Here is a 52761-nt window from a genome sequence, read left to right as displayed (position 1 = left end):
AACTTACACAAACGGAGTACATACAAACAATACTGAAGCTATGTGGTCGAGGCTGAGAGAGTTTTTGTGACCTTATCATGACTCCAGAAACCTACTGTTATGGAGCCATATAGATGAGTTCCTCTACCTTATGCATTACGATTTTAGAACCTTTGAACCTTTTTCTAACATTGACAAGTTTTTGGACTATATAAAAGAAGTGTATCCACTCTAATTCTTTGGTTTTGTATAATATATTTTTACTCTATACTGACTGTTTACTGATTGGCTGATACCTCTCAAGGTTACTCAATGTTCGTTTAAAGGTCGTTCATAAACTATAGTCTCGCCAGATTTCATTTTGGGCGAGTAAAATTTTAGAAATTTAGTTGAAAAATGTACGTAAACGCAAACTACTAGCAAGTATTTTCAGTAGTATATATTTTTAAGTATATTTTATTCCCTAGACTGACACCAAAAACCACTGGATTGCATTAAAGCAAATAGCTTGAAAATTAAACTTAATAATTTACTCAGATGTTTAGGAAGAAAATTTTCCTACATAACATCTGCTTAACCGAATGCCATTCCTTAAAGTTTATTAAAATCCAGAGTGAATAACGTGTCATAACTCTTAGGTTTTAACATCTGAGAAACAAACTACTTCTAAATAATTTTCATTTAAACATTGAAACCACGAAGTTCAGAGAAGGGATCTCTATTCAACGAGTTTATTATCAAGCTGTACAATCGTACATGTATACATATCAAATCTTAATTATTAAGTGCATGATGACATATGAACAATGAATGAACATGATGTAATAGAAAGATTATAATATTAGTTTATGTATTGTAAATAGTAACAATAGAAGTTTGTGTGTGTGTAAATAAAAAAGTCTTACAAAATTAATCAGTTAGCAACGGGTTATAATTTGAACAGAGTAAGATAAATAAAACATGATTTTATAACAATGATTAAAGGTGATAAGAGATTAAATGAAATAAAAAGATATCAGAAACAATCATGAATAAAATCACTAGTGACTGATTTCATGAGGTAATTCTCGGAGTTCTAGTGAGAAGCCGTGATCAGTGAAGTAAATCCGTGTTAGATGGAGACAGGTATCCACCTCAGACAATGGAAGATGATCGCTCAATTTCGTAGATTGGTCGAAGTTAGACATTAACACCGTTGCATGCCAGCCGACTCAGTGGTCTAGTGGTTAAGCACTCACACTCGGGACCAAAAGTCCTGGGTTCGACTGCCACATGTGAGATCATGGATGCACACTGCTGAGGAGTGTCTCAATAGGACGAAACGGTCATACAGTGTTTCCAGGTTTTCAATGATGGTCTAATACATCGATTCATGATCTCAATCAAAAGCTTAACAATCTCCACAACCCCACACTGATATGGGGAATAATTAATCAAAGAGGGGAATATTTTCAAATACAAAATATAATAATGATAATAATAATAACAAATAGAATCAAATGACCCAATAAGAGTAGAGGAAAAACATCCATCATCCTCTATTGCCAAACATATAATCGAAACAAGCCATAGGATTGATCTTAATTCGGCTTTTGTAGTGTTGTATACAAGTGTAAAACGGAGTATACTAAGGTTTATTGAAGTCTTAGCCATATGAAAATTCAAACCCTCTTTGTATAATAATAATATTATTATATAGTTGAAATCATGAGTCAATTGAAGCTAGTCCACCATGAAAAACCTGGAAGCACTGGACGGCTGTTTCGTTCTATTGTGCGACTCCTCAGCAGTGCTCATCCTTGATCCCGCCTCGTGATATATATATATATATATATATATATATATATATATATATATATTGTCACTCTTTTCGTTCTTATAGTAGATTCCTATAGTACATTAGATTATGAACTATGATCTTTGTTTAAAATATTTACTTAATTTATCAATCTAATTTATTGTATAATAAAAATTAATTAAGCGAATCTCTATTTATATGGTAATAAAAATTATTTTCATTTCATCTCTAATGAATGGGATTGTAAATAAATTTATTATGAATTATTAATTCATTTTAATATTGAATAACATTGGGAGGCAAAAACCGATTCACACGTCCTCGTCATGCCTCCTGGATCATGGCAACCATTCCATGTACTAACGTAAATGGTAATCTATGTGGTGGAGATCGGCCTAATCAACCACTCTACTTTTACCCGCAAACGATTACGAATACTAAAAAGAGTCATTGCATAATTATTGAAGGTTCAAAAGGATGGTAAAAAAATGAGTATTGATGTTTCATACTTACTTACTTACTTACGCCTGTTACCCCTCGTCGAGGAGCATGGGCCGCTCATCAGCATTCTCCATTCAACTATGTCCTGAGCCTTCCTTTCCAGTTATTTCCAGTTAACATTCATCCTTTTCATATCTGCTTCTATTTCCCGGCGTAGTGTGTTCTTTGGCCTTCCTCTTTTCCGCTTCCCTTCACCATTCCAAGTTAGGGATTGAGTCGTGATGCACATTGGTGATTTCCTTAATGTATGTCCGATCCACTTCCAACGTCTTTTCCTAATTTCCTCTTCAGCTGGAAGCTGGTTTGTCCTCTCCCATAAAACGCTGTTGCTGATAGTACCCGGCCAATGGATGTTCAGTATTTTGCGTAGACAACTATTTATAAATACTTGTACCTTCCTGATGATGGTCGTAGTAGTTCTCCACGTTTCATCTCCATACAGTAGGACTGTCTTGACGTTCGTATTAAAGATTCTGACCTTGAAATTGGTTGAGTGTTGTTTTGAGTTCCATATGTTCTTCAATTGTAAAAATGCTGACCTTGCTTTGCCAATCCTCGCCTTTACATCTGCATCCGATCCTCCTTGATTATCAACGATTGGTGTTTCATAGGTATTCTCAAATTATTATTATTATTTATAAACTTTCAATAGATGTTCATAAATTACAGTTAATCCATTATTAATTTCATAAATCTGTTGCTCAGTTTTGTATTACAAATACCCAAGTTATATACTTTATTAGGATTTCAAAATTCCCATATTGTGATTTTAAAACAAACAATAATGTTTCCGATTAGATTCTTATTAATCTTTACTTTAATATACAGTAATATTTATATGCATATATGAAATCATTAAACCCATCAAGGCAGTTTATGAGCCAATGGTAATGTGAGGATGGTCCACAGGTGTTAAGTCGGCTTTCAGAGAACTCTAACAGAGCCTCTAGAGGCTCATAAAGAGCCCCAACCAATCAGCGATTAATTAGAAGTTGTGTGAAGTTATGTTACTAAAATAACGAGATCCTGATTGGCTGATTAACACACTGCTACTATGTAAACTCAAGGTCTCTTAATTACTATAAAATCCCTGTATTTTCTGTACATGAAGGAACCTTGCAGTAAAGTGTTTTCTCTTATACTCGAGTCTTCTCCCTGGTGTTCAAGTCGCTGTGTAGTTCTAGCCTGGGGTTATCAGAATAGCTTAGGATCTGAATATAGCGTTCAACCTACAGACGTATCAGGTAACAATGGAATAGATTACATAATCAGTGTAAAATACAAATTGGTAATGTGATGACAGGTGTACTAGTCGTGATATGAATTATAAAGGTTTCATTCAATGTTTCATAATAGAAATTAGGTCAATGATTAGAAAAATGTAGACATTGAAATAACATTCATAAAAACTATCAGATTATGTAATAAGAAGTATTCAGATAATTGAACATTGAAGAGTGTATTTAAAAGAAAGAAAAGGATGGGGGAGTGTGAAGAAAAATAAACGAAGAAAGAGTACGGAGAATAATAAATAAAATCATTTATTAAGGTCAAAGGAGAGATTTCTTATGAACACAAAGACTTTAATTGTTAACTCGAATTCCTATAGCTTCTGCTATGTGTAGGAGATGAGATCGAAACCATAAGAAAAATTAGTAGGAATACGATAAATAACTTTAAATGACCTATTTCTGTCTATTACATGACCACTATAGATCAAGTGTGGTAGGACAGAGCTGTGTATTATCCTGACGGTACCCTTTCCTAACCATGAAGGGAGGCGTTCACTAACTCGTCAGCTCAGTTGTTTGGTAATGCGTCCAATATAGCTTTCTCCACAGGAGCAGTTGAATTCGAAGATACACATAGATGTGGTAGGATCAGTTAACTTATCCTTTAGTTTAGGAATCACCATAGATTGGATCGAGTATGAAAGACAGAGGTTAGCTGCATTCAACGATCTGTTAACTGCTCCAGTCAGTCTATCCCGTATCACATCATCCGTTACACCTCCATTGATTTATCATTTATACATAGATTGTAGTCTTGCACTTTATGTTATTGATCATATGAGCTTTTGAGTCTGAACAATACAGAGTAAAACATTGTACTTAGCTGGTTTTTCTGGTGTTCTAACTAGTGATTTGGGAGAGTATGAACTTCACGTGATCAGGTAGTCCTCAACTATACAGTAATGGAATTAGAGGGCAGTGTTTTAAGCATATTCAGTGACATAAAACACTGTATTTTTATATTTTATTTGGTTATAAACATTCCATCGCTCCAAACTGAAGCAAAACGTAACACTACCCTTTTATTTATCGTAAATTACTAATCTTTGGAAATAATAAGCTTCAATCGAAAACTACGAATTATAACCATTCTCTGTTTCTAGTCACATTTCATTCAAAAATAAGCTGATCACAAGTTCTGAAAACTTAAAAAACCTTCAAAGCTGAAGTTAATTTACTGAATCTGGGAGATTTAATAAGATATAAAAATTTGTAAACTTTCTAGATGTTAGAGCCCATAAATAGTAAATAAGTTACAATTTGGTTATGAAGTTGGGACTCAGTGTCTTTCAGCAAGTAAAAGTCATTTCTTTAGTCAAAATCTCTCGAAATAATGTAGGGAAACTTACTAAGTCGATTTAATACTGAATAATAGCTATAAATACTTACTTACGCCCACCAGCATTCTCCATACAACCCTGTCCTGGGCAGTCGTTTTCAGTTGCCATCCATCTTTTTCATATCTGCCTCTATTTCCCGGCGTAATGTGTTCTTTGGCCTTCCTCTTTTCAGCTACCCAAGTTAGGGTTTACCTCGTGATGCAGTTTGATGATTTCCTCAATGTATATCCTATCCACTTCCAACGTCTTTTCCTAACTTCCTTTTCAGCTCGGAGCTGGTTTGTCCTCTCCCACAGTAGGCCGTTGATGATGGTTTTCGGCAAACGGACATAGTGTCAAAGAGGTTTCCATCAAATCCTCCTATCCACTGTCGAATAATTTTACATAAACAAGGATGTTGATGGATAGTGACGACTTCCATTCATTTGATTGTTCAACAATGATCTGTAGTGTCGCGATTTAGTCTGTGCACAGCCGATCCTTACGGAATCCAACCTGATCATCTCGAAGTTGCGCATCCACTGAATCTTTCATCTGGTCCAGCAACACCCTCTTGAAAACATTTGCTGATACCTACAGTAGTGTGATGCATCTGCAGTTCTCACATTTACTCAAATCTTTCTTTGATATTTTGATGAGGTGTCCTTCTTTCCAGTCTGTCGGTGGCACTTGTTCCTCGTTCCACATATTCATCAACAGATCGTGGAGCATGTTTGCAGTCAGTGCTATGTCTGACTTTAGTGCCTCGGCTGGTATATTGTCAGGTCCTGCTGGTTTCCCACTCTTGATTTATCTGATGGCCATCTTGACTTCTTCGATCGTTGGTGGAGTGACAATGACAGGGAGGTCTGTATGTGCTGCTTCGATGTCCGGTGGATTCAATGGAGCTGACCTATTTGAGAGCTCCTCAATGTATTCTACCTACCTGTTCCTCTGTTCTTGAATCTCCGTGATTGTCTTTCCTTCTTTGTCCTTGATCAGTCTCTCCGATTTACTATATTTCCCTGCTAGTTTCTTCGTTGTGTCATATGGTTGTTTCATATTCCCTTCCGTTGAAGCTTTTTCCACTGTAGTTGCTAGGTTTTTCACATCTTTATGCTTGTCAGCTCCAATGCTCTTCTTCACTTTCTTGTTTGCTTCTGTGTTTTCAGCTTGTGCTTTGACTTTCGCTGTTCTTGTTCGGCTGTTGTTAATTACTGTCTCCTTGTTTATTCCAAAACTACTATAATTTAAATGTGACCTTTGTATCCAATTTTTCACTCTCATGTCCCAGCTTAAGCATAGGTTTATTTTTCTCATTCCTTGTGTGTTGTGGTCTTGTTAATCAATATTTCTTCAAGTGCCTTTCTTGAATAGATTCAATCAGGATACACAGTTCCAGCTAAATTATCTTCTCTACCTTTTCTCTTCTCAGAACATCAGATCATATGTCAGTAGTCAGGTAGTTTTCTTCTCTCTTCCGTCGAGAATTTCCATTTATAAATTGAACTCATGCGTGACAAGTCAGTCACAACGTAGAACTTCGTACGTACACACATAAGTTCAAGTTCCTAAACCATATTAGCACAGAGATGCAGTTGTCGATTCAAATCCCATAGTGGTAGAAGTAGTAAAAGTATAAACAGTAATCGGAAAGATTAAGGTTTGAAGATGTTAATAAAGGAGTATAATCCAATGAAATAAATTTTAAAAGAGAAAAAAGATAGGGACATGAAGAATTCAGAAGTTTGGAATTCGGGAGAACACAAAGATTGGATGCACCTTCGCCACTGCAAACGATTGTGAGCCATGTCATTTAAGATCTCTAACCATCGGTTGTTATCATCTTGCGGATCCCAACCACGCGTTACAGGTCGCATAGTTGTATTAAATAACCTACCACGTCAAAACCATCAACCACATCGAGACAACTCTCACTCTCTCTATATTAAGCATAGACTAGTGAGCAAACAAATCAAGGACGTAACATTAGTAGAATAATAAAAACAAGCAGAGAAATTAAGCACAAAACCGACTGCTATGGTATTCACAGAATGATCGAAATGTACCTCTAACCTTACTGTATTGCCTATTTTGACATATTGCTGTAGAAAACTAATAATCGCAAGGTTATAGTGTTAAGTGAAAAAACATCTGAAGCGTTAAAATGCTACTCCTTTTATTGCAAAGTTCTATATCAATTCATTTGGGAGGTGAACTGGCGGTGTCTTATAATCATTTAGTTTAAGTATTTCCCTTGTTAATTATTTTGTTATTGCATGAAAGCAAACAGACCAATACGAAGACCACGATTAAAACTTTCAATTACACATGAACCCCATGTACATGATCATTCCATTTATTTTCTAATAAGGATTAGTCGTTAGTGGTCATCGGTAGAAAATCATAACATTAGGAAAACAGTATATATTTTCAAATCAGATTTAATTTTTCATTCTTATTAGTTGAAGGATGTTCAGTCTCAACTCTCAACATTCTACAAACCAACATATAAGCTTCAGATTACACATAGCGTTACATTCCGTTGTGTAAGTACTGCAATGGCTGATTTGTTCTCGTAAATAATACAGATAATACATTACACTTGGACTTACAAAAAAAGAAACATGGATTTATATCAGATGATGTAACTTCCTCACGCTTCCATTTAGAGGTATTTTATTGTGAGAAGACAATTCATTAAGTCTAAGTGAATATGTAATGTTATTCGTTTACATATTGAAGCGGTACAAAACTCACTTAAAACTTTAAGGCAGACGGATGTATGTTTTCCTTTTCACTGATTTGTAAAAATGTTCCGAAATTCATATAACGCTTATTTTAAATCGATGCCAAATAACAAATTCCTATGGTATTTAGCTATCTAGTCTCTTTCAGTAAAATTCAAATGTTTCATTTATCTGCTATTTCCACATTACTTATTTTCACTACCTTTTAACGAACAACACTTCCTGAGAAAAGTTGAAATACTAGGACAATTTCTTAATGAAACAACACCTAACCATCTCTTTATATAGAAAGAGGGGGAGATTTAAATTATTATAAAGATGACTGCAGCTTTAATAAGTGATACTGTAGATAAGAAAAGCCTATCCACATTTGTTGATCTCAATTTTCCATAATAACCTTAGAAGTTTCCTTGATTACTTGAAAAGCTCTAGTTTTAGATTTCAATACTAGTGTCTGAATCATGATTCACACCTTTTTATCCTACAGTTAAAAATGTATTCTTTAGTTAAAAGGGGTTTTATGGAGATTATTTTTAAGTTCAAGGTCTTATTCGTAGATTTATTATAGGTGAGGTACTACCGAAAACTAGTGAGTAATAGACTGCTGTTTCATACTATTGTGATACTCCTCAGTAGTCAAATTTGGAGTTTGTTTAATTCACCAAATAAGATCATACACAAAGCAACAAAACTGGACAACCGTTTCGTAACAATTTAAGGCGCCTTTGGAACACACATTTACGATGTCAAATACAATGGGATTTATATCACGGTTTGAAATATAATAGTTTATACTTTCAAGTCGAAACACATCCAGATGTAGCATAACATGAATTAAACGTCATCGATGTTGACTGCCTCACTCTTTTTATGGCTGAACTTCATTAGTCACAAATACTTAGAAGCGTTTAGGGAATCATCCTCGAAGCTGTTCGCTAGACAACCAATAAATTTCATTGTGATTAATCTATTTATTCATAATAACAGTTACTGATTATTTTAATACTGATGAGAAGCATTTATTTATCAAAACATTGCACGTGATAGTAGTGTGGTGAACGAGAACACGGGTGGGGAGGCTCGGATGTATCTATACACAAATTACAGACTATATCACTAAATCCTGATAACCATACAATAAACAGTTAATTTGCAGATTAACAATCCATTGTCTCAATCTTAACTGTTCCTTCTGCAAATATCAGTCCGTCTCCTCTGATTTCATTGTTCATGCATTTTCATACCGATTGCGCTTCATTTCTGTTCTTTCCTTATCGATCTTCTGCCAAAATACATTCTATGTTTGACTATCACCATATACTACTTATGTGGATATAAGTAGCCCACATCACAGTAGTAGAAGTAGTAAAATTATTAAATTGCACGAAGTTTCCACTTGTTTTCAGAAAATACAACTTCAACTTTAGATGGGAGAAGGTGATCTCCTAATGCCGGATACACAAGAAAGTTCACTTGATTTTCATATTATAACTTGGATTATCCGTAAATATGACCAGATTTATGGTTACTCTGAAGTTATTCATTTACGGTTTTTCTAAAAAAAATTAAAACTCGGATGCCACATCTCAGTGACTAGATCTTTGATTGTTTTTGGTTAACGGTAATCGGGACAAAGAATCATAAATTATAAGTACGAAATGAACTGTAAGATGAAGTGACTATTTAATGTTTTTCATGTGTAGTATTATAGAGTTTAAAATAATAAAAAAATGGATCAAATGACATAAGAATAAATGTTCGTAGTCAAAAAATGAAACTCATCAGAGCAAAGGTCCTGGATTCGACCCCAGCTGGGGTTTCCAAAATAGATCCCGAAAAATACTGTAAATTCAACTTCTATTGCTCTTTTAGTTACACTAAACACCGCTTACCATCATTTAGAGTATCGAATCAATAGAAGAAAATAATATGAAAAAATTAAAAATTTTCATCTCATTGTTTTTCAGGCTGATTTGTAACAACTTGTTACAAACAGTTATGTACTGGACTTTCTGAATCCATACCTTAAAGACCTTCTATAAATATTTATACTTATGCCATGTCCCAATGATATCCCAGTTCCATATTTTGTTGTCCTATGCTCTAACCAGTTTCAATTCGCGTACGATAGGACAACAGTTAGCAAAATTACGATAAACTTCGTTTCGTATGTTCGTTTTATGGATCTCCTAAATTTGAATCATTCACAAAACACTGAGTATTATATTGAAAGTTATCAAAACGAATTATCAGTAAACCAAATATAGAATTAGCCATATATATGTATAGTGAATCGTTAGTGAAAAATAAGTTGTATCCCTGATTCTTACAGTGCTGATATTTAATACATTTAACTTACCATCGTTGGAATAGGTATTATCAATCATCTTACTAGTTACTTGAGACAGGATGATTTAATTAATTGAAAGTAGGTACTTTAATCTCTACGAGCTCTTGTTTTATGAATCATGCGAGGTTCAATACAATAACAATTAAAAATTTTATGCCCTGTTTAATCTCAGTGAGATGAATAACATCAAAAATGATCTTATAAATTCGTGTCTTCCATAATGAAGGCATTTCTTGAGTAAATTGCTCTTTCGAAAAACTAAATGGAATGATACGATTATATGAGACGTCATTCTGTATATAGTAAATGTAAAATTACATGTATTGAGTCAGTCAGTCAGCTACAACGTAGCACCAGGCACATTTATGCATCGGTCTAAGTTGCCATACCTCGTTAGCACAAGATGAACACCGGATTCATAGAAGTAATTAATTTAGTGGTGGTAGTATATAAAGAAAGGTTGTATATAAGGATATAGTATAGGACGGAAGAACGTTATGAAGCAATTTTAATCTCAAGGTTTAAGGCAAGATAAAGAGTGTATACACCTACATCATTGTGATCGATTCTGAGCCATGTCACACAGAGTCTCAAACCATTGGTTACGATAGTCACACGGACCCCAACCAGGTAGTCTGCATCTACCAACATGGCTCAGACTAAAAGTTAGTGACTTCAAGCACTGATGCCACGTTTCGGTTTGGCCACCTCTAACTTTCTTTCAACCATCCCCTACACTAGTCAGCATTGCCCGTCGTGGTAATCGGTGTTCAGGCATACGTAACACGTGGCCCAACCCAACTCAGTCGATGAAGATTCATGACCTCATCAACTGATTTACCATCATTCCCTAATACCCTGTGTCTAACCTCACTATTACTTACCCGGTGATCCCAGAAGATGCGAGCAATATTTCTAAGGCATCTGTGGTCAAATACTAGTAACTTACGAGTACATGTATTACATGTATTGAATCGTTCAATGTATATTTTCAATGTGACTAAATCAATGGATAAAAAATCTACTGATCTACTACACGAACAAACGGTTGAAATGTGTAATTTTTTCCACATACCTTATGAAACACTGTTGACCTCGTCTTAGTTTTTCAGACATATTTAAGTCTATCTATTTGAGTACAGTTTTATATTTTACATAACACATCATATCTTATGATAAAATGTAAGACAGTAATGTCATTTACAACCATCGTTAATGAACTGCATTCTGAGTGTTAATAACATTTACTAACTTCTATATATATATCATTGTAAGATATGCGACCTAGTAAAGTATAACTACTGAGCTACCGTTTCACATTATATGTATAGTGGTGTTTACTCATTTTATTGGCTTTCTTTGAGATAGGTTTTCACATTTTACTTTCGTGTGACCAAGTAATCGTTGAAATAAAGTTGAACACTAGTTATACGATCTGCCTGGTCGATTTTGGATTTGCTTTGATATTGTTAGAATCTCCTTGGTCGAAGTAACGAGTAGAACAAAAAACATTTTAATTTTGTCCAACATTAAAATAAAGTGGCCATAAAACCATCCAATTCATTACTTATTATGACGGTAAGTGGCGACGCAATGGGCTGGATAGTTTTTATAGTACATCACCTAACGCCTATTGTTTAATGATAGGGTAGATATTTAGTATGCTTTTGTGGATCATGAAAGCCGTCTTTTTGAAACCTGTACGCGTTTTCGGGATAGTTAACAAATGAATATGGTATAACTTGTATTACACTAATTAAGCTTGAGCAGTTCAAAATAATACGAATAAAAGTTAGAGCTAAACCTATTAGACATAATCGGTTTGACTGTTGAGCTCATCGGATGCGAAGAACGATCTTTTATTGAACCCACATTTTACACACACAAAATTCAACTGGAAGATAAAAAGTCATAAGATTATAAACTATATATTATTTGAGGTGGAAAGTATTTACAAAACATAGTGAAGGATTCTTATAGTCGATACTATATACATTACTGGAGCATACAGAAACAAATGGAAGAGAGATCTAAAAATAATAAAACACGGAAAGATAAACCTGTTGGTTTGAATAGATTAAGTAAGGTATATACGATGATAATCGTTGGCACCAAATGTTGCATTGCACTTTGGACATTTACGATTTCGTGTTTCATACCGAACTTTTAGACAATTCAAACAGAACACATGGAAACACTTAGTCAGAATAGCATCCTTTCTGTTGATTTTACACGTTGGACATGTAAGTTGTTCCTAAAATTTACAAAAAATGGTGGGTTACAAAACAAGAATGAAAGTAAAACTGAACTAAATCAAATATGGAAAATATTATCATTACAAATGCTGTGAAATATTAACTAACATGAAGATCATGACAAGTCACAAGGTACATAAGTTTGCTTGATATCCGGAATATGTACAATACTAAACCAGATGATGAACTTCTCATTTAAAAAACAGTATTTACAGTGCATGCTTTTAAATCTGATTACAAAATGCATTTAGATTAGGAACAGAAATGGCTAATCAAAAGATAAGTGATTAATATAAACAACATACTTTATAATCTTGAATTTCAGCCAGTAAAAATTCATCAGCGTTGTGCGACTGTTCGATCTTGCGTAGCCGTTCATATTTTCTGCGCACAGTAACAAGTTCTTCCTGAAATAAATATTACATGCATTGTTTTAATTATTCAATCATGTGTATAATCAGATCAATGTCAGTATCATGAATAGTGGTAATTCATATTGTACAATAACCATCACTTAAGGTATCAAAAAGGTAGAAATCGGAAGTTTAGCTTGAATAAAAACAATGAAATGGAACTAATATCTTTGTTATTGAGGGATTTTAAATCTCGTTTGATAAATAATAAACATTTTGGGGCTTACATGAATAATGCAGTTTCGTGAGCTACCATCACTAGATCACGTCGTCTTTGCATTTCGTTTATTGAGAGACATTCAATCCAACAATTTTATTTTATTTAAACATAAATATTGCTACAAAGGGGCACCTGATATATATGCGCCACACAAATCTCATTTGATTTGTGTGAGGGCTGTGATACTGACCAGACGCCCAAACTGAAACAGGTGGTTTTCTTAGGGGACCACACCTCGAACCTTTGACATAAAGGTCTGACCAATCGGGCAGTGGAGCATCGTAAGGAGATGTAGTCTCATGGTAGTCGGTGACCAACGATTGATTCATACGCCATTTGTTCCTTCAGGATACTGGGGCCCGTGTAGACCATTGGTTTGGAATCAGGGTTTTCCAACTCCCCTAGGTGGACTTTCCGTGTCCACCGGCCCGGTTAAAGCGCCGAACATTTGCTTTTCGTCCTCTCAATTTCGTGATCAACACGGTGGCCATGAGAAGGGAGTGAATAGGACTTCGCTGGCAGAGGCTATATACGCGTGGCCATGTGAGAGCATTTGGAGAGGGAGAACGGACCCTCCCCACTCTCGGCCGTACCAGGGCATTTGGGGGCAGTTTAACAATTACAAGCCTAGTTCATTCATAAGTCTTAATTCATAAAAGACCGAAACCACATTATAGACCTGAGCTTCTAACAAATGAAAGCAACAAGTAACAAGATTTTTCAGTGGATTAGTAATTTTAGTCTAATAAGTAAAAAATAAATAACTTAGCCTATCTAGAGTTACGGTCAGTCCCAGGCGCGGATAAAAGAGAAGGGTTGGGCATAGGGTCAGCGAGCCCATTTTGTTGCAAAACAAGCTTGTTAAAAAAAACTATAAGCAGAAAAAACAATTTAAATTAAACTTTGTCTAGAGAGTTCGATGACCGTTCAAAATAATTATGACGCCTCATGGTGAAAGCCGAAGTCTTCTGACAATCAAAGCAACAATTAATATTAATAAACAACAGTAGAATAGGAGCAGAGAAAGCTAAGGCACAGGCAGAATACACAGAAACAAGCAAGAGAGTGAAGAGGAACATTAGAGACGACAAACAGAAATATGTGGAAAACCTAGCAACGACAGTGGGAAAAGCTGAGAGAAGGAAATATCAGACGGGCATATAATACAAAGAGGAAACTAGCAAGAAAATATTGTAAACCAGAGTGACTAATCAAGGACAAAGAAGGCAAGTCTATCACTAAGATTCACGAGTAGTGGGACAGATGGGTACAGCACTTTGAAAGATTCCTGAATACACTAGCTACACTTAAGTAAGGAAGTAAACAAATAGGTAAATAAACATATCTATACAAAAAATAAAGACGATTAGATATCAATTAAAAACCAGCTATTTGAAGGCTATGTGCTAATGAAAATACGAATATGTTATGAACCTTAATTCTAGACTATTATATTACTATCAGTAGAAAGGAAGCATGCCAATTTAAAAACGAAGTGAACTTCAGTCAAACAGACCTGAATTTGAACAGCATGTCTATTATGATGCGGATAACAATGAGAAATATTAAGGTTTAAAAGTATTAAAAAATAATTTGCTTTTTACCTTGGGAATCCAGAACAGAAAACCTCATATTATGTAACCGTGAAATTTCATAAAGGGTTTATTGCTAGTCAGTAAGTCAAACTCAACGAAAACCTAAAACATGAGTAGATTGATTCAAGTTGCCATACCCCAATTAGCACAGTGAGATGAAATTATTAGGCAAAATCCCAAAATAGTTAAGTTAGTAATAGTATCAGCGACGATAGGAAAGACTAGGCATCGAAGACACGACTCGAAAAGAAAATATAAATTAGGGAAGTAAAAAAACCTTTGGAGAGTTCAGAAGCTTAGAATCTAGGAGAGGACGACGAGTTGATGCAATTACACCATTGCAAACGGCTTTAAACCATATCATTAAAAGTTTTTAATCACTGGTTATATTAATCACGTGGACCCCAACCAGTTAGTTTATGGTAGACGGATCTCGTCTATGCCACAAGTGTTGCAAGTTAACAAAAGCTAATAGAGCTTTCCGAATCCGCGCCGACATTTTATCAGACTGATGAGTGGAACGATCTAAATGCTCAGAATTACATTAAAAATATACAACCCTAAGGAAAACCTTACTCAAACACATTCAATCAGAAAGGTGAGTATTAAAAACAGTAAAATACATAATTCAGTAATTCGGCTATATTTTATTGATTTTGCGAATTGTGTACTCGCATTGAATTACTGATTAATTAACTATTGACAGTCTAATACAAACAAGTTTATTTATTGACTGGACATTTTTTATTCCAAATTATGATGTAATAATAATCAGTTGTTGATTAGTGTTTGATGTATAAATAAATCTTAATCAAACAGTCATGGACTCTTCATTCCATTGATCAGTATCGATCTTTCTCCGTTGAGCAAGTAATAGTTTATTAGACAGCCATTACAAATAACCATACCCTCAACAGAATTAGCATTCTGATAAGTCACCACATACATATGATACACAAACAGATTTTGCTCTGTAGTTTAGTACGAAACAACAAATATCTAATCATCTATGCAACAAAAGAAATCTGAGATAATGAAATTGTGCATGTGATCTGATTCTGAACTATGGAAAAGTACAAAAATGATTATCATGCTAACTACACCAGTCATAAAGATTAGAATGATTCTCAATAGATTAAAACTAACTTGTAAACGCTGATGACCGAAAGAAACACGTTCAAAAGCGGATGCTTTCTCTTGAACAGTAGTTTGAGCATCTTTTAGTTGACTTTGATACTTTTGAACAGTGACTCTTAAGTCTTCAGAGACTTGTTGGCTTTCCAGAGCTTTTCGTTTATAGGCTTCCTGTGACTTTTGTCTAGCTGATGCCTCTTTTTCTAAGGTTGCTAAGTTGGTTAACAATAAACGTTCCTGTAAAGAAAGCAAATACAAGTCATAGAACTAGGATAAAGCATGGATGTATTTGACTTGATAGTAGTTGGTCCAGAACTATATCATATAAAAATCCCCCATCACATCAAAACGAACGAAAAATACTTTTTTTCAATAAATTCTTTTCTGGTTCTACAATTATATATCTAAATCAGCAATTCAAAAAGTCGCCAGTTTCAAGGCAAAGTACATCATTTAAAGCACTTTGCCTTAAACCTGGCGACTTTTTGAATTGCTGATTTGGATACATAATTGTAGAACCGGAAGAGAATTTGTTGAAAACTATGTTCTTCGTTCATGCATTAATGTTTTAAAAACTAGGTCTTGAAAAGCCGGTTTCCCACATTTCGAGGAAATTATCAAATGTTTTTCTGTACCGTTGAAAACAATCGCCAGTGAATAACGTGAATCAAAGAAGTCATATTTCAGTAAGCCTAGAGATCTTTCAAAATTATTTCTACTTCAGCAACAGAAATCAAGTTATGGGATTGACGTTTCGTAAAAACACGGGTTTGTTTCTTTACATAAATAAAGCCTGAGTCCAACGATAGAAATTGACTAGAAACAAACACTATCTGCAGTTCTGTAAGGAATTATAATCAATAATAGAGATGATATATCAGGTTGATGTGGTATGCTAGCTATATATATTCAGCACTACGTATGATATCAGACAACTCTAAACGCCTGTAACAGGATTCGAATCCGTAAATGGATTTGAAACACTTAAGTTATTCACGAAGAAAACATTAAAGCATATCACAGACAGAACAGATGTGTATGAAGTTGTAAAGTCGTAGGTTATTAAACTGCATTAATTGGGGTGGCTCCGTGATGCATTAGGGATACTTTAACACAGGTATAAAAACAGTGACACAAAAACTTTTAATAAAAAGCACTATTATACGAGATCATTTGTAAAGTTTGAGTCGTCTATATGAAACTTACAGTAACAAAATCTCATCACCATTAGTATTCAAAATTTACTTCATTATGGAAAAGTATATACACACAAACTTTCAGCTTACTTTCTCTTCCTGCTTTAGAACTGCACGATTTAATGCTTCAATTTTTGCTTGCATCAGACGTATTTGTTCTTCTAAAAGCTGTTTATCTTCCTTCAGTAAACGAGCAAGTTGAGCAGTTTTCATTCTTTCTGCCATTAACTTTAAATGAGCATCATCTTTTTCTCGTAACGTTTTAACAAGACGAACATTCTGTTCTTGTGCATCTTCAAAAGCTTGAACAGTTATCTTTAAATAGTAGGACAAAACAATTTAGATGTAGTTAAGCAGTTTTTTGTTTAAAAAATGTCAGTAGTTAATGAGAAATGTTTAAAGTAAACTGTAAATAATGTCATGTTGTTTAATACGCCAACTTTTTCCTAAAAACATTAGTAAGTCTTAGTATATTGGAATATTTCTGTAAACGGACTGCTCCTAAATAGAACAGGTGTGAAAAAATACAAACAAAAGTAAAGCTTACTTCCATTTCCTTCAATAGTACATCCTCTTGCTGCTTGGCAGCTACAAGTCGTTGTTGGTGAAGTTTTAACTGCTCTTCAACAGATTGACTCTTACGTCGAACTATGTAGAGTTCCATTTGCAACTCTGATATTTGCCAATCAGAAGCAGAAGTTTTGGATTTTCCACAAGACGTGATCGGCAGAGATCCGGATATACTCGAGCTTTTTTCTTCAGGAGAAACCAACCCCGTCTTACATGTTTTCGGAGAGAGTGGAATATTTCCATGAGAAGTGAGTGAACGTTCAGCAGGTGACATTTTTAAATTGGGTTCAACAGGAGATGTTAATGATGACTTCCGTTGTTGCTGCATCTTCGTTTGCTGTGACTGAAGATCTTTGATAGTTGCATGGAGTTTATCGATTTCGTTTCTAGCATCAGTCAGTTCACCCCGCAGCTTGGCTTCACATTGAAGAAGTGCTGCTTTGTCTCTTTGGTCTTTTGGAATAACTTTATACATGTTGAGTAGTACAGACATTTCTTTTTGTGATTCTTGTGAACGCCTAGAATAAGAATATTACTGTAAATTCGTACTCAATAGAAGAATTAAGAAAAACTACAGGATACTTACGGCGAGACTGTAATTTATGGACGACCTTTGAACGAACCTTAACTGACCTTGAGAAGTATTAGACAATCAGTAAACAGTCAGTACAGAGTAAAAATATATTATACAAAACCAAAGAATTGAAGTGGATATGGTCCAAAAACTTGTCAGGGTTAGAAAGAGGTTTAAAGGTTCTAAAATCGTAATGCATAAGGTAGAGGAACTCATCTATATGGCTCCATAACAGTAGGTTTCTGGAGTCATGATAAGGTCACAAAAACTCTCTCAGCCTCGACCACATAGCTTCAGTATTGTTTGTATGTACTCCGTTTGTGTAAGTTTATCATTTTTATTACACATATATCCCTACAATACTCATACCACTGAACAGCCGAAGCTTCAGTAACATTTGAGATTATTGCAGCCAACGTTAATGGTGCTTTTATTATACAGTTCAAAGTAATTATTATAATTTGCCTTAGTCTCAATCTGGATCGAGTGAAAATGTTCCTATTTTAGCAGACATCTTTCTTCAACATATATTACATCGAAGGACAACATCACGGTAATCTGCACAAGGTCTACAAGTCATTTGATTACCGCAATTACAAATAACGGAAGTTCTTAGTAGTCCCATTTATTGTAGCCGCTTAATTGTCACGTCCTCTCTAAAATCCATTGTGAACCGACTGTACATGAGCATCAAGTACTAAAACTGGCGCCATGACTTTGAAATCCCTCAAACGCTTCAGACTGGCTCGTCCATAAATTATAGTCTCGCCGATACTTACTTCAGTTGTTCTTTTAAATCACGAATAATCTCATTAGATGGCGAAGAACACGATAGATTAGAACGCAAGTCGGGAGTAGATTCCTAAAATGTAAACAGAGAATATATACATGTTATTTCAAAACCTTTCATTTAGTGATAAATTACAACAAAAGTTGGACTTCCGAATACTGTAAGCCCTATCGCTTATTTTGGTAAACTCCACTAACCCTAATGAGAAAACAAAAATGTTGATATGAGAGCAGGTAAAATTGTTACTATCATAGTTGTCAACAGATTAAGTTGTATCCATTGAGATACATTTTATACTGAAGAGTGTTCTGGTGAAATCAACCCACACGTCGAACCACGCAAGCACTTCTGAATAAACAATGACATCGAAATTATTTATTTTAGGATGAGTTTCTTGCGGGAGTTAGTCAATGTCATATTCAACAATCATACAGAGATTTTAAACAGTATTTCCGTGCTAGTTCAAAAAACACAACACTACTAGAAATATCTACATGAGCTGAAAATTTTCTCCATTAATAGAAGTATTCAAACAGTTTAAGAAATTAGCTAAATAAGTCGAAAAAATGTAACTGAAGCATCTGATTTTGTGCAAAACTCTTACTACGTGATATGGTATATAAGCATAACCTAACGTGTATTTGAGGTAGGCTTTAATTTGATAACACCATAAAAACACAAACTGGATCACAATCACACTGGAAATCTAATACTCATTAACGCCGAAATAGACATGGGAACATACAAAGTGTCCATCATGGAAAATCATTCGAATAATATGACAGTAAAATGAATATACTTATTTGTATGTATGAAATATTTGGTCTCATTTACTCCTCCTAATATTTACACTTGCGCTGAGTCGAAAAAATTGGTCACTACTTGCAGATAAAAAATTGAGCTAGTTCTCAAAAAGTCAGAAATTCAATTTCCGTACTTGCTGAGATACAACAAAGATATTATCATGATTTAAAATGCCTGAAACTAAATCTTCCAGAAATCAATTTTAATTAACTTACAGTTTTCAAAACTTTTTCAGGTGCACTTCCATTGACTTGAGAGCTTGCTGAAGTGGTAACTGTGCCAGGTCGAGCAGTAGATGAACTTGGAGAACTATGCTTAACACTTTCCTCTACTTTTATAGGAGTCGAATTTTTTGGTTTTAATTCTGGATCAGCAGTTGGTGATCCAACCTCAATAAGAAAAAAGTCAGTAATAGACTTAATGTTACATGATACGTTAGCATGGAAATTTGAGAAAGGTAAAACATATAATTAAAATAGTAACAGAGATATTTTGTTTTCTATGACGCAACGTCTGATCAAATTGAAGTGAAATATGAATTTAGAAAAAAAATGTTTACATAAACTATTAAATGCTTTTAATAAACAAACATTGTTGCTTTGTTTATATTAAAAGAAAAATTCATATTAAAATGAATACTTACATCTGGCATTGTTACTGAAGTCTGAGGCAGATTTGCGCTTTGTGGGGTTGATGGTGTCGACTGATCCGACTTTTCACATGCAGCAATAACAGCTGCAGTTGCCTCTGAAAGTGCCGTACGAACACGAACTAACTCGTCCTCTGTGCATTTCAAATCCACACGTATCTAAATGTATAAAGTAAGTTTTGAAATTGAACATAAAATACCTAAATGTATTCATTTTACCATAACTTTTTATTTACTGATTAGAGTCGAGGATGACAATTCAGTTATATACTGAAATCACTATCTATATTTTAATAAAAAGAGTAAATATCACTGAGTTAATATATTTCTCCTACGGCATAGCTAAAATGATGGGTAAATTACTCAGAAATACATTCAAAATAAGTATAAAAAAAAACTGACCATTTCACGTTCTTGTACAGTTTCTTCGCATTTTCTACGATAACGAGTCACCTCAGCTTTTAGTTGTTTGTTTTGTGTTTGGAGTGTAGAAATTAGACTACGCATTTCACAACTGATAGGACCAGCTTGTTCATTATGCGTCAATGCTTGTTTGAAATCTAATTCCATAGTTTCATATTTGTGTCTTAGTTGAGAGTATTGCCCTTCAATGAGGAGCATTTCAGATCGCATCTGATTTTGTATAGCTGCTTCATTTGCCTAATACAAAAGAATCAAATAGTAAACAGTCAACAGAAAATTCTTAAAAACATAATGGTATAGAATTTTATCTACAGAATAATGTGTTCCAGTTATGGGATGACGTTGGACAACTTGAGTTTTAAAAATAACAGAAGTGGAAGTCATACAAATTGTCTATTGAAATGACTAAAAATCAGTTAGGATATAATGAATATTCAGTAAACAAACATGGAGTTGTGAACTCATTTACAATTACCACTTGAATATTTACACAAATATATGACGTGTATTTTGTTTGAAAATGAGAAACCACGCAACAATAACCAATTCTCATTAATATTACTTTGAGAAACGATTTGGAATATTTTATAGGTCTGTAATTGTAGTGACTTTTCCAGTAACAGGTTAGTTCTATCTTTTTTGACTGACAAATCACCTAAAATTAGTTATTGCCGCAGAGATTGTAGTATATAATAACAACAATATTCACAAATAACTAATAATTCAGCCGGATGATTTTTCAGACACTTAAGTTGCGAATACTTTCCAAGTCATCTTTTGCAATTTGAATCCGTCCCTAAAGAATTCATTTCATATTCACGAAAATGTAGAATTATAATTCTATTCCACATGAGGGATTAAAAATCTACAGGTAAGAACTTTAAACAATTTTATGTACGCCACACTCTAAAAGAAACTCCTTTATCCGACAACACAGTGCAAAGCCAAGAAACCTATGACATTCAGATCACATGTATTTTCTTCAGAAATGCTATTATATTGCGTTGGCTGAACATAGAATCATGTGAATATTAGGTAAAAAGTAGTAATAAGTTCTCTTGTGGTTTAATGGTGTGGATAACCTGAGTCGCTTAGTGCATTTTCAGTTGAAAAGAAAGCCGATACCTCTAGAGGCAGTGATCAACTGTGACAAGTGTCCTGTTACATACATGACAAAAACAATGGATTTTTATGGAGAAAATAACGTTAGCGGATGGTTTAGTATCATAGGTCTAGTTTGTTAGACAAATCCAAATGATCAGAAGGGGTTTTGTGGAGATTTCAGTATTTCCATAGCTGAAATCATGAGTCAATTGAATCCCAATGACCCATATAATGGAATATATGCTATATAATCAAGAATTCCCTGTGAAACTTATGTGTAGATATGGATAGAATTCAGAATATTTTCTGAGAAACAATTTATGAGAAATCTCATCATGATTCACATTTTGTCAAGTTAACAATTTTTCAATAATAAGAAATTCAAGATGTGCGAACAATAGTTGGATGAGTTGTACAATATCTCGAAACTACTTTATGATTATAGGGTACGTATGTAGTTTTAAACAGTCAAAATCATGATAATTACGTAAGCCGTTAGAGGTATGTACGTATGTTAAGCTGAAAAAAATTCTAAGAACAGGGAACGTCTTCCGAAATGTATAAATTTATCAAAGAACTGCATATGCCATGCGAACTCGATTTAGGTAAGCTTAATAATAATGTACTTGTATGATGGGCATTTCTATTCTCTAAAGGATAGAATACATAGAAACTAATCAACAAGCGAACTGCTCCTACATTAAAACAAGATCCCATTTGTGGATGAGATTGTTTTCATGAAAGCATCCAACATTCCAGGTTGCTATTAATGTTCATTTTACAGATAATTCTGCTGACTACACTAAGGCTTTGTAATGTGTTTAGATGACATTCACAGTGTATAAAAATAATTAACAGACGGATTACATAAAACATATTCATAAATAGCGAATCAACTCATTTACCAGATACTTGGATATGGGCTACACCTTAGGTATAAGAGCTAAGATACTACCCGGTCTCTCAAACCAAAGTGGATGAAGTGGAGCCCGATCCTGGGACTAAATGGTCATAAACAGAAAGGCCTGATCACTAAGCGACCGCTCCATAAAAAACATATATATATAACAAACAACGGGAAAAAAAGAAAAATTGATTTTAAGACGCACCTCCATTTCTTCTATCTGTTTTAGATGACTGTGTCTGTTATTTTGAATAGTGCTTCTAGCTTCCTCTAACTGACTTCTTAGTTGGATAGCTTCATTATATAGAATATTGAATTGAGTTTTTAGGGATAGATATTGAGGAGATTCTATAATAATATGCTCGGGAATATCTCGTAACTAATAAAGCAAAAGATATATCAATAAAAAAAAACTATGAAGGTAAAAATTCGGGATGTAAATTATGTGATGGATTGTGATGTACATACTAACAATTAGAAATCAAACATTAGTTTGTCAGTCAGCTACAACATAGGATCAGACACATATATGCATCGGTACATGTTGCCACACCTCATTAGCACAAAAAGATGAACACAAAATCCATGGAAGCAGTTACTTCAATGGTAGTAATATAAAAAAGAAAAATTGCATATAAGGATATACAGGAAGAAAGAATAATTTCGTAGAAAGAAAGGTATAAAGCAATTTTAATCTCACAGTTGAAGGGAAGATAAAGAGTGTATACACCTACATCATTGTGATCGATTCTGAGCCATGTCACACAGAGTCTCCAACCATTGGTTACAGTAGTCACACGGACCCCAACCAAGTAGTCTACATCTACCAACATGGCTCAGACTAAAAGTTAGTGACTTCAAACACTGATGCCACGTTTTGGTTTGGCCGCCCCTAACTCTCTTCCAACCATCCCCTACACTAGTCAGTATTGCCCGTCGTGGTAATCGGTGTTCAGGCATACGTAACACATGGCCCAACCCAACTCAGTCGATGAAGATTCATGACCTCATCAACTGATTTACCATCGTTCCCTAATATCCTGCGTCTAACCTCACTATTACTTACCCGGTGATCCCAGCAGATGCGAGCAATATTTCTAAGACATCTGTGGTCAAATACTAGTAACTCACGAGTATCTTCTACTCTTAATGGCCACGTTTCGCATCCGTAAAGTAGAACAGAGCGAACTGCTGTGCAGTATACTAGTCCCTTAATTGATAGACGGATATCTCGTCTTCGCCATAGGTGACGTAAGTTGGCAAAAGCCAAATGAGCTTTTTGAATCCGTGCTGAGGTTTCATCAGACACCAACCCATGAGGGCTGATCAGACTTCCAAGATAAGTGAAGTCGTCGACGCGTTCGACAACTTCACTCCTTATCCTTAGGTTCAGGTGTTGACACAAGCCAGTCCTGAAGCAACAACTTGCTTTTTTTTACGTTTGTTTGTCACAGTAAAAATATGAATAAAGGAGAATTCTTAAAACGAATTGACTATCTACAATTACAATGAAATATTGGTTCAATTGTGGAGGTTGAATGTAATTCTGTACTAATGGTCTCAATTTCCGGCCACCCACAAGTCATCCTGAAATGAGCACAAAAGGATTAGTGTGATCAAACTAGCCTCCAGAATACTCATGTTAATGACAATCTAACAGAAACTCGAAAGTGAAAAACAGGCTCTTGAAATACTACACTCGAATACAAGAAAATAATTGCACTTCTGAGTATAAACAGCACTGAAGATTTCCAATTACATAATTATGTGAAGTGTATTGAAAAAAACTGAGTGGGTTCATCGAAATTTCGTAAGATTCCAAATGACAGTGAAATCAGGAAATTTTTAAAAAAAGTCAAAACTAACTTGCATATTCAATGAAGCACATTCTGCAACTTTGTCTTCCAAGTGACGTTGAAGGCGTTCTAATTCATTTACACGATTATTTGCCAACTCACGGTACTCTTCCAGTTCACAAGCCAAGTCATTATATTTATTCCGTGTAATTGATCCATCAACATTTGAAGGATCTTCACGACCTACAAGAGAGGGAAAATATTGTTGAACTATAAAATAATACAATAACGAACTACAAGGTCACGAATCTAATGAATTTTTCACAATGTCAAGACCTTTGAAATTAATTACTTGTTCATAAAAAAAGTAGACTGCCTTTAAAAATATGTATCCATTCAAGCATAAAGACAAGAATCAACAAAATGAGAAGCAAAAAATACGAGATAACATCAGTGGGGAACCAAACATACTAATTAAATTTAAAAATAATACACGGAAAGTTCAGAAAAGTAGCAAGCATCATGTATTTTAACACCTTCATTTTATGAACTTGAACCATAGGGCTCATATATTAGATTAAGCACCAAACTTTTGTAACGTGATCCAGTTTTAGTTTGGCAATATATAACGCCTTTAACTTATCTAATCCCATGCTAACCAAGAAGTCTAGAGTTTTCACTAAATCCGTTTTTCTACTGATTATTTCTGACCGACTTCCATGATGCTTTTGGGTAAATTATCACATCTGATAATAAATTAATTTCGTTCCATGTTATGAAAAATGTGATAGATTATAGGAAACTATATACAATTACGATTGGGAAAATGTCGAACATATAATCAAGGAAAAGGAATACCTTAGCTTAACTATTAATTCTATTACAAGTATCAACTGATGTTAATGTTATTATTGGAAACACTGAAAACTTTGACAAATTTCTACACAAGAATAATTGTCAATAGACTTGAATGTAAAACTTTACACCTGAGTACACGCATAATACTGAGTGATTTGAATAATAATCATGAATGTACGGCCGAGAGTGGGGAGAGTCCGCTCTCCCTCTCCAAATGCTCTCACACGGCCACGCGTATATAGCCTCTGCCAGGGAAGTCCTACTCACTGCCTTCTCGTGACGAGGGCGTTGTTCACAAAATTGAGAGGACGAAAAGCAAATGTTCGGCGCTTTAGCCGGGTCGGTGGACACGGAAAGTCCACCTAGGGGAATCGGAAAACCCTCATTCCAAACCAATGGTACACATGGGCTCCAGTACTCTGATGGAACAAATGATGTATGAATCAATCGTTGGTCACCGGCTACCATGAGACTGCATCTCCTCACGATGCTCCACTGCCTTGTGGATCAGACTTTTAAGTCAAAGGCTCTGGGAGTGGCCCCTTAAGAAAACTACCTGCTTCGGTTTGGGCACCTGGGCAGTATCATAGCCCTCACAAAAATCAAATGAGATTTGTGTGGCACATATATATCTGGTGCCTGTTTGTACCAATATTTATGTGTTTAAATAAAAAAATAAATAAAAATCATGAATAAGCAAAATATGAAGACCAAATCAAATATATACCTGGAGAGTCTGAGCACTTGAGAGCTGATAATTCAACTTCCATTTTCTTGTTCTTTTCCTGAGCTTCATACAGACGATGATCTAAACGCGTAACTTGTTTCATCGCTTCTGCAAGTTTATAATCTAAATCCTCATACTTAGCTTGCCATTCCGCTGACGCGTCACTATTCGTCTGAGCTAAGTCTTGCAGTTCACGAAGCTAAAAATCGATCGATACAAACTGACGATTAAAAATATGTATAGTAAATTCACATATATACTAAAGGTTCTTAGCGACTTCTGACACTAACAGTGATTTTATATCCGAGAAATGAGACGAAAAACGCTTTAATATGGTTATTGAATAATTTCTGGGTGAATGTTCAATTATAACGCTGCAATATGGGATGAGAAATTTCGAAATGTTAGTTTTGGAATGAGGTTGAATTGACGAATACATTGTATTCCATTGACAAAATGTCAGTTTTTTCGAGTTATACCTAAAAATACTATTTATAGTAAACTTTTTGGTCCACTAATCACCATAATTTGTTGAGGACATTTATAATTCCATATTCCACATTTACAACTTTTGATCTCTTGGTCTTTTTAAGAACAAATATGACACATTATTAAGATATTAGTTTGAAATTTAATGACCATTCGTTTGTCTCTTAGTCATTAAACATCAATAACACATTAAGATGTGTGTTGATATAGAGGAAAAAATAAAGAATTTACCAAGTTATCAATTGCAACGGCATGTAAGAATGACCTGAAAAAACCTTTTTCCTTTCATCGCCAACACTTTAGATGACTTCTAATCATGTTTTTGTGTCACCGTTTCATATACAAGAGTGTCGCTTTAAAGAAATTTATTTATTTGGACAAATAAATATTGGTATAAAGGGGCACCAAATACATATGCGCCGCACATTAACAATGAGAATGTGAAGAGGTAAAGAATGTAAAGTGCGTATTATAAGAAAAAGGAGAACAACGAACAGAAATTAGTGCATGAGAGTGAAATAATAATAATAATGGGAGAGGCAGTTCAGTTAGCAAAAATACAACCAGAAACAATTCTTTCAGTTAAAGTTACGTTCATTTTTATGAAAAAAGTGAAAGTCACAGCAGGATTGCCACTGGCTTCTATTCTGAGTCATGTCTGATAGCGTCTCAAGCCACTGATACGTCAATGATTAGTTCTCATGAACACTTATCAGTAGTTCAATCCATATCAACGTGTGTCGTTTATCGATCATCGTTCTATTCATCATTTTTTGACAATCCAAAATATGTCTATCATCAAAATATAAAAGTATCATTCATAACATGGACCTGTCTGCAATAATGACTATTTTTTAGAAAAAGTAACCGCCAAAAAATGAATTATGGAAAAGTTTGTTAAAAACACATACAACAATACAAACTGGAAAACTTGTACGTACGCGAAGACTGCTTTGTCGATGTTTAGAATGCAAATTTGTACAAAGGCTTTGAAGACGAAAATTTTCCTTGTTTAAAAGTGTTATTTCCTCGTGCAAATCTACTGCACCAGATTTACTGCAAGTTGTTGAAGCAGGTTCCTGAGATGAACTAGTTGAATGATTGTTACCTTCAGAATCGGGGTTGTGTGTGCCATAAGGAGCCAATGAACTAGAATGAATAGGTATAGTATTATCACTAAGTTCAGATCCAACAGAAACTGATGCGGTTTCGGTAGTGTTTCCAAGCAGTTGACGCAAACGAAACTGGTGAGTAACCATTCTGAAAAAAAACAAATCATAAAGACTAAGAAAGTATGGAGAATTTGTTAGTGAAATTAAATTGAAAGGATTGAAGATTTCGTGAAATATATACAGTACGGTATGATAATGTTCACTTTTGCTAACAGAACATAGGATGATCTATATAAGGAATACATGGTCAAATAACATAAAAAACAAAACTAAATATGATCAAAACATGTCACTAAAGTATAAAATGTTCCCGACAAATATAACAGACGATTAGCAAATGGCAAAAAATCATGAAGTATAAGCTATTTTTGCACTAACAAATAAGATACGAAACATGAAAATTAAGACACAAACTTATCAAAAGAACTTGCTTTTCATAGGCAGACAAGAGGCGTGCAATAATACGTTTGGAAAAATGTACTCGTTCTTGAAGCTTTTCTGGAACTTCCTCCTTGTCCCATGAGGCCAATTGTTTGAGAAATGATTCTGTAGATGTTGAAACTATAAAAAACGTGGAGCGAGAATGAAAGAGGAATAAATAGGAGAAAAGAGGGATGTCAAGATGTTGCTGTATCTCAAATATTTGGTGGTTATCTTTGCATATCATTATCCATCATAGCATTAACGAACAGCAGTTGCTCTGTCAACATAGTGCTTAAGATAACTGAGTCACTAGTCAGGTTGCACAGATCGAGAGGCTTGTACCCAAAGACATCTGCACACAAACTTCATATAAAGAGTTGCATTCAGAAGTTTAGTCTAAATAACACAAGTCCTAGGGTCAATGTAACTGAAGAGGTACCACTTATATGAAAGGGGCCTAACACGATTAGATCAAATGATTAATTGTACCTCCTATAACGATAAAAAAACATCACTCATTTAAGCAGAGATAACTCAAGTTTCGAAGAAAGGAAAGATATCGCTATATATGGAATATCTACAGGTGACTACAGTGGCGGGGAAATTAAGTGCTTTGTGCTAAAAGAAAATCGAGTACGAAAAAAAACAGTAGGAAAGGACATCAATTACACGCTGTTTGAGGTGTTAATTAAGTGTCTGAGAAGAAATGGAATATTAATAACAGTAGTCGTTCGAAGGTAAACTTTCATAACAGATACAGACGTTCTGCGTGGCGTTGGACTATATTGAGTAGAAGCTACAGTTGATCAGAACGTTAGAACGGCTTCCAGAAAGCGCGACAAAGCCTCCAGGACTCTAAAGAAGCCGGAGTCTGTTCAATCAGAACCTGATATAACTTTCTAGGATATCAATACAACATGCTACGATTGGAGAATCGTATAAACTCCCTATATGGGGATTGGATGGATTGTAATGATATTATAGCCTATACCAAAAACTATAAATACACCTGTGTTTCTATGCATTTTGTACGCTTACCCAATAAACGCTTCTCCTGCCTTTTTTCACCTTCTAGACTTGAGACTGGGTTCTACGCGTTTGAGTGGCAAAGCTGTATACCATATTTACCGAAATCAACTAGAGGACGAAACACTAGTGGCAGAGATGGGATACTGATGAGTTTCTAGAGTATTATTAAGTCCTGTTGAGTAACCAGAGCATAAGCGAACGCCCTATTTACCGAATCTCTTGACCATTATGGATTTTTATTTTTATTTTGCGTACTAAAAATAATACCCAATTCTTTTACACGAAAGATACTTGTGTCCAGCGCTGACTAAAAAAATTAAAGCAATTTACACGACCCACTTAATCATCTCACCTAGAACAGCAATAAACATACCCATAACCAATTAAAAATTGAAAGATAAAAATAAGCTTCTAAAACAGAAATACATACTTTCTTCCTCAGCATCCGAATCAAAACGCTGAAGTATAATCAAGCTATCCTCATCGAGCTAAAATTTCAAAGGAAATTAATTAGAAACAATAGTGATAGGTCAGTAATTATATTCAATTTGAACGACAAAAACTTATGACCACCAAAAAATTAGCATTACAAACATAGCAAAGTTGTGCCAAACCGTTCATGTTTAAACTGTGTTAGCCCTCAGGTAGCTTAGAAGGTAAATACGATTGGATTTCTGCTCGAATCCTATCCTACTGTACTAGCGCTTTTCTTCGCTTTTAGGAAAGCATGTCGTTTGAACTAATCAATTTCATTACGAATTTTTGAAAGCGTGAAGATAAAATAATGATTAGTCAACTAGACTAACGAATATAGTATACATGGCTTGCATTTATAACAATCTAACAACTATTTAGTAATACAAAAATGAACAATATTTGAGCGAACAATTGTTTTCAATAACTTCATCATCAGGCTCTACAGTTATAAGTCCATAATTATAATATTTTACAAAGTCCAAAATGAGGCATGTATTAATTAATTTGACAATGTTATATGTTATTTAGTAATAGACCAACATTCACCCTTAATAAAACAGCCACCAAAACAATGTGTGACATCATTAATAGGAACGAAAACAGTTAACATCCATGGACAGAGCTTCAAGTTGTATTCATCATTTAGGTGTAGCTGTCCTTGATGAAGCCTCTTCACACATAACTTAGCAAAATGAATAAATGTAATGATAATTATCAGAAGGGGGTTTTGTAGAGATTTTAGTAATTTAATAGTCGAATTCATGAGTCAATTAAAGCTAGATCGGCAGTGCTCACCCACGACCCTGCTCGCGGGACTTGAACCCAGGACCTATCAGTTTTGCGCGCGACCGCTTAACCTCTAGACTACTGAGCTGTCATCCAACGGTGTCAATGTTTAGCTTCAAGCAATCCACTAGTCCCATACAAGGACGAAACGGCCGTCAAGTGCTTCCAGGTTTTCCATGGTGGTCTGGCTTTGACTCATGAATTCAACTACTAAAGTAATGATAATTGTTTAAATTAAAGAAATAGCGATTTTTTTCTCGTATTAGTTGTAGTAAATATGATGCAGTATTACTTTCGAATTGTATTAGACAAGTGTTAATGACTTGCTATGAATTAGATATCTAAATCTTGAGAAATAAATTGTCATAACTACAGATCGTCCCATCAGTCGATAAACAGAAGCCTACAAGATTGTATGCAAGCTAGATGATATAAGAATGTAATGTAAGTTTACAGGAAAGATATACTGTAAAAAAGTAGTGAATAAATAAACTCCAAGTTGCTGGATTTTACTGGCTGATACAACACTAAAAAATAGTGAGTTAAGAAGTGATTGTATGCTTCAAAAGTTTTATAGTACATTTGTATGGTATGTCCTGCCAAGATTTTATTTTACATGCTCTGGAACCATTCTACGAATATACCCACAAAATAGAAGAATGCTACTGTCTTTATTCTAATCTAACTGATTGACTATGAAACGTTTAGTGAAGATATAAACGTTATTTTTAAACCACAGCGTTTTTGCATACAAATCTTACATCTACGGAAAGCGTACGCAATAAATGTGAATTCATGTTAGCAAAGTGACAGTACATAGGCTGGAAAACTTCATATTTACGCAGTTGTATCCGGTCGTTGGGAATTGATGTGGTTTGTTAGTGACCTCACTTGTGGTTCATTTTTTAGTGGTTAATAATTAGAGTAAGTAAAACTAGTAGACAGCAGTCAGATTCTAAGTTCAATGATTCGAAATGCATGTCGACATTTTCGAATCCTATAAGATGTAAAATCCCTTATTTACTAAATCACTGTTCACTTGTTTTGAATACACATGAAAGTTGTTTATTCGGTACGTTCGACATGAACAGGGTCAAACACCAATAAAACACAACTTTCGGTAAACTTACTCTTAACGTCATTGTCCTGCTTCAGTTTGGGCACCTGGGCAGTATCACAGCCCTCACACAAATCGAATGAGATTTGTGAGGCGCACATTTATCTGGTGCTTCCTTGTACCAATATTTATGTGTTTAAATAAATAAATAACGTCATTGTAATTCCATGAAATATGACAATGAGATATTGGTTTACGTGCATGGCACGATCAGAAAATTACCAGATAATGCATCATACTACCAGTTGCTTGAATTTCATATTTTTTAGTAATTTGTTGACTTTCCTACAATTACGATCTGGGCATCCATAAAATGGTAACACAATTACATGGAATACACTGAGCATCCTAACTTAATACAATTTGATTTCTTACACTTGAAAAATTTAAAGAAATCGGTCTTATCGAAACCGAAAATCTCGATAATAGGAATAACTTATAACAACAAGTGGTGATCTTAGTTATAGAATAAAGGGTAAACAAACTGAAGATCGGACATACAACCTGTGATGAACACAAAACCCGTGTTTAAAGTGGTGAAGTTGGCAACGAATGAATCGAAAACTAAGGAGCGCAGTCAAAAACGACTGTCAGATTTTAATAAATCTGATCTGTTTTCAATTACTTTTGGAAACATTTGGCTTTTGAATAGTAAGTGATTATTAATAGATTACAAAATGAAATTTTTTTCTTGTGTTGTAATGTACACTGTATGCCTTATGGAATATACATATCTGTAATATACAAGACACTCTAGTGTACAGTGAGGAGTAAGACTAAGCCTATATATCCAGCGAACAATCACTAGAATTAACATAGCACTAATAATCTACGTGAAATATTACTGTTAAAATCACCTGATTCCAGTAACGATTGACTACACAAAGTAGTGCATCATCCTTAGTTTGGCGATTTTCCAGGTGTTCGATTCGTTCCTTCAATTCAGCAATGGCAGCTCGACGTTCCATTAAAGCTTCCCATAGTTTTTTATTTTGAAGTTGTAACGCTCTCTTATCAAGTTCCTCCAAGGATGAGATTCGAGTGAATGATATAGGCTCAGATGCAGCTGAAATTAAACGTTTACTGATAGGGGGAGTCGAATCTAATTGTGAAGTAGATCCATGTAGTAAATCATGGTCCGGATTTGTATCATCAGAAAATGACCTCTTCATCTTCTGTAAAAATTTTAGAGAAAAAGCACATTTATGACGTCATAATATAAACACCCACCTCAAGCTTTCAGAATATTGTAATATATTCAGTATACATGGATCTAGTTTGTGTGAGAAAAAGGATCGAATGCCACTTCCGAACCCTAACATCTTTTTAATAAACAGCTACTCTACAAATCAAGTTATTCTAAATTTATAACAGAATATTTTCATTTTATTTACTTAAAATTTTCAGATAAAGGTACCCTATAACCTAAAATCAGTCTTTCGGATTACTATTTTAATACTTCCTGAGAAATACACAACAGTCAGCTACTTACACAGGGGGTAGTAAATATTAATTCATCTAATCTACTCACTCCTTTAATTGACGAATCACCTTTATTCAAATACTGACGATAAAATTAGTGGATACAACCAGGCGACCAATTTTCTTGTTACAGACGCTCCCGCTAACATAATTAACCGAATATGCAAAAATGCTGCTATAAGTATACCTAAACCTTGATTTTAGTAAATAAGAACAGAGACAACCCGTAAACTTCGATTACTAAACGTACATGCAACTACGTCACACACAACAACAAAGAAAAATAATCAAAAAAATATCTATGAAAAAGTATTTTTATTCGAATCACCGTTGAAAGGCAGTTACGGCAGAGTTACAAGAAATCTTTGTAGGAAGAGACTGAAATATCATATGAAAGCAAATTGGGATTTTAAAAATTGAAAGATTGAGAGAATACCACTTTGATTTACACAATTCATTTTAGGCAACAGGGAAGTTCATTTTTTTACATTTGAAGGGTTGAACAATAATAATAGCATATCAACATAAATAATAATATCAAAACGGCGTCAACGAAGTGATAAGTAATGTAAGACTCGAAGAAGCATTTTAGTTAGAGAGAAAATAATATAAATAGTAAAGCATTAATCAATTTTCATAATATACCAGGAAGCCCTGTGAAGTTAAAGGTAGCAAGTCAAATATCTCTTCAATTACAGAAACAATGACAAAGAATACGCCAGTGGGCTAACGGTACAGTCAAACCATACAGCATTAACCCGGTAAGGAATCGATATTTAACAAGATAACAAAAATTACAAAAGGAGGCACATATGGTGCTTCAAAAATATAGCAATTTCCGTACAGATGTGTAAAACGCTTTTATGAACCAAGATAATTACCATGGCAAGAAAACTCATAGAGGAGAAAATAACTATCGAGGTAGGAATGCTTAATGGGTCGATAGAGAAAAAGATAATCACCAACATATGAATAAATACATGATTGTAAAATCCAAATAACTGATTATTTGTTGGTTTGACTAATGGATAAATTAAATAATTGCAAAAATGAAAACAACAAAGAGGAAAAACGCATAAAATACTCATACAAATGTACACTAACATGCAAAACATTACTCAAGTTATGGATGGTAATTAGCCAACGATTTGACAAAGTTTCTCAGTGAAATAAGATATATAGAAATATCTAAACAAAGAGTTTGGTACATCTGATAGTTAGTAAATCATTCAATTCGCCGAGTGTCATAAATAAGAAAGTAAAAATATGAAATATACTATGGGTGGGCTAGATGAAGACATCCACTGGGTCAAAACAACAATGAATTTATCAGATAATATACGTAAATTGTACATTCATGTAAAGCATTGTGTTTGGGAATACTATTTACGTGTGTGTGATCCAAGACATTTTAATCGAGATTTGATTCAGAATGATGCTTCAAGAAAAGATCAGATATTGAAATGGGGAAAAATACAATGTTAACAAAACTGTCATAATACTATATATATATATATATATATATATATATATATATATAGTATTCCTGGGTAGGAATCAAAAACACTATCTTAACGAAATATATTGGTTGTAAGAATATCAGAATCTTGTGAATAGTACGTGTAAGATATTGTACATGAAGAAACTCACAGATGAGCTTGTTTGGGATGAAAATAGCACACAACAAAAAATATATCAGTTGCATACAAAATACGCATATCAGAATAGGGAAAATGACAAAATTTGCGTCAAAATTCTAACATTCATGAAATAAAACTAGGTGTTTGTAATACATACCAATCCACTTAGTTCATACATAAATAAAATTATGAAGCCTGAGAAATATAGAAAAATTGAATAGCTTCATTATTTCTCTTTCAACGAACAGAAACTATTTCCTCTGAATATGCAAACTTTCTACTGCAGCTAATGAAGTTTGTGGTTGTGATTTTCCCAAATTCATAAGTCTGATATTTTGAGGATCAAACATCATATGCTCATTCACGAAAGGTCGATTGGAAGAGTTATGAGACGCAATTGAAGGTATGTGTACAGAAGAACCAACCAAACGGGACGAAGTAGCAAGCGCTGCTGCAGCAAGTGCTGATACCTGTGCAGCAGCAGAACTTGACGGGCTTACTAGACGTGTGTCAAGTGGCTTTGGAATTATTCCATTAACATGTTCAGTCGAACGCGATGAATATGGATCACAAATACCAGTTTCCATCACTCGACTATTTTCTAAGCGATGAGAACCAAGAGGTAAAGCACATGTAAGTCTTACAGAATTGCTGGTTGATATATTGACAGTGTTAATGACGGTTGAATGACTATCAAGTGGGTTGTTGCTGCAGGTTAAATTAGTACTGGCGACGTCCATATCCTCGAAATCTTCAGCAAAAACAAACGGCTGTGACTGAGTCGGGATAGAAGTTTGAATAGTATTTGGAAGATATGAACCCAAAGTAGACTGCAATTGCTCGGGGTGTGGGGTTCCAACATGTAGAACATCAGTTCCTTGCATAAGAGTATTTGGATTTGCCATAATTGTATGTCCAACGAAGCCCGGAGAACTAAAATGCGTAAAACATATCAGTGTACCCAGTTACCGTATCATCATAATAAATCAGACATGAATATTTAGAAAACCCCTAGTTGCAATACAGATATCTCTGTTATTTCCCGATAAGAATAGTGAATGGTAACCTTGGGATACATTTATGGACCAATACTATGCATATATTTTCTATCGTATAATTGTTAACTAACTAAACTATCTATATTCGTGTCCCTCTTATTAAAGGCTTTATTTTGACCTATGAACTATTGCTATATGATTTACCGTTCTTGAGTTATACCCAGTCTATCAATTATTACCTCCCTTATTCACAGCCACATTTGGCTAAATCTTGTACAAATGTTGTTTTCCTATTTTATGGCACGATATGGTTTGTCTATTTGGCATATGAACCCAGAATGTTTGAAATAAAAGACTCATACCGCAGAGGCTGTTATTGGTGTTCTGGACTTAACTGGCTGGGCTAGACAGAAAGCAGGACCGACAAGTGCTCTAGACTTCTCGTACGGATTTTGTGTGTCATTGGTCCGGTCGATAAATCACTGCTCTCTAATTCGCGGTATTATCACATCATACATTAACAGGGCATTTAGGCGGCAACAAGTTATAACAATCTCATACACCCAAAATGTGATTAATACGCGAACATCTGAAACTTACCTGCTAGATGAAATTCCAGACCTTCGACGCGAGCGTGAACTGGTTTGCCAAGTAGATACCCATGGATCACGGGCCATGTCAATATGGATTTGGGGGTCAACATAAGTAAATCCTTCAAAAACATCAGAAACCATTGCAGATATTGGTAAGCCCTCATCCGGACTTTCGACGGGATTTTCTTGCGTAAATTTTGGATCGAAAAGAGAAACATCTGTGTCAGATGTCAAAGTGGGTCGGAAGGGTGGTTCGACCTGCTTTTTCAGAACACGATCCCAATCAGTATTACGAAAGAATGGATGCATTTTGATCGCCTCGGAATCAGATGGACCAGAACCAAGGCGTCTACTGACATCAACAACTAAAAGCTAAAGGAATTATGGAATAAATCAAGCATGAAAATGAGTGCTGACGAATAAATTGGGGATATCAAATAAGGAATTATCCTTTCAGAGAGGTTTAGATTGATTTTTCCTTCATATTGGTCAGCAATCATGAAAAATAGGGTACTTTTAAGAACTGCTAAGCAAATCAATAAATTAATTTAACTAATGACTTTAATATTTGGCCTAACCTTCATGAAAAAATCTGATTTGATGATCAAAAGTTACACTGATTTAAGATGTTTGCTGAATTTTTTGTTTAATACATACTGCAACGAAGCACTTCCAACTGAGTTATCACACTTCACAACAGCGAAAAGAGCATCACCAACTTAGAACTAATACAGATGACCATGGGCAGCAAAGAACAAATTGTGAATAATAAAACCTTTGAGATTTAGAGGTCTGCATACCTTTACATTATTCAAGCCAAGAGTGAGTGACTATACGGACTGGTTGAGCGTTTTAGTCTGGTCGCATGCAGCCGTTATTTAGCATGGTCTGGCTATAGCTAGCCGGGATAGACTGTAAATTGACATGTAACGAGTGAATCAACCGAGTCAATGGAGGTCCACAATTCTGTTGACTGTCGTATTGGCTTATGGATCACAGCTTTACCATTTCTAAGTGCCTCAATCATCCTAATCCAGTGAAGAAAGCTGACTCTTTGAAGAATATAATTGCTATGTACTGTCAATGTTCCCAAAAACTACTACAGTACTTTGTTTCCTGAATACTAATTCAGAAATCAGTAAGCATCTTTATAGTCATTAATTTATACGGGTGTGAAATATTGTACTACGGTTTGCGATCCCCGACTTTTACAAATTTGCTAACAACTGTACTCCAAGAAGTCAGTCAGTCAGTCAGCTACAACGTAGGACCAGGCACATATATGCATCGGTCCAAGTTGCCATACCTCGTTAGCACAACAAGATGAACACCGGATTCATAGAAGTAATTAATTTAGTGGTGGCAGTATATAAAGAAAGGTTGTATATAAGGATATAGTATAGGACGGAAGAACGTTATGAAGCAATTTTAATCTCATAGTTTAAGGGAAGATAAAGAGTGTATACACCTACGCCATTGTGATCGATTCTGAGCCATGTCACACAGAGTCTCCAACCATTGGTTACAGTAGTCACACGGACCCCAACCAAGTAGTCTACATCTACCAACATGGCTCAGACTAAAAGTTAGTGACTTCAAGCACTGATGCCATGTTTTGGTTTGGCCGCCCCTAACTCTCTTCCGACCATCCCCAATACTAGTCATCATAGCGCGTCGTGGTAATCGGTGTTCAGGCATACGTAACACATGGCCCAACCCAACTCAGTCGATGAAGATTCATGACCTCATCAACTGATTTACCATCGTTCCCTAATACCCTGCGTCTAACCTCACTATTACTTACCCGGTGATCCCAGCAGATGCGAGCAATATTTCTAAGACATCTGTGGTCAAATACTAGTAACCTACGAGTATCTTCTACTCTTAATGGCCGTGTTTCACAGCCGTAAAGTAGAACAGAGCGAACTGATGCGCAGTATACTCGTCCCTTAATTGATAGACGGATATCTCAACTCCAAGAAGTATCGAAACTAAAAGGTCAAACTTGACATTTTAGGGACGGTTACAAGTTATTCAAGTAAGTGGTTAACGTAACTAATTATACGAAAGTCGAACTACATAACTTACTTTTGAAATAAGTGATACGGCTTCTCGACTCAAATAAGGTACAGGTATAAAATCACCTCGTAATATCTAAAACAAAGTAAAATTGTATTAAACGACTAGCTTATAGATCTGCCTCGTTGACGAACCTAACAATGTACAATAGGAGTGACTGACAAAATATATTGTTTTTCAGAAACACGAATTCCTCATGACACAAAACAGGGTTCATTCAACTTTAGAATCTTATTACAATATTTAGTTCAAAAGAAAATGCAAGCGCAGTAAGTGGCTTAAGAAAAACTTAAAAACATTGAACAGTTTGCAAAATACTCCCAATCTGCACAAGTGTCACATATTAAGTGGTTTTCATATCAATTAAGCTTTCCATATCCGCACCAGTTCTAGGAAAAAACATGGGGGGATGCAATTGATTTTGTTGCTGATCATTTAAGTGGCTTAGCCTTGTTTCATAAGTATAATTAAGAAAGTAGGTCTCAAAAATGGATGCTTCCTGAGTACGACGGATTGGATTAAAAACACTGAAAATATTCAAATTTCCTTATATTCTCACAACTCAAAGTCCAAAATACTTTCTACTTCTTTTTGATAGCTGACATTGAGGTGTTTCACGCTTTTGCTAGGTACTGACGAAAGTCAGTCATTTGCAAACGACTTGTCAAAATAAATGTATTTTCCCTAATTTAAAAAAAAACATGATTGCTTACCAAGTCAATAGTTTGTCTTCTATCATCGCCTGTAAATGGAGGCTGAAAGTGAGAATAATAGGAATCAGTTTTCACGTAAAATAATCAAACGAATATACAATTAGGCGAAGAACTTACAGATCCCGAAAGCATATCATACATAAGCGTGCCAAGACTCCACCAATCAACGGCCCTTCCGTGTCCTTGACGTAACAGTATTTCGGGAGCCCTGTAAAGTGAACACAAAATTGATCTTAATTACAATATCCCAAAAAGACCATTAAACAGACGAGACTGAATAATGGGTATTAACGCAGTTTTAAATCTTCATGCTATTAGACAAAAACGAGAAACAAATTATATACCTTGACAACAAACCTTTGTATCTTCAATTACGGGGACGAGATCGCGAATAAATACATAAGAACATAACATTCAAAGTTTATTTGATTAGAAAAATCAAACAAAAGCGGTGTACTGAGACAGCTGCTTACCAATGAAGTTGAGAACGGAATTATTTGACTCTAATGAACCCGCTTATTTATAACAAAGAAAGTATTTACTAGTATCATTCGTCTTTCCACTACCATACATAAAATTCCCTTATACATCCGTTTTTAGTACTGCGAATCGGATAGAAATGAAAATGAGAAACAATACACCCTGAATCAGTTATTGGAAAATAATGTGCTTGCCGTGGAGTCAGAAGTATTCAAGTTTTGAAGTGGGTAAAGCTTGGTAAGAGATGCCAAAGTAACCAGAAAAGCTGTTTAGTGCTTCTAAAATTGATTGGTTTATCAGCTGATGCTGTTTCATGAAAACCATCTGCAAATTGGCCCTTAAATGCCTTGGTACGGGCGAGTGGGGAGGGGCCACCCTCCCTCTCGAAATGCTCTCACACGGCCACAAGTATATAGACTCTGCCAAGGAAGTCCTACTCACTGCCTTCTCTCACCGAGGGTGTTGTTTACGTAATTGAGAGTACGAAAAGCGAATGTTCGGCGCTTTAGCCGGGTCGGTGGACACGGAAAGTCCACCTAGGGGAATCGGAAAACCCTCATTCCAAACCAATGGTACACATGGGCTCCAGTACTCTGATGGAACAAATGTTGTATGAATCAATCGTTGGTCACCGGCTACCATGGGACTGCATCTCCTTACGATGCTCTACTGCTTTGTGGATCAGATCTTTGGGTCGAAGGCTCGGGGTGACCCTCCTAAGAAAACCACCTGCTTCGGTTTGGGCACTCGGCCAGTATCACAGCCCTCACACAAATCAAACGAGATTTGTGTAGCGCATACGTATCTGGTGCCCCGTTGTACCAATAGTCGTTTAAATAAATAAATCTAAAAATTGAGTTGACTTGTACAACTAACTACATAAACATTAGGGTTACACTTGTTCTAACTTTATTTATTGCAAACAATACTCAGACACGATCCAAAATTATTTAGTACTTACATGTACTCAATAGTCCCGCAGAATGTGTGAGTTAAATGATCGCGATCAACTCTCTCTTTAGACAATCCAAAATCCGTTAGTTTAACATGACCTTGATGGTCTAAAAGTACATTTTCGGGTTTCAAATCTCGATAAACAATTCCCATTGAATGAAGATGACCAATGGCAAGAGTTATTTCGGCCAAATAAAAACTGAGGGAAACAAAAAAAAATCAATCCAAGTTATTTCACTGTCATTTACCAAATAAAATGAATGATAAAAAAGTGCCGGAAATGTTTTATTTTCCGAATATTTGACTTGAGGCTTTTAAATGAAAATTTTAGGCCACATGTAAAATGACAGAAACTTTATTTGCCTGATACCTTGGACTGAATGACTGAAACCAAACCAAATGAACTAAAACGTATCCGTTTCGTTTCCACTGCGACCATTATTGGTGGCTACAGATAGGCGCTTGATTTCTCGCCCCAAAATTAAACGAGACGAGAGTTCATTTAACCCCACAGTTGTGTGCAAACAATTCGTAAAAGCCAAGATAGCGCAGTACCCTCATCTCACAATACAAGAAAACTGCAACATTTAAAACAATTTCCGGCAAATCGACTTACTGATATTACGAACTTAGATTAGACATCTATTGAGAATCAGGAAGCACTGGACTTTTCAGCAGCTAAGTCCTAGCCTAATGATGCTTATGTACAACTTTGGTCGATTCGTGATAACTCATATGGACGTTTTGATGCGCTCGATTACCTTAGGCACATAGACCTCAATAGGAATTTTCTAATATTACACTAGATTGCTTGCGAACTGGACGTGCTGAGTGTGAAGCACTGACCGAAGTTTAAATCCAAGTTCTGTTAATATAATCTGACGCCTTTGAATCTAAACATACTATGACTGGTGAAAATCATAACATTTTACGAACCCTATTGATTCGAATGAAAACACCCTGTACAGTCAAAACTCGGGCACCATATTTTTTGGGAAATCTAATAAAAAAACACTGACCAAAATCCCACAGACCCATGAAGCAACTAGAGCTACGTAGTTCAGGCACTGGTAAGTGGATTAGGCAGTTCTTAACTGACTAGTTTGAATTTGAAGTGTTCAAAAGACAGTTTGTGATACTTTTATTAACCATGTTACTTCGATGAAACCAAATATCACTCAAATTTATCGTGTTTTGTAAGCACCATAATACTGCTTTGAACCTTGTGTACTGCTTAACGATATTCGTCGTGATTTTCCGTTGCGAAATGAACTGAATTGTTTCGTTACGCGTGTGGTCTACATAAAGTCCCACAAACAAATACTTTTTATTTTAGTCGGTCAGCTACAACGTAGGACCAGGCACATTTATGCATCGGTCCAAGTTGCCATACCTCGTTAGCATAACAAGATGAACACCGGATTCATAGTAGTTGATTTAGTGGTGGCAGTATATAAGAGAAAGGTTGTATATAAGGATATAGTATAGGACGGAAGAACGTTATGAAGCAATTTTAATCTCAAGGTTTAAGGGAAGATAAAGAGTGTATACACCTACGCCATTGTGATCGATTCTGAGCCATGTCACCCGATCTCCAACCATAGGTTGCGATAGTCACGCGGGCCCCAACCAAGTAGTCTGCATCTGCCAACATGGCTCAGACTAGAAGTTAGTGACTTCAAGCTCTGATGCCACGTTTTGGTTTGGCCGCCCCTAACTTTTCCAACCATCCCCAATACTAGTCAGCATAGCGCGTCGTGGTAATCGGTGTTCAGGCATGCGTAACACGTGGCCTAGCCATCTCAGTCGATGAAGATTCATGACCTCATCAACTGATCTACCACCATCGTTCAGTACTTGCATGGGTGACTTTCTAGAGAACTATTTCGATCACTTTTAGAAACGAAGTACAAAAAACTACATACTAATCCAAGTTAATAAGTAACATGCATATATCGAGACAAAATCAATAAGATGCAGGAGCAAACTCACCTGGCTTGATCTTCCATGAACACTCCCTCTTTCTCAAGTTGCATGAACAGCTCACCTCCAGCAAGAAACTCCAAAACTAGGTAAAGCTTCCCAGGGGATTGGAAAGCAAAATGCAATTGAACTAGAAATGGATGCTACACATAAAATATAACATTGGGGATGTACTTTAATCATTTCGAGTATATTTCTCTCGCTTTTAGTGTGTGCAGTATCCTTTGCATTGGTCACAATCGACGCTTTTTTTAAAACTTTCATGGCATAAGTCTGGCCAGTGTCGATTTTGCGTGCAAGAAAAACCTATATATGTATTGTAAAACAAGGCCAGAGTTATACTTTTCCATAACCACCTTTCCCAAGGACTTTCAAAAGTTGGAAATCGTGTGGACGGACTTTAGGTTGACCAGGATTCACCGTCTCTTCGCAAATTTCAACTGTTTTAATATTTTCATCGAGTCTACAGATTAATTAAACCTAAAATTCTCTAAGCTTACTCCTCTGGCTTAAGTGGGCCGTGTTCAAGAAACTCATCCTATAACACTAGTTTCAGAATCAAACAGCTTACCTCTACCCCCCCATTTGTCGAGCAATAATCGTGGGAATTCTCTTCACTGTCGTCATAACTTGGGGCTTCCGGCATATCCAAATGAAACACACCAGTATTGGTCATTTCCTGGCAATCCACATCACGACCGAACCAGTTCTAAACGGAGCGCTTTATTAAATAAACCATGTGGTTAAACAAAATTCTAACACTTTGCATTTTGACCTCATATACTGTCAAATAGCTCACAATGATTGCTCGGAAAATAAAAGACCTCATTTCATTGTTGCTTTCAATATACATCAGTGGGTCATTGGTGTGTACTTCGATAGGAAAATTACATATTTTTTATAGTCATAATGAAAAATGAATCATCCATTGCTTCAGTCACACTGTACATATATGATTATAATGGTATTCAGTGCGTTTTTCTTGTGTATCGGTTATACAATATACATCGATTATCACGTTAACTACATGCTCATGTAGTGTTATGTTAAATGCCTTGTCCTGTCACTTTTTATTTCCTTTTTGTTGATGATAACATTGATCGCACATTATAACGATTTGCATTTATTTTCAGCCCAAATTTCACTTTGTGAGGGTGCAGACTTTTCGTATCCTAAGACTGTGGAACATGAGCATTTCTTCATACCGTTTGATGCCAAGCAACCAATAGGACCCTAACTTACCGGGTGAACCCGGTTTCCAGTGGGTTGGTAACAAGGATTCTCACCAGTAACATATCTAATCTCAAAGTTATTATTTTTATTCACTACTGTATATTCGTTTATGTGCAAATATTATCGTTGTTTTCTGTATTGTACCACGAATATATGTTTACGAACTTCCAACTTGACCCACAGGTTGTTACTACAAATCCTGATGAGTCCTGTTTTACTGAAGTTCAAAGTTATTTTACCATCAGTTTGGTGCTTCTCTTTTTGTGTTAAGTGATGGATTTCATTGAAGGAAATACATAAATCCAAAGTCTAGGAGTTTCATGCAAAACAATTCTTCAGAACTTGATGCCCTGAACTTTTTCGAGCTTACTTCAGAAATTCTAAACAGGCACTTGTCAAAGGTCCGTTGACTAACGACCTCTCCCACTCATAGTAACATTCCTGTTGCTCAGCCATATTGTAGTTTAGTGTTGTTGGAGAGTTGGTCTGACCTTTATCGTTCGGTAAAATATCCCCGTTTAAGGACTGCCTTTTTAAAAGGTTCGTGCGGTTCCGAGACATCACAAGTAAACATACTAGGTGAGACGTACCTGTTAAAATCACGTGGTAGTGTTTCCGCCACTAGGAGGAATTGTGAATGTGAATCTCTCAGACCGTGCTTGTGGGATTCAGCTTATGAGTGGCAGTACCAGGCCCCTGTTTTATCGGACTACAATAGCATTCACTGGAATAAAGGAGGAAAAGAAGTCTTTATCCTAAATAGCTTAGGAGTCTGTTCAGCTGTGCTGAGCATAAATTATACTAATGAAGGGGAAGAGGAATATTAGAAAATAATATCATAATTTACAAAATTAAAAATAACATGTTCCGATTAGGAAAGAACTCACAGTTTACGAAGTGATGTACCAGATCACGTCTGAATCACCACTAAAGATGTTACAACTATTCGGAGTTTGACAACGCCTTTACTAGCAACACCTTTCTAATGGAGGTGCGCCGATCCAGTCAAATCAGAAGTGAAGAGCTTCGAAGGTATATGAGAAAGATTATCGGTATCCCAAGAAACGTTTGATCTAAGCAGGCTAACTGTCGTGTGAGGTACGTAGCACGGCGTACCTACTCATGGTCTGGTGCGGATGCGTGACCCAGCGCCTTCCCTAGATGTGTCCACGAAAATACTAATTCATCTGTTTGTTTAACTTTCTTCCTGTTGTAGATTGTCTGCAGTCTTTGTTAATTACATAATCGATCCATACTACAAACATATACTGAATAAGTACTCCGAGATTTGCTAAAAGCGACCAAATTGCCGTATGTAACCACCAACGTTACGCATCACACAACGATTACAGGACCACCCTTATTCTCAAAAGAGCGTCCACCGGCTCTCAAAAAGCTGATGTTGGTCCAAAACAAATTCGACCACATGATAGATTTGAAAATTATTGGGCCATCAAACAGCTCACCAGCATCTCCTTCATACATGGTACCTTAAAAAGAACAACAATGACTGACATACAGCTGGTGACTATCGGAAACTGAATGTGAAAACCATATTTGTTCGCTACTCCTTACTTCTCATTGCCGATTTGACAGCTAAAATGAAGATAACAACTGTTTTTTCGAAAACCGACTCAGTCAAAGCATACAACCAAATTTCCATGACTGTTGACGACAATTCTAAAACTGCTAATATCGGTCTCTCTGGACTATACGGTTTGGGAAATGCTACAAAATATTACAGAGAAACATCGACGTCTTTCGAGGTCTGACATTCTCACATCTATAGAAATAAGGTCTACTTGATTATTGGTACCGCATTAATAATAGACCTAATCCTAAAATTGTAGATTTGTCACGATGTGACTACCTAATCTATAAGATCTTACGTGGAAGTCACACCGTTGTCCACACTGACTCATCCCATCGTAGGAATCACCAATATATGATGAAGAACACATCTAGGTTGGAGATAGAACAATGTATTTTATATGAATAAAACATATGAAACAATACACAAGAATGATCATGCCTGCAAGACTGAGCCATGCCATCCGACTTATTGGACTGAATTACTTCTTCCTCTCTTCGCCATCTTCAGCCTTCTCTTCGATTCATTAGTTGAATATATGTTTTCTCAGTAATTACATGCTCGGGTTCAAAATTCGTGTGGTAAGGGTCCAATGTCACTTCAGACCCATATGCAGATAACTCCTTGATCGCATGTCTGAACAGAGAATCTCATCTCCAGCCTCTAGACCTCATTTTCGAACGACTCCAAATACACTACATTACTGCAAACATTCAGAAATGTCAAATCGGCACCGATACCCTATATTTTCACGGACACGCTGCTGATGCTTAATCCATTTAACTCCTGAAATTCAAAATGACGCTCATTCTGGATTACTCAGAACTGACCACATACAAGGGCCTACGCACGTTCAACGGCCTTGTTAGTTTCTATAGACCGTTCATACCGAATCGCACGTCTCTCATGAGAGCTTCAACCGACCAATTTCGTGAAAGTGCGAAACTCACCAATTTGGTGGTTCATACTTCATTGAATTTTTGGCTGTTTGTAGGCATGGTGAACGACCGTTGCATCTAGTTTCGATATCTTGTTCCATTGTGTGCCACAAGCATAGCTCAGAGCCAACAATCTCATCCTATTGATCCCACGGTGGTCGCTGTGGAGCTGTTTCAAAACCCTTTGAAGTAATGCTTTTGGAACAAAAATTCTGTCATCGAACGTAATACATGAATCGAAAACCATGAGTGAGTCTCGCCGGCGAAAACATTGTAGCAGTTTTCTTCTTAAATGACGGTTCGGCCACTTGGTGAGAACATAACTCATAACTTCTTTGAATGCCTTGTCATCTTTCGTGGCTTCTTTGATAACTTTGAAAGTAACTGGTAGACCATTGACTGAATCTTCTAATACTCAATGTACTTCCGCTTCCGTCTCAGTCGCTGCCACCAAAGTATCTTCTCCATGTGTCACTTGTGAACCAGTGAGTCTAGACAAGGCATCAGCTCGTCCAAAGTCAGTTGTGGGTTGACACTTAACCTTGAAGTCAAAACTCAAAAGTGTGGTTCCCCATCACTGCATGTTGTATATACCTCAATCCCTATCAATCTGAATATGGCCAACAATGGTTTTTGGCCAGTTAATTGTGTGAACTGACATCACAATATCATCTCGCGAAATATTTTTTCAACAAAGATAATTGATAATACTTCCTTCTCCATCTGACTGCAGTTACGCTTTGCTGTAAATCATGATCTAGCCGCATGTAATATGGCTTTCTCTGATCCGCCGAGTATGCTGTGAGAAATAATCGCTTCAATGCCGTAGTTTGAAGCCCCGGATGCCACCATCATGGATAAGGATAGACCGTAATGGGCAAGCAACAGATCCGAGACAAGTAGTTTCTTGATTTGCTCAAAAGCAGCTTGACAATTTGTGAACCAATCCTATTCAAATTTCCTCGCTAGAAGATTATTTAACTGGACACGTAGGTGATTAAGGTTTAGGATAAAAGCTCCATAATGGCTAACTAGTCTCAAAAAGGATCATAGTGTGGGGACATGCGTTGGTCTAGGCTTAGCTTTTACTGCCTCGGTATCCTCCGGATGTGGTCTTCTGCCATCTTTATAGATCACAAGCCCAAGGTAGAGCACCCTTTGCATGCCAAAGCTACTCTTCTCTGCACGGAGCCGGAGTCCATATTCGACATTTCGTCACAGCACCTGGTTGAGCTTCTTTCCCAGGTCAACTCTATCCACTCCCATAATTGTTATGTCATCCAGATAAGCTGAATTACCCGTAACATCCTGAAGTATAGTATCCATTGCCTGCTGATGAGGCTATCTTAACTCCGTCTTCTTTACTAACACTATTGATGCGGTTCATTCTGAGTTCACAGGTGTAACAGCACAGATTTTATGAAGTAATTCGAGTGCTTCTCAAACCACTTGGAGGGCAGCACGTGATTCAGGTCTTTAAAGTCGAAACACTGGCCTCGATCCCCGTCCAAGAGTAGGAGTAGTTTTAAATTTAGCGCATTCTCTGAGCCCCTCACTAAGTACCATTTTATGTCGTTTTAATAATGTCTCCACTGGGTTTATCTCGCCCACTTTCGTTATACTGACGTTGTCGCAGATCAAGTTAATGAAACGATCTGTCAAATTCAACTTAACTATCCGGCCAAGTAACTCCACTTGTAGCACCTCCAGGGGCTACTGCCAGTCTTAAGCCCGGATAAGGGAGGATTAATGGAAACAGAGTTAGCGACCCTATCCCGCAGAAAACTGACTCGCTAAAAACGCTAACCAGTGAAAATTCTTCAAATAATTTAAACTCTGCCCTGGGAGTTAGAAGGTCTTCATTTAGAAGAGTTATGATGCCTCCTTCGGAAGCCACGAAGCCGATACCCCTTCTGATAACCAGAGCAACCATTTATCTAGGTATATGGAATGTTCGCACAATGTGGGAGACTGGGAGAGTCTTCCGAATTGCTGCAGAAATGAGGAAATGCAACCTGGGGGTGCTTGGGATCAGTGAAACACATTGGACGCAGGTTGGACAACAATGACTAGCTTCAGGGGAGCTTCTGTTATACTCTGGCCATGAAGAAGAAAATGCCCCACATACACAAGGAGTTGCATTGATGCTGTCCAAAGAAGCACAAAATGCACTTATAGTATGGGAATCTCATGGACCAATAATCATCAAAGCCTCCTTCAGAACAAAGAGAGAGGGCATTACAATGAACGTCATCCAATGTTATGCGCCTACCGACGATTGTAATGAAGATGTTGAAGATCGATTCTACAATAGGCTGTAGTCAATCGTCGAGAAGTGCTCCACAAAGGAATTCCCCATTTTGATGAGAGACCTAAATGCCAATGTTGGAATGGACAACACCAGATATGAAGACAACATGAAACTACATGGAGTAGGAGAAAATAACGAAAATGATGAGAGATTTGCAAACGTATGTGCCTTCAATAAACTGATCACCGGCGGCATCATATGCCCACATAAACGCATTCGCAAAACCACATGGACTTCACCGGATCGCACTACGCAGAACCAAATTGACCATATTTGCACCAACAAAAAGTCCAGAAGAATGATGGAGGATGTGAGAACCGGGAGAGGAGCTGATATAGCATCAGATCATCACTTGCTGGTCGCCAAAATGAAACTGAAACTCAAGAAGGACAGGACAACAGGGCGAACAACATCACCAAAGTTTATTACGGCTTTTCTTCGGGATACTGACAAACTCAACAAACTCAAAATAACCCTCGACAATAAGTCCCAGGCCTTTCATGATCTACTCAATGGAGAGTGAACTACTATGGAGAATAACTGGAAAAGGATAAAAGAGGCAATCACTTCAACATGTCAGGAGGTTCTGGGCCACAAGAAGCACCATCGCAGGGAATAGGTCACTGTTGATACACTGTATAAGATTGAAGAAAGGAGGAACAAGAAGGCAGCAATCAATACCAGACAAACAAGAGCAGAAGAAGCCAGGGCACAAGCCGAATACACAGAAGTAAACAGGTAAGTGAAGAGGAGCATTACCAACATTGAAGAACGACGAAACAGGTTGGTAGAACACTTCAAAGAACTCTTGAATCGACCAGCTTCACTGAACCCACCCAACATCGAAGTAGCACCCACGGACCTCCAAATCGATGTTGGCCCACCAAGAATTGAAGAGATCAGACATCAGACAAATTAAGAGCGGCAAAACGGAAAGACCAGACAATATTCCAGCAGAGGCACTGAAAGCAGATGTAGTAGTAACTGTAAAGATACTCCACAGTCTTTTTGATGTTGGTTTGTTCTCTGAGCTGGATGGTTTGGTCTTGGAGCTTTCATCGTCCTTCTGAACGACATCATCAGCACAAACTTCGGGTACTTATACTCCACATTCTCTTCAGTAAGATTTGCGATGAAAAACAAGTACCAACAGACCGGAAAGAAGAACTTCTGATCAAAATACCAAAGAAAGGCGATCTTAGCAAATGTGAGAACTACAAGGGCATCACTCTTCTCTCAATATCAGGAAAAGTCTTCAGCATGGTATTGTTAAACAGAATGAAGGATTCCGTAGACACCCAACGCAGAGATCAACAGGCTGGATTTCGTAAAGGTCGATCTTGTACAGACCAAATCGCAACTCTACGTATCATTGTGGAACAATCAATCATCACTCTACATCAACTTCATTGACTACGAGAAGGCGTTTGATAGTGTGGACAGGACAACACTATGGAGGCTTCTTCGACACTATGGCGTGCCTGAGGGGATAGTCAATATCATACGGAACTCCTATGATGGATTAAACTGCCAAATCGTCCATAGAGGACAACTCACCAACTCGTTTGAAGCAAAGACCGGTTTTATGCAAGGTTGCTTACTCACACCTTTTCTCTTTATTCTGGTGATCGACTGGATCACAAAGACGTCAACATCTGAAGTGAAGCACGGGATACAATGGACAGCTAGAATGTAGCTGGACGATTTAGACTTCGCGGATGATCTGAAAGTTCTATCGCACATGCAACAACAAATGCAGGAGACAACCAGTGTAGCAGCGGCCTCAGAAGCAGTAGGTTTCAATATACACAAAGGGAAAAGCAAGACTCTCCGATACAATACAACATGCACTAATCGAGTCATACTTTAACGGAGAATATTTTGAGGATGTGAAAATCTTTACATATCTGGGCAGCATCATTGATGGACACAGTGGATCGGATGCAGATGTGAAGACGCGGATCGGTAAAACGAGAGCAGTATATTTACAACCGAAGAACATCTGAAACTCAAAACAATTGTCAGTCAACCAACACCAAGATCAGAATTTTCAATACAAATGTCAAGACAGTTCTATTGTATGAGTCGGAAACTTGGGGAACTACGAAAGCCATCATCCAGAAGATACAGGTGTTTATTAACAGTTGTCTACGCAAGATTCTTCGGATCCATTGGTCAGACACTATCAGTAACAACCTACTGTGGGAGAGAACAAACCAGATTTCATCCAGTGGAGGAAGAAATCAGGAAGAAGCGCTGGAAGGGGATAGGACATACATTGGGGAAATCACTCAACTGTTTCACAAGACAAGCCCTCACATGGAATCATGAAGGCCAAAGAACTCATTGCCCTGAGAAATGGAGACAGACATGAGGAGAATGAACAAAGTTTGGATAGAACTAAGAAGGAAGGCCCAGGACGGGTTGGAGAACGCTGGTCAGCGGCCTATGCTCGATTGGGAGTAACAGGCGTACGTAAGTAATAATCCAGCCAAGTCCTAATAAATTGAGTGATGGTCGTCCTGTCAAAAATATTGCTCCGTCGTCCATTTTTTCCTTAACTGTGGCCTCTTAATCTATTTCACTAGCAACGTTCATCTTTCTGTGGATGCACTGTGAGCTGATTGTCGAGTTGAGCATATTCGAGGGTCTCCAAATCTTCTCCCATGTTCTTCTGTTTATAAGTTTTATGCCGGAAGCTGTGTCTAAATTTAAACGGGCATCATACCCATTAATCATGAGAGAAACATATTTTCTACGGTTATGGGATTCGGTTCCGTTTAGAGCTATCGATCCTTTGGCTTGAGTCTTTTAGAATATACTCTCAGTTGATGGCGTTTTCGGATTTTGCTGTGACTTTATTTGTGACCTTTTCTAAAACATGTAGTACAGCGATGGATTTTAGACGGAAAGAAACTTTTGAAACTCCGATCGCCACACAATCAACATGGAGATGTTGGCTGTCATTGTCATTACGATAATTTTGTATGCTAGGACCTTGTAAGTCTTTTTTCTCGACTGTGTTGACGTGAAAAAACCGGCTACCGTTCTCTACCATTGAGGCATCATGTTTCAAATTCACTAATCTTTTGCATTCGTTAGTTACTTCTTGTGGGGTTATGCTGGGACAACAATCGGGTTTGCTTAGGATTCTCGTCCGGATGTCAGCATCCTCGAGTAAGCGCAGGCTACAGAAAGATACTAGGCATTTAAACGAGTTTTCTGTCACAGAAGACTGATGGGACCTATCACATTATCTGTCCGCCATTCCCGAATGTTTCATCAAGTCATCTCCCTGTCCTTTAGTTATCTTCAAACATTGGTAACGGATATTAAATGGAGATGACTGTTCTCCATAGCTGGGAGACAGTGTCTCGATTGTTTCATCGGAACTTCAATCCTGTGAGTTCTTTGGAAGAACAAAGATACTGCAGAGATCATGTCCCGTCGTTCCAAGTTTTCTTGAAAGTACTCTGGCTTTTAAAACGTCATTCAGTCTGCAGAGGTCAACAGGAATCAGATGTTGATACTTCTCGAACCATGAGTAGAAAGGTACACATGTTACACCATCGAAATTGAATCTATGGATGGGATTGATGACTGAATCAGTATGTGTTATATTAATTCGCCGGAAGAGAGGTTTAGCGAGGACAAGCACATTTTCTACGTAAAGGCTTCCATGGTTCTTGTTTGAGACTGTTCAAACTCCTCTTGACGCTCCATAAAGGCTTCTGGTTGTAACAAGGAAATGTTCGTTGTAGTTCTATTCGTCGCCACTGATAAATCTTCTAGTTTAACGCTTGATTCAGTTTCCTAAGCTCTTTCAGTAAACCCCTGGCTAAATCTGCACAGCAACTTGAACATGGGAGAAAATGCACGAAATCTGGAAAGAGTGTTTCACTTCAAGATTAGTTTATGTACAGAAAATCTAGGGTATTTGTAGCATTTTAGACGGTATTAGGCTTCTGAAAATCTATGGAAGTCCTCTGAACACAGCAGCAGAAGAGGTAATCATCCAATCAGAAATAGGTCACGTGAATTTTCACTTTCTGGATGTTTCTGGCAAGTTTATTTTGAATGCTGATTGGATGAGATGTTTCCCAGCTTTTCTGGGCTCATTTGAGCTTCTTTCAAAGGATTTTCTGGGTCTTCCCGATAGAATCTCAAACTTTGTAAGCAGAGATGGATAGTGGCTAGCAGTGGAATCCAGGACGCGCGTTTCGTCCTATTTGGGACTCGTCAGCTGGATGTACCTGCATCTCAGAGTTGATG

General features: G+C 36.4%; 1 protein-coding gene across 1 annotated transcript; it reads right to left on the bottom strand.

Moving 5' to 3' along the window:
- Window positions 1-11900: 11900 nt before the first annotated feature.
- On the bottom strand, window positions 11901-43092 carry Smp_136750 (putative e3 ubiquitin-protein ligase Bre1 (EC 6.3.2.-) (dBre1); the record flags this gene model as incomplete). The annotated part of the gene is made up of 28 exons (XM_018799696.1): window positions 11901-12243; window positions 12550-12651; window positions 15619-15843; window positions 16893-17117; window positions 17350-17890; window positions 18726-18808; window positions 19756-19929; window positions 20184-20348; window positions 20592-20849; window positions 22826-22999; window positions 24487-24659; window positions 26002-26200; window positions 27432-27750; window positions 28109-28223; window positions 29545-29602; window positions 32352-32669; window positions 34774-34811; window positions 34891-35549; window positions 36215-36579; window positions 38296-38361; window positions 39000-39041; window positions 39117-39207; window positions 40441-40632; window positions 42426-42559; window positions 42591-42722; window positions 42759-42879; window positions 42917-42954; window positions 42988-43092. 28 exons carry the CDS (start codon window positions 43090-43092, stop codon window positions 12067-12069), a joined length of 5289 nt encoding a protein of 1762 aa, XP_018651460.1. The 3' UTR covers window positions 11901-12066.
- Window positions 43093-52761: the final 9669 nt, after the last annotated feature.

Source organism: Schistosoma mansoni, chromosome 3, assembly GCF_000237925.1.
Source record: "Schistosoma mansoni strain Puerto Rico chromosome 3, complete genome".
In the NCBI taxonomy this organism is placed as follows: domain Eukaryota; kingdom Metazoa; phylum Platyhelminthes; class Trematoda; order Strigeidida; family Schistosomatidae; genus Schistosoma; species Schistosoma mansoni.
This window is presented reverse-complemented; position numbering and strand designations above follow the sequence as displayed.